We start from the raw sequence: 72,089 nt of genomic DNA, 5'->3' as shown, positions 1-72,089 counted from the left end.
CCTTTCCTTTCCTTTCCTTTCCTTTCCTTTCCTTTCCTTTCCTTTCCTTTCCTTTCCTTTCCTTTCCTTTCCTTTCCTTTCCTTTCCTCCTCCAAACATCTTTAGATGCAAAATGGTTGTGAATGGACTTTGGTCCATTTTGCCTTTAAAAGCACAGATGGTGGTTTCAGAGAACCTGGTTTGACCATTGGGGAAAATCAATGATTGCAACTGGAGAGGCTGCTGCATTCTTATGGCAGGAGGAAGCAGATGTTCTTCATGTGACCACAGGGAATGCTGCCCTCTTGCTCTAAGTTTTCATTTCTTCAAGGAAGAAATGARCGTATCTTTAATGAACTAAAACTATTAGTTTAATGAACTATTTAATGAACTATTAAACATTGTATTTCCCTTACCAGACAGGAATTTACTTCTATAAATAAGTCTGAGCTGCTTTTCTTTTCTCTCTTTTTTTTTTCCCCAGCAATTTCAGACATTTCAGCATTTCTTAACAGCCTCATGTTTCCTGCAACCTGAGGCTGATTGTTCCTGGCAAGTTTAAGAAGTCTATCTGATTCTGGGCCTAGCTTTTGGCTGGCTAAAAAAGTTACCCTGTTACTGCTGTATTCATGTGGACCAATAGTCGAATCTCTATGCTTAGGGAAATTTAAAATTGAGATATTTGAAGTATCTGAGCTTCCAAATAGGAAAAAAAGGCTGTTAGAAAATGCCCATATAGTTATGCATGCTATTCAGTGAAGGCATTTTATACATACAACTCCTTTGAAGAAGCTATCTTTATTAAGGCCAATGCTCAGCCAAGAAATTTTCAGAAATTACCCATTGTCCTGCAAATGTCACGGTTATCTCAAACATAGCAAGAATGGAAATAAGACATGCATGATTCCTCTTCCWGCTGTGACTACTGATTACTGCATTTCATCTTTTGTGAGCCAAATGTTAGCTTATAAGGAGAAGTCAGTTCAAAAATACCTCGATTCAGGACGGGCAGCACGGACATTAGTGGTCTCAGAACATGCAAGGGATGGACCATGAGAAGATCACAGCATGTGATCTGAGCATGTGTAACCTCAGTGCTCTCCTTTGTATCTGAACTTATCTCAAGTCCATTGTAGCACAAAACTTCTCAGTTTTGATTTTTTCAAAGTTATCAGAGTAAGATTTTTTCACAYGTGCCAGGGTGAAACTACCTCAAGATAATTCCCTAAGAAAAACAAAGTAAAAGTAGAGACCAGTGTTTGGATTGTTTCATGCTTTTAGTTTATTCCTTTTCTTGTGTTAAAAAACAAACGCCTTAATGAGTGGTTTTGTGTCACGAATGGTCACTTCAACAACAACTTCTGTTATAAATTTAATAATCTTTTTTGTTTATTTAAAAAAATCTTATTTTGGAAGCAGATTAAGCCTCAAATTAAGTTGTTTATGCCTATGCAAATTCTATGAGTGCCTCAGTCCCAGAAGGTCACTCTTTTAATGAATGTTCCTATTGCTTCACAAATAATATTCTGACTTATATTCTTTTCTCTCTTTTTTTTTTTTTTTTTTCTGATTTTTGGATCTTAGCTTCCAAGCATCATCTTTATTTGTGAAATTCTTTTTTTTCCCTCATGAATAATTGTATTCGAATTTGGTTACCTCCCTCTCCTCAAATATTTTCACTGCAGGCACCACTCACTAAATGCAAACATCTACAGACCATTTCCAGATAGCACAAAACTAACCTGAAAATGAGTCTTTTTGTATCACCCCGATCATTTTCTTCACCGCTCTTACATAAAATCACTGGATTGAAGAAACCTAGTCTTGGGGTCTGGAAAAGAACAGAGACAAAATTTGGGCATTATTCTTAGTGCTCTTTTTAACTCAGTCTATGGTCGTGCCTACTCTTTTAGACTTTGATTCAACAAACCATTCAGCTTTTTGCTCCTATTTAGACTCTCAAGTGCTCACTGAGTTCAGCGAGAAGGCAGGAGCCTAAATGCTTTTTTTGAATTTGGGCCTTAATCTTCTGGTGTCAGTAGTACTACTGTTAATGTATTATGTATATTACATGCCTGTAATGAAAAAAAAAATGAGTGTGCATGAAAAAATGAAAATGAATATTCTTGCATCTGGGTTTCCCTTTGCCATTTGTAATAGTTCYGCACGCAGGAATTAATGAGGTGGAATTAAAATGAAAAAGCAGTGCAAGAACACAAGTGCAGAACAGCAATTAAGCTGACATTTTGTCTGCAGCAATGAGAAAAGAGATGCCATCGCAGCTGATGCATTGTGGATTTAAGCGAGGACCTGCAGAGCTAACAACACTGGTTGTTTCACCCCACCTTAAAAAATTGCGGATTTTTAGATGGAGGGATATGATTTTCTGTGAGTTGTTGGCACTTGAGACAACTGGTAACAAAAACTRTGTTAGACACTGGTTCTGCTCTAGCCCTTTGCACAGGACTGAGCTCATCCAGAATAGTGAGATTTCCCAAGAACTTCCCTGGATGTCTACAAAGGAAGCTGTTTCCTTAGGTAAGAGAGATTCAGACTTGTTCCTGCACTCAGAGTTTGTCTTTCTGGATTGTTCTTCGTTGCACAAGAGAAATGAGCTGCCTTCAGGTAATGATTTGAAGTTGTTCATGGTGATTTATAGACGGAAATCGTGTTACTTTCTAACATGATTTGTCTGCCTTTAAGTGTCACTTTGAAAATATATCCCCTGGTGATTAAAACTGAGTAGGTAGTGTAGCAGAAGGAAAATAGTGTTCAACATTCCTTACTCTATGATTTTTGGAATGCTACCTGCAAATATTCAAATATTTCTAAGTTTTAGGTGAAGCTTTCTGTGAAAATATATGTAAAATTGAAAAGCAAAAGTGACATGCAAGTGAATTCATGTGACATGGATTATCTCTATGCCTAACSAATGTCAATCAAATAAATACACTTGTTCTCTAGCTGTGGTTTCTCACTGGAAAATCAAACTCTAAAATGACACTAGGTGAGTTGTCCCTTGGAATCATAGAATCCTTGATGTTGGAAGGGACCTCCAGAGACCATCTAGTCCAACCTCCCTGCACGCGCAGGGTCACCTAGAGCACAGGGCACAGGGCTGTGTCCAAGTGGGTTTTGAAGATCTCCAGAGAGGGAGGTTCCACAACCTCTCTTGGCAATCTGTTCTATTGCTCTGTCACCCTCACTGTCAAGAAATTTTTCCTCAAGTTCCTGCGGATCTTGAGTTCCTTCCCATCTTTCAGCAGGGTTAGAGCAAGACCTGTAGTCAACAACCCCAGAGTCTAGTCTCGCTGTCTGACCTGCAAGCCTCATTGTGCCTTACCCATTCTGTGGATACCTGAGGCAGTCTTACTAGTTGCTTTTTTCTGCTTAGCTTCTCAGATGGCTACATTTGCAATACTACAGCTGGTCCATGCTCCCAATCAGTTTGTACAATCTTCCTCTGCCCTTTCTGGTATTTTCTGGCATTCTGACACTGCTACCACGTCCTACCTGGTAGGATGGACCCTGTTGCTTTCTGTCATCTTGGCCACTAATCAGGAATGTGTAGAACAATCCAGGTCAGAAGTGACCTCTGGGCATCTCTGATCCACCTCCTGCTCAAAGCATGGCCAATTTAGGGGAGGTTCCTCAGGACATGTCAAACTGAGATTTGAATATCTCCAAGGATAGGGATTTCACAATCTCTTTGAGCAACTTGTTATGATGACACATCACTTTGACTTTCCGTTTGGCACACCTCTTGCTTTTCTGCATTCCTATTTTAGGCTTGTTTAGGTGAGAGCACTGGGGAATTTGAGTTACGTAAACACTTGTATTTCCTCTCATTCCTAGATACTAGTGAGGATCCTGCCTAGCCTCCAGGAGGCTGTTCCAGACATAATTGTGGCCAGGCAGATATGACACAGGACCTAGGAGAAAAATGCATCCTTTAGTGTTGAGAGTTAGAGACATGTGGTTTACCGTGGCACACTGAAATAGCACTAGACAGTGATATTAGACACTTGACCCCATCTACGGTCCGGTCCTGTTCAACTTATTCATTAACGACCTGGATGAAGGGCTGGAGTGCTCCCTCAGCAAGTTTGCCGACGATACCAAACTGGGAGGAGTAGCTAATAGCCCTGAGGGCTGTGCTGCCATCCAGAGGGACCTGGACAGACTGGAGGACTGGGCGGCGAGAAACCTCATGAGGTTCAACAAGGGCAAGTGCAGGGTCCTGCACTTGGGGAGGAATAACCCTGGACACCAGTACAGATTAGGAGTGGACCTGCTGGAGAGCAGTCCCGCAGAGAGGGACCTGGGTGTCATGGTGGACGACAAGTTGACCATGAGGCAGCAGTGTGCCCTGGTGGCCAAGAAGGCCAACGGGATCCTGGGGTGCATTAAGAAAAGTGTCTCCAGCAGGTCGAGGGAAGTGATCATCCCCCTCTACTCAGCCCTCGTGAGGCCACATCTGGAGTACTGCGTCCAGTTCTGGGCTCCCCAGTACAAGAGGGATGTGGAGCTGCTGGAGAGAGTCCAGCGCAGGGCTACCAGGATGATCAGAGGCCTGGAACATCTACCATATGAACAAAGGCTGAGAGAGCTGGGTCTGTTCAGCCTGGAGAAGAGGAGGCTGAGGGGGGACCTGATCAGCGTGTATAAATACCTCAARGGAGGCAGTGAGGAGGAGGGGGGCGGCCTCTTTTCAGTGGTGGACAGTGATAGGACTAGAGGAAATGGCTTCAAACTGAAGCATTGGAAGTTCCACAGGAACTTAAGGAAGCATTTCTTCATTGTGAGGGTGACAAAGCACTGGAACAGGCTGCCCAGAGAGGTTGTGGAGTCTCCTTCTTTGGAGATCTTTAAAACCCGCTTGGATGCAGCCCTGTGCCACGTGCTCTAGGTGACCCTGYGTGAGCAGGGGGGTTGGACTTGATGACCTCTGAGGTCCCTTCCAACCTTGAGCATTCTGTGATTCTGTGATTCTACTGACTTCCACCCTAACACCTGCATGCAAGAGGCATGCAACAGGAGAGCATGGGTTGAGAGCTGGTGGGACACCAATTCTTAAGGATAGCCAAGGAGCCAAAGGAATGCTGCACCACTGGGTTTTGTGTCTGAAGCAAAGGTCCAAGCGTCTGTGGCCTCGCAGCTTGCCCACTGCTCCATACCAAGCAAGAAACAAACCTCCTTTCACAGTCTGATGAGCTGCTCTGCCTTAACCAGGTGGCTAAAGCTGTGCTTGGGTTTGGTTCCTGCAAAAGCAGTAAGATTGTCATAAAAGCTTATAGTGTGGCTTGTGTAATATTAGCTGAGATAAAAAAGATGCTGCCCATTCATCATGCTATGAAGCGATAGAGCTGATTTTATTTTTTAAGCAATTTAAGGTATTGTCCATTCTGACAGGAATCGTAGTATAATCATGGGAGATACAATTCGAGCAGGACATAGTAGTCAAAATCTCTTTGCAAGGAGTGCTAGAGACTTAACACACATTATATAGAGAGTAAAATTGTATAAGTAATGTCATATATATGTTTAATGTTTATTGTTAAATTTATAATATGACCACAGGTTTATTGTCTGGCGGATGGCATCCTCCGCTGTACTGTGTGCTGAGGATATGGAGCATGATGAATAGTCAAATGAGCTTCAGGGTACAACCACAACCAGGGGAGCCATAAACTTAAGCTCTTTATTCTTTCCTGAGACCAACCTACAGTGATTATACACAAATGTGATTTAGGCTCATACTCTACCTGAAAAGAGGGGGTTGACAACATTAAGATTCCCCTGCACAGAGCCTCCGTTCCTGCCAGAGGTGGATTGCAACAGATACAAACATTAGCATTTTCTGCTTCATAAGGCAACTGCTGGATGGGGAATTTTTCACCCAATAGCATGCAAATAAAAATGCTTGATGGAGGCACCGTCTGAATGGCATGTATCAATAATCAAAGGCACCAGATTGCACCTGGGGTTTACAAAGGGCTGTGGCACACTGAAGTTTTTCTAAACAACCTCCTTGAAATTTGAATTCTTAAGCTTCCAGATTTCTCAAGCCCCAAAGGCACCGAAGAAAAAAAAAGAAGAGCTATAAACAGAATTTTAAATAAAACTCTCTAGAGATGAAACTGAAGAAGAATATGAGTTTGCTCCTATAAGGGAGAAAAAGAGCTGAACACACAGGTCCTTTGTTGCAATAGACACTTGAACACTTCCACAAGATGCTATCGTTTGCAGTGGCTTTGACACAGGATGGCAAACATCAGGAACAAGTATGCACAACTCCATCAGTCAATTATATTTCCATAAACGGGAAATCCCACCCGAACTTCAACCATTTTATTTTCTTCAAGAAACAAAATCAAGTCTGGAGGAAGGACTCCCAGCTGTGTGAATCAATGGAATGACTTTTCGAGGCTAGCGTTGCCTGCCTGCCTGTTAGCAGACGGAAGACCCGAAGAACAGCCAGRCTATTTGAATTCAGAAAGAGAGAATTTGGAAGGTGTCATATATTGGATGCCAAAGCTCCTTCTTCAATAAGTAAATCTCAGTTCTGATCTGAATAGCAGAAGTGCAATTTGTCTGCAACCTGGGGTCAGATCTTTGATTCACATTGAAACAAGTGAACCATGAGTATATATCTAATGTTGTCATGCAGAAGGACACTTAACCTTGGATCGTCTTCTGAGACTCTTCTAAGGAGTTGATGGTTGGAAACCTTCAGGAACACCCTGGATATTTACAGTAAGAGGATTTGTCTTTTGGATCAAATATGAGGTACCTAGTGTCAAAAGTCTGTCTCCTGCTCATCATKTCCTGATGGAGCTGATAGGCTCACACTTAGTATGAAGTGACTTTAACAGAAATGTAGCAAACATCTGAAGATAACTTTGTGCCACTCAGTTTTGGTGGGATGGAGCTCACTGCAAGTGACAAAGTTGACTACAGAGTTTGAACGGGGAAAATAAAAGCCCAAGAAATTCATAAGAAAGCAGCTTGCTTACAGCAAGATTTTACAGAAAATCTGCTGGTGCCTAAGTTAATTTTGCAAAAAAATGGCTTCTTTAAACTCACCAAGATTTTGAACAAGTATTTAAGGATTTTTCCCTAGTTTCTGACTCAATGTAGGTCTTACAAATGACTAAATAGAATGAGAAAATTGARAGTAATGAAAATGAAAAGCAAGAATGAAAATCTACCACCACCTGAAAGTATTCTAAGTTTTAGATAGCTCCTCATACAGCTTCACAGAAACATTTTGATTTTTGACAAATAAAAGACCACATACCCGTGGGGGAAAATGTAAAGAATTATTATGTAAGGAATTATTTTACAGAAAAAGACTTTTAGGGATGATTTGCCTACCAGAAGGAGGAAGTAATCTCTGTTCTGCAATTCGTTTGGTATTTCAAAACTCTCTCAAGAAGTACCTGTGCTCTAATGACTCCAAGAATTATAGTGAAAGGGATAAGGCATGAGCCTGAGAACGTTCCTGTGGGAAATTCATTGTCCTGTGATGAGCAAGAAGCCTTTTAACTGCTGGAGAATGCCTTCTACAGACTGCAGCTGTGAAAAATATTCCCTCTAYACAGCGATTTTCATGTGGAAGCTAAAAAACAAATGGGACCGTGCTATACCCAACATCGTTACAGAAGACTGGTCTAATTGGTGCTGAATATAATTTCCTTCTGAYTTGGGATTAAAAATGACTTAAATGTGAGCAGAGAATCCTGCTGGGGATCCTGCCCAGAACTGGCAGGGAGATGCCAGTGACTTTTTTAAGCCTCTCTGCATCTCATGGCAAGGGGAGAAGAGAGGAGCCGACTGCTGTGCTGCAACTGTTCTTACTGTGGTCTGATCCTGGGAGGTACTGCAGCCTCTCGTTGATCAGTGTGGGCACCAGAAACCAGCCTTTCTTAGTTCCTCTCCTAGAGGAAGCAAAATCAGATGACCTAAAATCACCAATCCCAAACACACAAAAAAATTAAATGAGAATTGCAAAGCACACAGGACAAACCTTAAAAAATAGCTTTAAAAAAAAGAACAGCACTCAACAGGACCATCTTTTTTTCCCCCTGGAATATGTCTAGCTTTGGGGGACAGACGCTTATGTGTTAAWGTGAAATATTTCTGAACAGACATGCAAGGCCAGGAGGCAGGAGTATTAACAAATATGCCAAATCTTTTCACGAACCAAAGGATTTACCTCTTGTCTACATCCAGTCAGTTCTGTAGAACATCTTTCTCTATAGAGATACATTTTCAAAGACATGATATTTCATTGCTTTCTGGTTCACCATGGTGGTCTCTGAACAACTCCTAGTTGAGCCTTAAGCACATGAGTAATATCTGTCAAAACTGATTACAGATTTACTGCTGCTAAGACACTGAAACGTCAATTCCTTTTTCCATTTAGCTTTTCAATAGCTCCACTCTGAATTCAGATGTTTACTGTAATTTAATAAAATGCTCTAACAAATATATTTGTGTCAAACAGAAGTGTCCTCAGTGGTACGTAATAAAACATTTAATCCAGCTGCAGAAGYGTGAAGCATAATATTTCCTGTAATTTCCTTTTCTGTGTATCAAGATGACCTTAAAATCTTGCAGAAACATCAAGCAGAGCTTAGGACAGTTCTGATTTAGCCTTCATGATCTAATGAGTTTTTTTTTCTTCTCTGCTTTCTAGTCTGAAAGGAAAATATTAAAGAGTAAGCACTGTGTCTGTCACAGCATCAAATGATCTCAGCTACAAGTTACTCACTTTCCAGTAATTTAGCACTTTTTTCTTTTTTTGATTTTTTTAAATGCCAGAAAAATCTGGAAAGACAGTTTTAAAAACTGTTCTTTTAATGGAATATATTTCATTCTGAGTTTCAAATCTTTCAGCTAGGAAAAGGATATTATCTTGAGGAATAGAGCAAGAATCCCCTTCCTCCTACTGCTTTTATTTCTGCTTCTTTCTGCAATCTCACAAGTTACTGTAGCACATCCACTAAGTGCTGGGACTCCAGATCCAGAACTTTTTGAGGGGGTACTTTATCGTTCACCCTACTGCTTGTAAGAAAGACTAAAAGAGTTTTCAGTGACTTTCCCTGGATTTTGGATCAGTAACAAAAAGGAATTCTTTCCTTTCTTTAAGTTTCTTCCCTGTGACCTTTGAATAAGAGAAAAATTTAAACTAAAAGAGTTGCAAATCCTTAAACCAGGATAAGGTGAAGTGCAGCACGAAGAGCTGAGAGCATCCAAACCCCACTGATCAAGCTTGTTATTATTAATGACTGTTTACTAAGAGAATAGGCTGTACATATTCTTATGGTTTTTTTCCTTGGATGATGCATAAAAAAGGAAAGCTTTCTGTGCTATAGCAGGTCCTCTCCCAGGTCCTCATTTATTTAGAGAATCACTTAATATACATATATTTAAGAAGCAAAACACAAGAGTAAGGAAAAAATAGAAGGTCACACTGACAAGCTGAACTTCAAAGCCATTCCCTTCTGACCAGCTCCTATATCTACATATTTCTCAGTTATGAGATGGCAGTATTTCATTTAACTTGCTGCCCCTTGCACAGCATGACCTTCGTATGTTTTTTCTGGATGGAAATAAGCAATTGCATCTCAAGGGAGTGCAACAGGGGCCTGAGTATTGCCTCGTGGCTGCCAGGGGGATGGAGGAGGTGACAAGTTAGAGCTTGGCTGGGGTTGATGCTCCTGYTCTCAATTTCACATTGCTGTGACGCTCCCTGCCACCTTTTGGCTTCCTGACACGGTGTTTTGTGCAAGAGCAGGTCTGGTCCCTTTGATACTGCACAGGCTCATGAGAGTTGTTTAACTCTAGCCATCCAGTCAGGGGGACAGATCCTGAGTTTACTCTGCACCTCTCTGCAGCCTCTTTTATGTATTTCAGATGGATGCTGCAAAGTGGAAAATCGTATTGCCTTCATAAAGGATTTCTAGATATGGAGGCAATAAGATCTTATTAAATGGAACAACCTGGTTTCTCATCACAGCCGTAGAGGAAAAATCAAGATTCCTACAAGGAAGAGTGTGAGAGCATCTGTCCAATTTGAGTGATGGTGATCTTAGCAATAATATTCCTCTCAACGGAGTCAGGGCACAGACATAGAATCATTATGGTTGAAAATGGCCTTCAAGATCAACGAGTCCAACCATCCTTCATCATGTGAACCGGTTTGCCCTTGGCCAGACCTAGAATTCGGCTTTTGTCAAGAAAGCACCTTCCAAGCACACATTTTTCAACACATAGGCGAGTTATTTATCTCATCCAAATTGATCCCTTTCTGTTGCCTCCAAGAGCTGTCACAATATAGTGAAGCTCATCACAGAATTTCAGGCAAGCTGGAAAAGAGACAAAAATCCCAGTGTGCTGGGAAGTCAACCTCTTTACTATTTTTATGGCTGTTGCATGTAGAATTTTACTCATCAAGAGTAAATGTTAAAGAGTGGAGGGGATGGTAGAGACCTTGATTTTTGCAAACTTGCATATTCTATAGCTGTAAAAACTCCGATCTCACTGAAGCTGCCTCCCAGGTGCCAGAGTTTGGCCAGGATCAGCACCAGGATAAGTGAGGTCAAGAGAGCTCCTTGAGGACAGCAGAGAGAAAAGCAGAGACTAGCAAAGAGTTGGGTGTCTGTGGGTGCTTCCCAGAAAGGCATTATGGAGTTGGAAAACACAAGAATCTGGCTTTGAAACATTAATTTACAGTTTCTATTAAAGCAATAATGCCTCAAATGAGTAATAGATCTACTTACCAGATCAGAATTCTACACTTCTTTAAACTCAGGCAGAAAAACTTGATATTTTATGCTCAAGAAAATGTAACCTGGGTCATGGTATTTCAAATACACGACTGATGTACAAGACAAAATAGGAGGTCATATTTCCTCCTCTAACTTATTGTTTATTTACAGTTCTACAGCATGGTTTAAGCATCTAATTCCTATTTGTGAGACAAGTTCCACTGATCTGGTGCTGGGTTTAGGCTTGGTGAACAAGAAGGCACTGGAATAGCCAGATTTATGAGCAATATGGGGGACTAATAGCCAGCGATTAGATCATTCTCTCCAGTGAGCCAAGTTTTGGTCCCTCCTCTGCTTCATCTGCAATTTGCATAGAACTCAAGGCTGCTGCCTCCCGGGAGACCTATCTAGCTCTTGGGCATTTTGAGATGTTGCAAGCTGTGTCTATTCTTGCTGGCATTTATCCACTTTCTATGCTAATTGAGATGATGCAGAAGGCAAACAGAAAATAAGTGAAAGAGCTTGGGAAGGGCATCAAATGAAAGATTATAAAATTACTATATTTATTTTTAAGTGTGAAAGTACAATATTTTTAAACTCAAGAGTCCAACTAATAATATGCCCTCATTTATTCTTAAAGAAAATTAAGAGTAATTCAGGGCCAGATTTTCAGATGGTACTGTCTATTTTGTTACTGAATAGTTAAAATTAATTATGTTATGACTGAGTCTTATTCAAACCGCTGTTTGCATAGAGCTATAAAGATTTTGGTTTAACCATATTGCTCACAGCTTTTAAACATATGCTTTTAACCGTATATGCTCACAGAGAATCTCAGCTGTGGTGTTCAATTTTCTTCTGTCTCTTTTTCTTCATGTGATGTCCTGGTCTCATGAGATTTAGAGAGATGTSAATTCCATGCAGATGGGGCTCTTTTTCTCAAAATATTAGACTAAAACTTCAGGATTCAACAGCCTCATAATTTAAGTCGCACTAAGTGGAGTTTGATCTATACCGATCCCATGGACCCATTTAATTCTATGTTATGATTAAACAAACGTGTTGGAGTGTCTCAGTCCCCAATTACAGACTCCTTGGAGTTTATTCTTCAGAAATATTAATTATTCCAGTGTTCGATTTTAGGAAGCCYCTTTTTCATTTCCTGCAAATTGCACTTCCTTGTCGCCGTTCCCATGAAAGCAAGCGATGCAGTGAGAGCCATTACCAGCAGATGCTTAATGAACTCCTGAAAAATCACCGTGCCTCTCCAAGTGTGCTCTGTGCTAAGGCCTGGGAATGTAACTACATCATTCTGTTGGTGGATTGTGTAGCCMGGAAGATGGCCAGCTCCAACTCTTTCATTCTTTGGAGGGACCCTTCAATGCATTATTTGAAAAAGCGACAGCTTTAATTGCTGTCAGGGCTTGTGAAATAATTTCTCTYTCCTGATTCTCACCACATTTTTTAACAGCTGTGCAAATGTACAGCTATCTCCAGACATCTCATGCAGTCAGTTATTCAGATAAATCTGTTTAGTAGTACAAAGACTATTATTATTACGYAATATTGCTAACTCATTTCAGCATTTTTGGGGGAGGTGAAAAACTGATGAAGTTTAAAGTGCCTGTGTGCTGTCTCCTCAGCATACAGAAACGTGCTACCCACCCTAGCCTGCCTTCTGGGGATAATCAAGCAGTAAAATTAATGCTTTTTTATATGTACATATATGTAACATACAAAGCAATCTTTACTCTCTAATTCATGGTGCCACTGAAATCAGTTAGGATAGGAGAGTTTTATCTACATAATGCATAATATAGCCCTATTCTCTGGAGGATCCTTCCATTTGGGCAATTGCATAGGGCTTGGACCATACCTACTGGATCCATAACTGCAGATATCTATGTACTAGGTGCAAAGTCCAGTGCCCTGTTGTAAGGAGGTGTTTTGGACAGACTTCTGAACAGCAGATCAAATAATACAAGAGGAGAGGAAGAGGAAGGAAAGGCTTGGTCAATAAGAATAAATAAATAGTAAGAATAAATAATAAGAATAAATCTTTCATCTGGAAATTTGGATACACTGGATTTTAATACTTGCTTGATAGGGTTAAGCAATATGAAATTGGATGACCTTTTTGAAGTTAGTAGCTTTTACTTCTTTTTCTCGTATAGTATAAAAATATTTCTGAATCCACTTCTTGTAACAGTGTTTGCAAGCTGGTAATGGAGATGGTGACCACAGCTGGGACTGCAAGAGCCAACACAATGCCATGGCTGGGAGCTGGTACTCTGAATTCCCCTCTGAAATGAGCTGCTATATGTGATGGGAGATGAAAGCAAGCACTATTGTGCTGCTATAATAAGCAATTTTTTTCCCCAAAATTTGAAATATGCCAAATCTAGGGAAAATGTTTAAAATCGGGGGAAACAAGAAGATGTCTTGTGCAGGTATTGCTCTTTCAGAAGAGGCACTACCTACCAGAGCAGTAGAAGGCAGCTCTGTTGTAACTAAGAATAATCCCCACGAGGACACTGCGGGGAATTAACTTCCCAGCTGGACATGGAYGCAGGAAAAAGTCACAGATTCACAGAATCTGTGACAGAAAAGTCTTGCTTGGGAGTCAGAGTTTGTCTTTAAATATATCAGCAAGCAGCATCCAGGGCATCCTRAAGACAAGAAGGGAGGATAAAATGTCCGTTTCCATGGGCTCCACGATGTCCTCTACCTCTGACAGCAATTGTACTCACTGAATTGCTTGTAGGATTAGAAGAGAGGGGTCCCGTGATYGTATAGAAACCGTTGTTTGCTCATTGCCCCTGTGTAAGTTACCCAAGGGCTATTCTTGTAATAAATACCTGTGCTCCATGAAAGGAGGAATGCCAGGGTAGCAGGAAGAGGGAAAAAAAAAAAGCCCTAATTGACAGGAGCAGAAAAAAACAATTACGGAGATGGAAGAGGCAGGCCAGGCACATGTTTCTCCGCTTTGGATCATCAGACCTGCCGGTTCTCATTACTTTCTAGCAGGCCTCACTCTCGGTCAAGGAGGAGTCTGGCAGCACGAGGCCCTTCGGAGAGACCTCACGGCTGCYGGGCTCACCTGAGCAGCCCGAGCAAATCCCGGCGTGGCAGAAGCAGCCACGCGGGCCGGGTACAGGGAGAGGAAGGAGGTGGAAATGAGACAAGGGGAGGCAGGGAAGCATGTCCCAGGAGAACAAACTAATCAAAGTCGTGGTATTAAATAAAACGCAGCATCTCCCATTAATAATTGAGGAAGAGCCGCAAGACGCTCTGGGCATCTCATTTGTCTGAGGAATGGAGGGAGCAAAGGGGAGTGAAGCAGAATTGAAATACGCCGTTTCCTTGTGTCTAATGAGCTGCACGCTTGCTTTTCCTAACAGCTTCCCCCCAGCTTGCACTCCCTTCCTCCCTCCCCTATTTGTTATCTGCAAACATCTTACCCTTCAGAGAACACTGGCATCGTGTGAGGCCTGAAGGAGGCAGCCCCAGCTGCTCTGGCCTTGGGCAGTAGTCAGGACTTCTTTCCTTATTGTGAGATTTCTGCCAAAATGAGAGCAGGGTTCAGGGGGGCTTCAGCCTTGTGATGCCAGACTGTGCTCCAAGCATCCAGTTTCTGCAGAGGTTGTGCTCCCTTCTGACAGAGAATCGGATACAGCAATAGGTTCTGCACACAGTGTGCAAAATCCTACTTTGAGGAGGTCAGGCATTTTAAATTCGGAGAGGGCAAAATTAGTATTTATAACCCAATCTGACGCCTGCCATGCAATACCATTTAATGCCTTCTTAAGTGTAATTGTATGAATATTGCACCTCACTGTTGTCCACAAGGCTGTGCTGCCTCRTGGGGAGGCAGGAGAGGCAGGAAAAGCTTGTGCTGTTTTCTCTCTCTTCAGCCTCTTTTCTGAAGCCTGCTCACAAGGCAGCAGTCAGCAGAACAGTGACCTTTCCTCAAGGCAAATATTGCATTTGGGCCTTCCCTGCAGTGGTCTTCCCGTATGGGTGAACAGAAGAAAGTCTCTTTCTCCCTCTGGGGATTTCATCATCAACAGATCCCATCTGCTCCTGATCCATATCCACTATGTGAATCCGTATATCCACTGATGAGTTTTAAGAAAAACTCTCTCTCTCTCTCTCTCTCTCTCTTTTTCTTTCCCTAACCAAATAGATAAACAGAAAGTTTGTGGTCCACCTGGAATTATAGAAATAACTGTTTGGAAAGCAGTTACAGAAATTGAATTGAAGGGAAATTGAAGATTTTAATATTTTCATATTTGCAGTACTCCAAACCTAATTCCTATAGTAAAAATACAATTTTCTAATGAAAATAAGCATTATATGAGCTCTAGGTTTGAGAAGAAATAAATATTTGTTTAAGTGTTCTTTTTAATATTTAAAAGACTTCCTAGAAAATGTACAGGATTCTCTTTTCATATGACTGACATCTCTAAAAAGGATGTTGGGATTCCTGTGAGACTAAAATACCTTCAGTCTATACAGCAAGTGTCAGGACTGAATGTCTCGGTCCTGATGTATTTTTGATTCCACAGCTATATWTTCATAATATGTCAGATATGCTAAGAACTTCCTGAAAAATGTGTTGATGGGAGAAATATGAGTTGAACTCCTGTAGACCTCCTCCAGAATATCAATGAGTAAATTGATCTATAAGAAATACCCACAAAGGGCTGATGTACTAAAAAAAGCCTTGTTRCTGCAAGGGGTATGATTAACATAGCTGTCAGATTGTTGTCTTTATCTCTCTCCCTTCTTAAAATCAGAGTTAAAAAGAGATTTTCTCAATCGTTGCCCCCAAAAGACAATTTCATAATATCATGCACTCCAGAAATAGCTTCAGGCAGAGGAGATCAAAGCACTTTGCAGCCTCCAGGTGTCAGATGAAATCAATGTTATTAGACCTATTCCGTGGTGGAGAAGAATGACTTCTGAGTGGAAGTCCAGAGGCACCCAGTAGTTTCATTGTGCTCAATGTCAGCTCTTGTCTCCTCCTGCCTTTCCTGCTTGCAGGAGAGCAGCAAAGAAACAGCAACATCAGTGGTGGACAAGACCTAACACAGTTGTCACCTATGACTCCAAGGTGATATCCTGCCATTGATAAAAGTCATTTGCAAAGAAAGAAAGTAACTGGGAGTCCTTTGCTCCTCTACATGCATAAAAAGAAACCTGACAGTTCTCGGTTCCTGCTTGTCTTAAGAAATGTGGTCCTCTTTGGGTCATTTTTATACTTTAAGAAAGTATTTCTGTCCTTTGTTTTGGAGACTGACTCGGAGATCTGTGATGCTTACTGTAAACCTTCTTCAAACTTTAATAAAAAAGAAGAGACATAATAACACTCTAACAGAGAGGTTTTTTGTATGTTTGTTTTTGCAATATATCTCCAGCTCTTTGAATGACAATTAATGGAATCAAATAAAAAATAAGTGAGAGGCCCTGAGCCAGGTGATAGGATTTGTATTGAGCGTTTTGGATTTCAGCAGTGTTTTAAAAATCTAAAACTCATCTTCTCTTTTACGCACATTAGTTTGTTTGCTGCCTTTCATGTCAAATTTCCAGTCTTAATTTCTGTTTAAAAAGATAAGGCTCTGTTCCAAGCTTTTCAACTGCGGTTAGAAAAGGGCTCCTTGACCTCTTTTTTAATAGTTCTATTGGGAATGTCTATAAGCTTCCATGGGGCAAAGTATTCCTAGGTCGATGCTCAGTGACAACTATCATTTAATATCCTCACTGTATGAAGTCTTTAGGCATGAACTCTCCCTTAATGGGTCACCAGTGAAGAGCCAACAGAGAACTGCATTTTAAGCTAAGGTCTGATTTAAGCYGACACAAATCTTGTATACCAACAGCAAGAAGACAAGATAAGGCAAGAGGAATAAATAGAGCATTTCCTAGAGATAGGAAATGTTCCCATGTTGTGTGTGTTTGACTGCTTCTGTCTCACCTGTAATTACATCATAAACTCTTCAGTACAGAAACTGTATGTGTGGGCACCTGAACAAATAGGTCCCATTCTTTTACAATGAAGCCTTAAACTACTGCAGCCTCTGGAGAAGTTKCAATATAACCAATAATATTAAAAGAAAGATTAACGTGAGGGAACCTGAGTAGTAATGGAGGTAAGACCATGCAGGGTTTCAGAGGTGAAGTCTGAAAGCTGAGAAGGAAATTAATCATTATTAGTGTTGTTATTATTCATTTATATTGGGCCATAAGTGCATGTGCCAAATCTATAAAGAGAATGTCRGAACAATCAATATTTTCTTACTGAGTTTATATATTTTTGTCAAAGCCTTATAAATTAGTGCCATTTTTGGAATCAGATTTTGGATTTCATGTCAAATCCAGCTGTTGTACATTTCTAATGGAAAATATCACCACTGTTTATTGTTAGGCATAAAAYTGAGATACTAACCATAAAAGGATGCTAAGCACTGTGGCTCTGACAAATTCATCTCAGTGAGGGCTGTTATCTAGGGATATATAAATATTGAAAAGGGAGATGCTTGTTTCCTTTCAGCACGTTCTCCTGGATAATCCATTTAGCATCACAATATCAAAGGCTGAATTTAATGTGTTTAAAAGGTGCCTATTTCTGGTCCCTACTTGCTCTGCATGTACTTTGCTTTCCCATTAAACTAGTTGCATTTCAATTGCAGGCGTAATGAATAGGAAAGAGATTTACTGAAAAACACCAAAATCTGAGCACATCTTTCYGGGTCCGCCTGTTGCCTGTGTGAGCTGTCACTGTTTAAAAGAGCTTTGCTAATGATCCCAGCTTTCTTTATATGATGGGATGGGACAATTAACCATGGAGGTGTCTAGCGGTTGTGGTAGACAGGAATCCACGTGGGGAGAAGGAATACCAGGATGTGTAGAGAAATCATTAACTTTAACACCAACAGGTGATATATATACGAGCAAGCACCTTCCTCTGCATGGAAGGGTATGTATTTAGATTAAATATACCAGGCCTTCTCTGGGGACGAAGACATTATGTGGAGCTGGGGAGAGGGACTACTATGCTATAAAAAGCAGCCTCCTAGAACATGTCAAGGGATGACTAAATAATTGATTGTGTATTTAGACACATGAGAAAGCCACACAGAATCCCATATTACTCATATCCAGAGGTTCTGCACAAGGCTCTTACTTAGGCAGGCTCTTTCCTCTGCCTATGTCACTTACTCAGTATAGAGCTGATTAAGGAAGAAAGAGAAAAAAAGAAATCAAACTTTTGGATGGGATTGTATCACACCATTAGAGCAGGAAAGAGCACTGATGAGTCAAGGAGGCCCTACAGGAGGTCCTATGATCCCAGAAATAGGGCCAAATACTCATTTGATGCCTCTTGCTGCTAATACTTTCCTGCTGAATTTTTCTGACTCTCAATCTTGCCCAGAGGAGCGATTCATTTTAAAGATTAGCAATTTTCACTTTATTTTTGTATATRAGATTAATTAAAGAGCATACTTTTCTTACACACTTCCAAATACATGAAACTGGGGTATCACTGTGTTTGACAAGATAGACCTTACACAAACACAATACTGGGAAGGAACACAGAGTAGGAACATATGCTTTCGTGAGCTGGAGAATAACAGTTTTAAWGGCTTAAGACTGGCATAGACATATCATGGTTTATAATTCTTGCAAGTCTTCAGACTTTGTAAGATTTCTTTGTAAGATTCACCAGATGCGTTAATAAAACCTAAAGCATGGACAACAATAGAAGAAGAGACATGTAGAATAATGGTTAGCAAGTCTAAAGACTTAAGTCTTATTTTTAGGCCTTCGGTTGATAAATTGTTTGAATAAGCTATTCTATTTACCTTTTCTGAGCCTTTTTTTCCCCTCCTGAAATTTAAGTAAGGTAGTTTGCAAAGAGCTAAGCTATTTGAAACAACACAATTTCTTTCTCCAGGGAAGTGCATAATCCAAAAACTACATCCCTAACTGCAAGAGGCCTTTAAATATTTTGCAAATGTTTAAGCAGACGTACAAGAAATATTTTTATAATTTTTACTATCTGAGCATCTGTAAAGCCAGGTGTCTAAAACACACAAGTTAGAAAGTTTAAAATAGATGTGTATAGCTAATACATTTGGAAGCTGATAAACTTGCTTAAATTAGTAAACTAGCTCTTGAGTACATAATTGCTCTGACAATTAGACCCACTCAAGTCCGTTGTCTTGAGTGGGTCTAAAAACCCACTCAAAACCCAGTAATTTTATACTGAGATAAGCATTTACGAGTAAACTAGAGAGAGACAAGTAGAGGGTCAGTAAGATGAATGGGGGCTGGAAAAATGCTATAGAAGAGATGCAAAGGGAACTGGATTTGGGCAGATTGGAAGCGATAGGCAAGGATATGGCAGGAGCTTTCTAAAAGTGGTGTGGAGAGAAGATGAAGTGCAATAGCTCACATCCCCAGTGGGGTGTTTTGCAAAGGTGGAATCTGCCATCTCCCCATGAGGCTTTCTGCCCTCAGGGGTTCAATGAAAAGATCTAAGCACTGCTTCCATGCCGGGACCCCATKGATCAGCAAAGGGCTTTCAAATAGTCTTCATGGAAGGTGACATGATCTGGGGCACCATCTGTGTGCCCTCGCAGTGCAGGAGTGCTGGGGGAACAGTCAACAGCAAAATCAAGCAGCTTCAGAGAGTTATGTTATATATATTTATATTTACAGACTGATGTTATTCCTCAGCTCACCTCTCATTGTCAGACCATCCTGAGTCATTGTCTCTTTTTTTTCTGGGAGGCAGGGAGGGCAGGGAGAAGGATAGGTTTGGAAAATTTAGCTTCTTTTGTCCAGAAAAACAGATTAGGGTGAAGTAACTCACAGAATGGTTAAGGTTGAAAAGGACCTCTAGAGATCATCTAGTCCAACCCCACTGATCCAGCAGGGACACCCACAGCATGGGGCACAGGGCGGCATCCAGGTGGGTTTTGAAGACCTTCAGAGAAGGAGACTCCACARCCTCYCTGGGCAGCCTGTGCCASGGCTCTGTCACCCTCACACTGAAGAAGTTCTTCCTCACATGGAGATGGAACTGCCCRGGTTTCAACATACACTCATTACCCCTTGTCCTCTGACTGGCCACCACTGAGAAGAGTTTGGCCCCTTCCTCCCTACATTCTCCTCTCAGGTACTTTTACCTATTGATCAGATCCCCTCTCAACCTTCTCTTCTCCAGAGTAAACAGGCCCAACTCAGTCTCTCCTCATAAGATAGATACTCCAGTCCCTTAATAATCYTCGTTGCTCTACACTGRATCCTCTCGAGAAGCTCCACATCCCTCTTGTCCTGCGGAGCCCAGAACTGCACACAGTACTCCAGGTGCGGCCTCACCAGAGCTGAGCAGAAGGGCAGGATCCCCTCCCTTGACCTGCYGGCAACATCCTCCTGATGCAGCCAGGATCCCATTGGCCTTCTTGGCCACGAGGGCACACTGCTGACTCATGGTTAACTTGGTGTCAACCAGGACTCCCAGGTCCCTCTCCGTGGAGGTGCTTTCCAGCAGGTCGACCCCTAATCTGTCCTGGTGTCTGGGGTTATTCCTCCCCAGGTGCAGGACCCTGCACTTGTCCTTATTGAACCTCATGAGGTTCCTCTCTGCCCAACTCTCCAGCCTGTCCAGGTCCCTCTGGATGGCAGCACAGCCCTCCGGAGTGTCGGCCACTCCACCCAGATTGATGTCGTCCGCAAACTTGCTSAGGGTGCACTCTGTGCCCTCGTCCAGGTCATTGATGAACAAATTGAACAGCACCGGGCCCAGTACTGACCCCTGCGAGATACCACTAGCCATAGACCTCCAACTAGACTTGGCACCGTTTATCAAGACCCACTGAGCTCTGCCATCCAGCCTGTTCTCAATCCATCAATCTATCTAAATCTATCAGTTGGGTCTCTTTTCCCTTCCTCCTGTACCCTTACTCGTCTTTCTTGTAATCCATGTGTCTGCTGTAAGGGAAGAGAAGAGCACTATCAAGTGGTCAGAGACACATCAGCCCTTCTTATCAGTTCTCAGGTGAAACCCCATTGGAAAGGTATGGTAGAAAAAGTAGTGTAGCTTTTGCTGGCATAAATCAATGCTGATTTAATGGTGGATCCCTGACTTAGCCCAGCTAAGGATCTTGTTCATAATCAGTATAAAAAATATGCTTAAGTGAGAGAAATTTGTACTGCTTGTGCATTTTATTGTCTAGGGAGATAAATCTTTGCCATGGGCACTTAGAGAATATCTTAAGGTAAGGGAAAAGGGTCCCTTTGGTCTCCATAAGCATTTGAGACAAGAAGCGTCTTACAAGCTCCCTGGTGATTGAAGGAGCTTGTGGGGGGCCAAGGGGCGGGCACATTTGCATTATTTTAACACAAAACTCGACTCTCAATTAACGACTGTGTTACAGAATTGGAGGAGACTTGTAGGATAAATGCCTGGGGTAGGAATTTGGCCAAGTGACTTAATGACCTCATTTAAACCGGCCTATTCTTTTTCCTGAGCAGTAGGAGCTTTTGGCAGCCAGTCATTTCAGTGGCAGAGCAAACCTCGCTGTCAGCAGAGAGCCTTGGAGCCGGAGCAGCGATTCGTACATCACAACTAATTGCCTGTTCCGTGCAGTGATATCCTGACAGTGCCCTCAGAAACAGCCTCCCTCCATTCATTTCCTCTGAAGGACGTTTAAGTRTCACACACAGATGCAAAGGGATATCGAGTTTATGTTTTGACTCCCAAACCTCCCAATTGCATCTAACTTCAAAACAAAAGAACAACAAAAACAACAAAAACCAAAAACTAAACAATTTTTTAAAAAACAACTTTTTTTTTTTTTCAACAAGTAATCAGGAGCAAAATCAAGCTCCAGAARGTGCCAGCAGTTTTGACATAAAACTTAGCTTCCAATTTGCCCATCCTTTCAAAGCTGTGCTGTACAACACAAGCTGAATTGACTTCTATAGGCCGATCTATACACGCTCTTAGAAATGAGGGAGTACAGTTCTGCTCTGCAAATGTAGGGCATGATTCATTCACTAATTGGAAAGGACACCAAGAGTGTGTGAAATTTTATTGCGCCTCATACTTCCATTTGTGGGTCAAGCATGATCAGCCGACCATGAGGCTTAACAGCTTGGGAACATGCTACAATTAATAATGAAATACAGCTGCGTTCGTTTGTAATTTGTAATCTCTTATTATGTAGTCGGGTCAGAGGTTTTGTAAATACATGATGGGAATTTCATACAAAAGTCATTTTCAGCCACGTGAACTTTATACTGCTTTCAGTACTTTGTTTATGAGTAATGCTTAGGACCCTGCTTTTCATGAGTGTAAGCCTCATCCTGGAGATGTGAATCCTTCTCTATCTACTGAGACATTTGATTCAGATTTTCTCTTTTTCTCTATTTTTAGGTAAGTCCTATGAAACACTCTTAAAAACCTTATGAGAATAGAAATGTTTCAGTGCTTGTGCAGAGGCTGAGTGGCTGAAAGGCTGAAAGAAAAGGGAAAATCAGCCCTGTTTGTACTGCCACAGGCACTGAGATGATGGCCTTCATCCTATGCCCAGTTCTCGTGATGTCTCCACTTGGGGCGGACTTCCCTCCGTACGGCTTTCCATTTCTGCCCATMTGTGAAGTCAAAAGTCATATAGGAATATGTAGCTCAGTCCCTCCTTTCCTTGATGCCAAGGAAATTGCCTTGTGCCCTGCAAGTCTTGGGCATCACAACCACATCTGTGCTAGGAACTTGATGAGGGCAGAGCATCACTTGGTTGCTCCTATTTTAGTGCAACTTTGGTGGGGTTATAATAGCGTAAAACTGGGACAAGGTCATGGAAAATAAAGACTTGTAACTTCAAAGGGTGCCCGTGAGCCAACTAATTAACTGTTTTACAAAAGCTGTGCTAAGAAAATAGGTCAGTTACTTGTCTCATGTATATCACTGCAGATGCTTGATTCCGGTGGTCTGCAGTTGACTTTTCAGCAGCACAAGGCTCAAGACTGCTGGTGTATAAAATGCTGCTCCCCCCATCAGTATGAAGTCTGCCTTTGTAATGATCTGTGTCTCTTGGACTGATATAAAAACACTGTGTGAAGTCAATAAAGAGATGATTTTTTTTTCTCTGAGCATTTCCTGTGTTAGTACCAAAATAAAAAATGACGGTGCAAACAATAAGAACGTATATGGTCATTGAAAAGATGAAGACTTGCCTTAAAGTGCTTATTATTGTTTCTCAGAGTAATGAGATCTCTCTGCACACACTAATAAAAACTGCAATATGTGAACCTGAGTGTTTTCATACCTATAACAAAAAGCATGTATGTCTTAAAAGGTTGTGTAGGCATAAAAACCTAGCATAGAAATCAGATGAAAGTCAAGGTAACCTCCTGAGAAATGTAACATAAAGTAGCAAATAGAGCACAACATTTCATGATAGAATATATACATCATATGGAGCACGTAATGAAACACATAGATTTTACGGTGAAATTGTGTTCTCTGCTGATACATGTGTTATGTGCTAAACTGTGTACTAAAGAAAATGGATGTACTTTCCCAGCAATCATGGACCAGACTCCACAAAGTGTACAGATGAAGAGCACGATATCAGTCAGAATAAACTAAAGCTACAGGGTCATGGAGCTGTCAGAAAAAAAAAACAATTTTGGCTCATATGGTGCATGCAAGGCAACTGCAGCTTCCTTCAACTGATTCCCTGCCCTTTCTGCAGGGAAAGAAACCTCTCACTTTCCTATTGCAAAAGAAATGTCTGGGAAACCTGAGACAAAATTACAGGTAAAGCCCTAGAGAATGGTTTGACCAGGGGCCAAGGCAGGATTTGGCAATTAAACCTCGCATTCTGGATTGGTGTTTCTGTACCTGAATCCCACTGTTGGATTTACATATGTGCATTAGCATTACTTAATGTTAATATGTTTTTCATTCTCTGAAGGGCCCCTGGTGAATTTGAGGCAGGATGTGGGTTTGATGTAGGACTTCTTTCCTGGTAGAAGGTGTGAGGTCATGGCACTCTTTCCAGGGGAATTTAGCCTGTCATGCAATGCTGAAAAACTAGGCCAATTAGTCCAAGCTGAACAGTGTGTTGCCATTTCAAACTGTGACTAATGCCCTCAGCTTCTTCGTTTACAGATGTTTGTAGTATCTCCACTTTTTCCCTCTTTTTTTGACTGGAACACAGCATAGCCACAGCTTTTGCTTGCTGGATAGGTCACATCCTCTACATTGAGGACATAGTCAAAACACTCTCCTAAAATAGGCTTGGGAAATAAACTGGCTCTAGAAACATCAAACCAGTAGAACTCACATTTGTTTTATTATCAYTGAGACTTGTTTTAATTGTGAGTGATGAGCTACAAAACATAATCTCTTGTTTATGCTTGGATTAAGTGTGCCTGTATATTTATATATAGTATAAATATATATATTTATATATATACTAAGTATAAACTTAGTATAAACTATCACACATAAGAAAGTTTTGCGCTGAGGGATTTCCATGACTTCCCAAGGGAAGAGGGTGAAGGACTGATAGTCTTCATCAGGATCATCTGAAGTCTGTAGGATCTACTCTCCTTGGAGGAACATGGACTTTTCCAAAGAAATGAGGACAACCAAAAGTCTGGAGTTTGAGGTCCAATATTGTTCATGGAAGAGTCTGAGCTGAAGTACTAGGAGAGTCCAAGAAAAGATCTACTGCAAAGAAAGATTCCTCACCTGTGACTGCAAACTCTGTGTGTGGGGACTTAGTGTCTGTCTTTGTCTATGAGCTAGATCTTTATTTTCTTTTATTTTATATATGAATGTATTTAATCTTTTTATGAATGGACTATTTGGTTTCATTTGTTTATTTTTGGTTTTGTAAATAAAGATATGTGATATAGCTTAGCTTAACTCTTTTGAGTTAAGAGTTAAGAGGCTTTTAAGTTTTAAGTTTTAAGTTAAGAAACTATTATCAAGATATTCCATTTTTYTGAATGTGTTAACAGTGGTAGCTGAACCACCTACGGAGTCACAGAATCATAGAATAATTCAGGTCAAAGGGATCTCAGGAGGTCGGTAGTCCAAGCTCTTCCACAAAGCAGATCTAACTTTCAAATTATATCAGGTTGCTTAGGGCTTTTTGTCCAGGTAAGTTTTGAATATTTCCAAGGATAGAGCTTCCACAGCCTGTTACAGATAGTTTAGGAGTCGGCAACACGGGGCTCTCATCACTGGCCCAGCACTAGCCACATGTACCTGAGGGCCTCCTGTTGTAGATGTGCTTTTCTGGATTCTTGGTGAAGCCTTTGKTAGCTGGAATGTGAAAGTGTTTATGTTTCCTTATGCCAGAAAGTATTTTCTTTTTCAATGTAACACATGAAGGCACTTACAGAAYACAAACAAAAAAACTAGCTACAAGCAGATATGATATCTGGATGGCTAGATATGATGTCTGTTAAAGTTTTATAGCTATTAGTGACGTGCAGGGAAGAAGGGGGCAACATTTCAAATTACACTTATGAGGAGAGCCCAGTCCACTCTTTCAAGTGCAGATCCTGTGCTTTGCAGCAGCTCAATGTGTTTTACAAGCAGAACTTTTCCCTGCCATTGTATTCAGTGACATTGTGCATTTGCTCCTACTGGARCACTGAAAGTTGCACTGAGCATGGCACTCCTCTGAATCCAGAGCAATACTGGGGCAAATAGAAATACTGCAGGAATCAGGCCATGGGAAGATTTTAAACCTCTTCCCACACATCTTGCCTTAAAGCTGTGACATGCAAAGTCCCCTGTTTAGTTAAACTGTGGAAGGAAAATGAACTGCTCCTTCTGAAGTCTTTTCCTGATGTCAGGATACTCACACCTATCAAGAGAGAGACACTTGTGTGGATGAAGGGCGAAGCAGGACCATTGAGCAGGGCAGTAATGAGAAGTGGGATTAGGTCTCTGCCCATAAGTCAGGCACTAAAGTCCCATTAGTGAAATGATGACAACCTATTAGGGCCTCTCAGATGTGTCCCTTTGGAGCCATAGAGAGCTGTTTAGAAAGATTAAAGCTTGCCACAAATGCTGTAAATGAGAATTATCTGTGCATGATGACTCTAGACCCAGCTCCCCTGTCTGCAGCATTTCCGGAAGGTCCTGGCGGTGAAACAAATTCCTTGCTCCCCAAAAAGCCAAATCCTGATGRCTGTGATTTGCTATATCTCAGGCTCCTTGACAAAGGCAAATGTGGAACTACCCCAAGGGCAGGGCAGGYTACGTGACGAGCAGGTGTCTGCATGCAGGATCCTAGAAGGGCTTGTGCCAGGCCCTAGGAGGGGACAGAGGATCCGCAGTCACCCTTCCTGGGACTGTGGCTGCCAGTGCCCAGAGGGACACTCCAGCCTCGCTCCCCAGATGGTGTAGCCAGCTGGCCAGGCCAGGAAGCCAACGGGTCTGCCGTGGAGGTGACAGTCGGCCACGCTGCGAGGGGTCATGGATGAGGATAGCAGGAATATCGGCATGCAGCAAATGTGGCTAGAGGAGACATGGTGCAGGGCCAGGACACCCTCAGAGACCCTCCAGACCTGAAACAGGTTGGAGAGGATGCACAAGAGGAGAGGGATCCTGCACCACAGCAGCAGGGAGAGCTCTCGGAGCAGCACGAGAATCGCTTACTCATACTGGCTTTGCTAATGCCATGTCCTCGGCTTTCCATTCAGCAACCAGAACTTCAGGCAACCGACAAACACTGGTGCAGCCTCTCTCCTTGGATTGGGTTTGGATGTGCAAACCACATACTGATACCTCATCCTGATGCACTGCAGATTGCAAAAAATAAAATAAAATAAAATAAAATAAAACAGCCAGAAATTGCAAGGTAGTAGCCTGAAAGACTGAAGGGCTTTTTTCCATCTAAATTACTTACCTATAAAACATAGAAATAAACTCAGAGACTTTTCTGCATAGTGGTTTTCAAGAGTGTCTTCCTTCAATTGATGCAATCCAGTTGAGGGTAATTCATGAAGAGATGGAGCAAAGCAGAGCAGCAGTGCCTCATACTCAGCAAGGCACTTGATTGTTTTTACTGCTTTCATCCAACCATGCAAGTTCATCGCTCACCGTGGCTCAAGTATCGTTCTGCTGATCTGCTAGGGCTGGAAAATTCAAAATGCACTGAGGTTAGGGGGAAACGTCTTGGTAGGAATGAGATACTAGCGTAATTTACAGTTATGAACAATGTAAATATGAGTTGATGAATTAAGGATGTTCTTCATTCACTCAGGGCCCCCACAGCAGCATAGTTTCAGATGGCCTTAAACTGCTTTCAGATGCCTATCTTGTGTGCTAGCAGCAGTCAAGCTGCAATAGCATTTCCTTCCTAACAGCACTTGAGAACCGCCCTGCAACGTCCAGCCTACTGAGTCTACAGAAAAGAAACACGCAGAATGATCCTTCAAAATCCTGCCAAACACAGGTCTCTGAAAGTGGGGTTGATAAATGGGCATCTTTTTGGATATGTTGAAACACAGCTCATATGGACAGATAGAGTTGGTTGCTGGCTGGAACTTTTTTCACTGAGTTTATTCTAACTCCCATTAACCGGCCACACTGACCAAAATAATATTCTGTGAGTCATTTCCCAGATGCTTTCCTCAACATTGTGATGAAAAAACTCTGAAGTTTCTCAAAGGTCACCACTGATTTTAATATTTATCCAGATTTTGGATAGTTGCATCCTATCCAACTCAAACAAGCACCAACAGCTGGAGGCAGTCAGGTGATGGTGTGCAGACATACCGAGCATATTGCAAAAACAAGCCATGTCCACATTAATTTCCTTTTTCCAGCATGATCAATAGCTATGAGGTTTATTGACTTCACATAGCATCCAGCTCGACAATAAAGTGTATCAGTTTGTACAGACCAGTCATCACATCTATCCTTATCTTTATAGTCAGACAGTCCCTGCTTGAATCCTCAGAGCAATAGAAATTAAAGGACATCATTTTCATGTAAGAAACTGCAGCACATTTTTTATTTCAGGTACAAACATAGTTATTTTTAACTCTCTCAGCATAAACTGTCATGCAAAAGATGCTTCCCTCCACCTGCACCTGAACTCTTGAAATTTTATCTTTTGGATGGGTGTAAGATTTCAGACTCAGTGTTGCCTCAGCCAAAGCCTTACTGAAATTCATCAGCTCTGATCTGAGTAATTCAGCTTCTCTGATGCCTTAGGCTCAAAAATAGCGTATTAATGAAAATTGACCCTGTTAGCTAACAAAGCCATCTGAAAAAGCTGGGTTCTGAGGTGGGTCTGAGTTTCCACACCCTTATATATTTTCAATGAAGCAATTAAGCTGCTAAGTTGCATTTGCAGCTTAGGGTTTGTAGTTCTCTACATGCAAGTAGCTTAGTGCTCAGAATGCAATTTCCTTTTAAAATAGGTCTTCTGAGGTGCCCTGCTCTATCAACACACTGCAGAGGGAATGTCAGTGCCTAATATCTACATCTGACTTTTTTCCTCTGTAATATCTAATTCTGTAGTTAGAAGCTCAACTATCCCAAATTTAATATTCTCTCAGAAAAAGCATCATTTGCTTCTCTTTATTTAGGGAATTCTTAGACAAAGCATGATCACAGCAGCAAAAATGCRGAGTCATTTCTGCACAGACACAAGTAAGTGAGAAATAGGTGCCCATTTGATTCCCAGAGAGTCTCAACGTGACAAGACTGAGGAGGAGCATGGTGAAGGACAGCCAGACCTTAGGGGAGCTTAATTTAGAGTTCAGTTTTGCAAAATATGGAGCCACCTGGCCTCAGTCCAGCAGAGCACTTAAGCACACGTTTAACATGAAGCACGTAAGAAATGCTATTGACTGCAGTGGACATTTGGCAAAACCAGCCTGCTTTGATAGAGCTCTCTTTATTACCTCCCTTCAGGTGTCTCCTGGCCACGCTTCCAGTGGTGTGACAAATGCTCAGCAGCCTTCGTGAAGGGCATGGGCAAAGGTGACTGCTGAATACAACTTCTCAAACGCAGCTAATAGCTTTGCCAAGCTCAAGGGACTCAGACACTTTCACATGCCATAAATGCTCTTTCTTATATGTACAGTCATGGTAATATTCTCCTTTTCTTACTGCTTCTGAGGTTAAGGTCTGAATTCAGTGAATGAACATAAAACAGTTTGAAATCCACAGACTCTTTTCCATTGCACCCCATCAAATACCTTCTTCCTGTATAGGAGAAATTAAATGAGGAATCTTAGTTTTAACAAGGATAATTTTAAAATGACTTCTCTCTTCTCATTAGCTGGAGACATTTTAGGAGACAGATGCATCTTTTGGTGTAGATTAGAGTGGAATTTATTTGGCTTCAGCAGAGCTGTATCATGACACAGTAGCTCCTGTCTTCGTTTTAAGAGTCATATGTGTAAGTAAATGCCTGCAGAGCTAAAGTTTTGTGAGGGGCTATTGTGTCCACTTATTCATTCCCTAAAATACAAATATGTTTTATTAACAGAGATGAGCATATATTGTTTTCTAATGAGAATAACAAATCATTATCACTGACTTTAATATTTTATTGACATTGGTCTTTTTACAGACAAACATTTTTTTTCTTGTGAGGTTTCATACACCCTCCTCACACAGACATTTCTCCCACTACTGAAGAGAAGCATTATTTTTAGGTATTTCCCTTTGAAGGTTAATTCATCAGCACAACTGAGCAATTATACTTCATGGAGTTATTTGTGATTTATTTGGATAAGAATATCCTTTCACCTTATTATATCCCAGAAATTTGTAACATAATTGAAGGAAATAAAAGGTAACCCACAAAGAAATTTTTATTTGATTAGCTCTGCAAACGATGTATATTCTTAGTAGCTATGAAGCCACGTGTGTGTGCATATGTCTTCTGAATTGCTAGGATGCACAGATCAAAATGTCTATGTCCAATTCTAGCTGATTTAGAAAAGACAACTCAAGAAAAGGCTCTGGRTTTTGAATGTGTAATTCCTCCTGCACATTCTGCAAATAATTATTGATTCAAATTACCACAGAGAGTGTATTTTCAGTTCCTCACCTCCTGCTTAGAAGAAAGGAAACCTAATCGTATTCAATTATTGGATAGCATTGCTACATGCTACAAAGACTTGACTCTATTTTAGAGGCAGGAATAATTACATTAGCAATATTGTTACCATGGTGTCACCACTGCTTTGGAAATTTATTATATTCTAGTAAATAAAATTCAGGTTCCACAATAGCTTTTGCAGACAAGTTGAATAAAAATTCCACCTCATTATGAATATATGTATAAAACATCTGTAACTCTCATGGCTTGAAGGAAAGTGTTGTGCATTATTAGTACTGCAGCAGCAGAGACAGATAGGAGTGATAAAAGCCTAAGGAAAAAAAACAGTGACTTTGTCCATGGTCTGAATCTTCATTGCTCCTTTGGGGACTGAGGCATCTTTTATTCTTTCCTCTGCATCTTCCTTCATGAACGATGTGTCTGGCAGTGTCTTCTATCACCGTTCTCATATCATCTCACTTTTAGCTGCAAGTCTTGCTCCTTGTCTTGAATCCTCAGCCCTTTTGGGGCGCCTGGAGCTAATGTTTCGTGAGGCAAGTGATTTAATGGCATARCTGTGACTTTGTGGCTTAAGCTCCTTCCAATAGAAAATATCTATGGTGATCTAAAGTTTCCTAACTACTAGGATTTCTAAAGTTTATTCTTCATTAGAGCAGCTGAATCTTATCAGTAAGATAGTGCCCATTATAAATTACTATGTATTTTTGAAACCAATCATCTGTTTATTGTGTTTTTTTTTTCTTTCTAGTAAACAAAGACACAACAGCAAGGTTTATATCTTATAAAAATGCAAGAAAAACAGTGCCCAGACTGTTTTAACCAAAGCAAGACTGTTGCTGAAAACTATTCCTGAAAGCCATCTAGGTGATGATCTTGAGCTGGGCAAAAAGGTAGCAAGTAGCTTATTAAAAAGTAGGACAGGCAATGGATTTAGCATRAACTCTTGGTTCTTCAGACTCCATCTCAGCCAATATCTTTTGCATCTCAGCCAACTGTTTAGCAGAGGACTGTTTTCAGTGAATACCCTCACTCCTACCTACAGTTGGCAGTAGACAGATGACTATTGCAATAGTCTACGTCTAAAATTTCTCTTGTGCCTTTTGCCACCAAAGCCACTAGATGTCATAATTACTCCCCCCAAGGCTGTAGTGCWTCCCGGGGCAGCTTTTGGGATAACAAAAGCCCACTTTCGGATGGTTTTGGAATAACAAGAGCCACCTTTAATGACAGATGTGATGGTAGATTTGCCTTCTCAGSTGTCAACTGTTGTGTGCATTAGTGTTGTACATAAATAGATTCCTAAAGGAATGGAAATTTATTATATGGTTATATTTGTATCAATTATGTTAATAATAGAAGTGATCGGTTTTGGTCCAGGTTTATAGGTAATTAATATTCTTGGTTCAACCATTTCTTTAGAAAGACTCAATCAGGGAAGAATTTTCGTCATGATTATCCCCTTAAATGCCTTAAAATGACTATTAAAAATTGGAGATTGGAGTTTCCAGTTCTGACGTAACTGATAAACACTCTGTCTTTATGGATGCATTTTCAAATATCATGCTTATAAGCATGTCTTTCTATAACTAAGAAAGTTATTTCATACTAAGTTGTTTCTTCTAATATATAAGCAAACTTAAACAAAACCAGACCAAACTCTTTAATTCCCAAATGCCAAAGGTATTTAATTAATGTGGGCCTTGCTTGCGTGCTGATAACCACTAATGAATATGAATGAGTCTGAGCAATCCTGGAAAGGATTTCCGAGAATTTTGTTTCCACCTAAGGAATGCTGGAGACAGCCCAGCACGGCAGCGGCAAGCTGAGATAGGGCAACAGGAACATTGAGAAGAGACTGACCTTGATTTCTCTCTCTTGGTAACCTAATAGAGTCTCCCTCACCAGTAACTTTTSCATGATCATATCCCATGGAAAAGCTGGCCCTGCTGGAGGTCCTTCCCGGTGGTGTCACAAGATGGTCCCTGTGGATGAAGCTGGGACAGAGCCAGGCACCAGGGACACTCTGCCTGAATGAGTGAGAATTAGATTAGTAATGACTTAATTTAATGATATGGTTGGAGCTGGGCTGGGTTGGCTCTTAGGATTCTTTCAGCATACTTTGGTCTGTGAGTGGGGCTATCCTCTTAGATGTTTGCCTTTCCCATCACAGTATTTGGGGGAAGAGGATTAAGGTAAATGGAAGAAGTGGGGCCTTCTTTGACATTTGCAAATGGATGTGTACTTTACCTTTATCAGTTTTCCTCTTCCTTATTCCATTGCTTTTAGCTGTAAGGTAAGATTGTCTCAGAAAGAGGAATGGCAGACTGAGTTTATGGACCCTGGAATAAACTTCCAAATGTTTTGAACTTCATTCAATTGGCTCGATGGCAGGGTGCAGAGAGTGGTTGTCAATGGTGCGGAGTCCAGCTGGAGGCCTGTACTTAGTGGTGTCCCCCCAGGGGTCAGTTCTCGGTCCGGTCGTGTTCAACTTATTCATTAACGACCTGGATGAAGGGCTGGAGTGCTCCCTCAGCAAGTTTGCCGACGATACCAAACTGGGTGGAGTAGCTGATAGCCCTGAGGGCTGTGCTGCCATCCAGAGGGACCTGGACAGACTGGAGGACTGGGCGGTGAGAAACCTCATGAGGTTCAACAGGGGCAAGTGCAGGGTCCTGCACTTGGGGAGGGATAACCCTGGACACCAGTACAGATTAGGCGTGGACCTGCTGGAGAGCAGCCCCACAGAGAGGGACCTGGGTGTCATGGTGGACGACAAGTTGACYATGAGGCAGCAGTGTGCCCTGGTGGCCAAGAAGGCCAACGGGATCCTGGGRTGCATTAAGAAGAGCGTCTCCAGCAGGTCGAGGGAAGTGATCATCCCCCTCTACTCAGCCCTGGTGAGGCCACATCTGGAGTACTSTGTCCAGTTCTGGGCTCCCCAGTACAAGAGGGATGTGGAGCTGCTGGAGAGAGTCCAGCACAGGGCTACCAGGATGATCAGGGGCCTGGAACATCTGCCATATGAGCAAAGGCTGAGAGAGCTGGGCCTGTTCAGCCTGGAGAAGAGGAGGCTGAGGGGGGACCTGATCAGCGTGTATAAATACCTCAAGGGAGGCAGTGAGGAGGAGGGGGGCGGCCTCTTTTCAGTGGTGGACAGTGATAGGACTAGAGGAAATGGCTTCAAACTGAAGCATCGGAAGTTCCAYAGGAACTTAAGGAAGCATTTCTTCACTGTGMRGGTGACAAAGCACTGGARCAGGYTGCCCAGAGAGGTTGTGGAGTCTCCTTCTTTGGAGATCTTTAAAASCCGCTTGGATGCAGCCCTGTGCCACGTGCTCTAGGTGACCCTGTGTGAGCAGGGGGGTTGGACTCGATGACCTCTGAGGTCCCTTCCAACCTTCGGCATTCTATGATTCTATGATTCCTCAGTAGCTATGGTAGCTACTCCTTCCCTTCCACCAGGATGAGAATATTTTTGTTCCTTCTGAGGTTGAATGTTGTCACAGCTAGTAAACTATGGCATGCAGGGCTGACCCACAAAACACACAGACTTTCAGTATATCCCATTCTTTCAATGTCATCTCAAAGGAAATATTCCAGCATCTCCCTGCAACSTCAGGGTAATAGGTGCTTTAATTAGGATTGCTTTCATTCATTCAATTTCTTTTGAAGGGGGTGAAGTCARTAAGAATTTTATTCAACAAACCTCTACCATCTAGTCGACAATATGTTTTAATCAGACAATTTTCCATATCTTCTACCAGAGGACAGATTTTTGACAGAATTCTAAAAGCACCTCATATACTTGTAGGGAATAAATTTGCTAAAAATATGCTGTGATTATTTCTCAAAGGGCTATCTGCATTGGTAGGGGGGCATGCACAGATATGGAGCTAACAAGAAAAGTCGGTAACTTGCTCATGTTTATTTTATCCTCCTGCAACAGATTGAGATTCAGCATTTACCTTGGGCTCTTCTCTAGGCACAAGCCCCATCTCGTGTACCTGTCCACAGAGGCTCRTTTCCTGTCTGCAGTTCCAGGTCATGCAGTGCATCTATATCCTGCCTTGGAAAGTGCATAACTACCTGTGTCGAATGGCACAATTGCCAATCTGACTATCAAAGATGGTCCTGGAACTGCTGTTTTTTTTAAGAGTAGCTCTGGAAGCTCCAGACCATAGTTCCCAGCCCTTGGCACACTTTGGACTTAGTCACATATTCTTTCTTTCCCTTCTTTTTCACTTCATGCTGAAGACTCTCAGTACTTCACAAATTCTTCAGGCAAAGTGTCTTTCTTGAGGTGTCTTCTCACTCTAAAGCATAGCTTCCTTCATCCTGCCTACAAACAGTGTTAGTTGCCTACAAAACACATTACTAAACCACAGCTATGTAGACTTATCAACAGACCTTTGTATTGCAGCAATCGCTTCCTACAACTTCTTGAAAACCTGGAAAACCCAGAGGAGTCCAGTTTATATAAACCACTTATTGCATGGGTCATTCATTTCATTTAAAAAGATCAGATGGATTCCTCCTTACAAATTCCCATTTCTCTCCATTGACTGTAGAGGAGACCAACCCGCATACAGATCCTCTGTTTTGGACTAAAGGGCACAAATCCCATCCCACATGTCTGTCAAGAGGCTAGAAACCTATGTCAGCACTAGGACTGAATGTAGCTGTGCATCTCTTCACTTGTAGCTCTGTGAGACGACATTGCAAAGGAAAATGGAGAAAGAAGGGAAGTGTGGGCATCACCATGACCTCGCAGTAGACWGAGATCTTAGACAGAACCCCTGATGACAGTGGCAGCAGGTGGAATAACCCAGATCTATCAAACTCAGAGCTTGCCATTTCCATCCTTCTGGAAGGAACACACTCCACTAACAACTCAAATCCCTCTTTATGGATGTTATTGCTTCCTCTACCAGCTTACGTAAGTCTTATCAGCTCAAACTCTCAGTGTTTTTCTAGGTAGTCAGACAGCAGCAAAAGGAGAGTTTTGTAAAGAGACCATGGGCTGCAAGGCAGAAATGTGGAGGGCTGAAAAGGAGCTCTGATCCAGCAGCTCTGGAGCAGGCTGCTATGTCCTGATCCAGATTGCTCACCAAAAGAGAACCACAGAAGGTCTTTCAACCCAACATGGTTAGACTGGAAAATAGAGATGCTTGTCCACACTGATAGCAGGCATTGCCMACTGGAAATGCATCTATATGCAAAGGGTTGCATTACTGGTGTATGTGTTCTGTGTAAGGCTGTGTAATGAGATGCATACTGCTTCATTGGCAAACCTCCATCAGGCAGCAGTTTAAATCTTTGCCCCCCATTTGTGTGCTGTATTTGGTCCATAATGTACATATTTTCAAGTGTCATTTTTAATTTAATGCATGAGAGAACGTATTACCCCTGGCAGAGTTAAATAGTTAAACTAGGATCTGTCAGTTCCTCCTGAGCTGTTGACAAGCGGAATAATATTGCACTGTAATTATTTTTAAATGAAGACTTGTGGACTAGTTTAAGCTGTGCAAGTCATGCAAAGCCTTCTGCTCTGTATGCATCAATAAAAGTAAGCACCTGGATATTTACCTTGTAACCTCTTACTAAAGAAAAACATAGCTTAGWCTTAGAGACAGGCTCAGGCCCTCAACATATCAGTTTTTGAGATTGCTTTTCTAATTATCTAGTTTCAGGACTTTTGGAAGATGGTGCTACGTGCAAAATAACACCAAGCTAGGCCATAGCATTTCAGCATCCCTGAAGGTGACAGGTATGGATCTAGGTGTGAGCTATGGATAATAACACTGGAAGAAACTTTCAAGGTGTTTAGTGCAACTTCAAGAAGTTCCCAGCTTGCATCTTTCATTGTCTGAATAAGGCCCTGCAAAATCATCTTTTGAGTACCTCTCTCCCTTTGCTTGCCTTGTGTTCGTGGTGTTGCATGTGCTGCACCTCCCGTTGCTGATCGTTTTCCCTTGGTTGCTGAGAGGAGCGACAAACACTGTCCTCCCTGGTAGAGATTCCTTGCTACCTTTTACTTTGCTCTTTCTAATAAGAAATAGAAAGTTATTCTGGCTGGAGTAGCTGGYTGTTCATTATTGTATATGGAGACGCATAATGCTTACTGCTGTCAAGAAGAATCCTTAAGCAGGAAATTAATGAGAAAGAAAACAATATTCCTTAAGAAGACTCCAGTGCTTCCTAGATTATGATGAAAAATAGCTGTTGTGAAAYGCTTTCATATGGAGCTAAACTTCATAAAGATCATATTTTCTTTATTCCAAAGGGCATTTGAAAATATCTTCACAATTTGCCTTCAGGAGTGGAGTAGAGTGGAGTTCTTATATGAGATTTTTCACCAATGGATTATACATCAAATTACTACTGATGCATTGTGCAGGAGGAGAAACTGAGGCATGGGGCTGGAAAAGAGCCTGTTCCAGACTCTTTGGAGATCAGTGGCTCTGCCAGAAGTTTAAACCAGGCCCTATGAAATCTAACCTAGCTCAGCATTATAGCTGAAACTTCTGATCTTTGAAAATAAATACTTAGTGTTTTCATAGTTCTTTTTGTTTGTGTTGAGAAAATGTTTATTTCCCAAGACTGAAGTTACTTTGCTTCCCCCACAGCTTCCACAGTGTCAGGTAATCCTACCAGGCTGTTGCCTGAGGACTTCACATGTCACGGTTGATGACAATGGTTATTCCTGAGATGGAGACAAGGAGAAAGTCTTCCAGCCATGTCCTCAAAGAAACCAGCCCCAAACCTCAATGCAATGCTCATGACACCAGCCTTGTTCTCTCTCCTAGGGCTGTGGCCTGAGGAAGAAGCCTTCTGCATGGTGGCTCTGCCAGTTTGCAGAGGGGATTTTGAAASAGGGTGTGAAGTTTCTTGGGAAAAGGAAAATCTCTCTCCTCTCAGGTGTTGCGAATATTTTGCTTCAAGTGAGGAGAAGGAACCCAGCAAGCTCAGCTGCTCCATCCTTCCTCTAGCTWTGCAGGACAGAACTGTGTCTTGTTTTCTGTGTTTAAGATGACACTAAGGGACTGTGCTTAAGGGACACTAACATGCAGGGATCTCTCTTGACAGGTTTCACAGGCAATGGACAAAACCAACAACTGGTAAATTTGGCCCCTTGGGGATCTACTAACCTTTTGGCTTTGACAGTGTTTTAATCAGTGTCATCCTGTTTACTTGTGAGGTGGAGGGACCTTTCCTATACCTGAGAGGTCCAGAAAACCACTGGCTATGGCCATCTGGCTATGTCTCCTACTCAGAGGCCTGGGACTGGATTCTCAAATCAGTCCTGGAAGGCATTTTAACTTCTGCCATCCCACAAACCCTATCTAAGAGCCTGCTATGGAGGGGCCTGGAAGATCCAGCAAGGACCACTGTGCTGTGTGATCTGCCCAACTCTTTAGCAAAGAGACAGGTAGAGAAGATGGAGACTGGGTTCATTCCCAGGACAAGGCAGTAATGCCTGAGCAAGTGATTCTCCATAAACACCAGCAGATTGTGGTATTTCTGCAGGGAAGTATCCTGCTTTAGTGTCTAGTGTGGCCTTTAGCCTGCTCAGCAGCGTGCCCATAGCTCCTGTCAACAAAATGACATGGGTTACAGCATTACAAGTCTGAGAGCAACTTTCTGACAAGCAGCCTGCAAATCCTTGGAGGAAGAAATGCAGCACCAGGTGAGTCGCTTGCTGGGTTCCCATTCCTCTGCAATATTCTTGATAGGAGTCTGGTTTCAAGGAAAATTGTGCTGAGATTTCCTCATTTGGTTCTGCCCATTCTAACTGAAGCATATTTTGAAGGCTTTTTTAATAGAAAGTGTGATGGGAAGAGTCAATRCCTTGTGAAAGCAGCAACTGATGATGGTTAAAACTGTCAGATTTGCTAGGAGCACCAATCATCTAGTCTAGAGAAGAAAAAAAATCACGGAAACCATCATCTGTCATTGGATGTGCTTGGAGTGAGCAAGCTTAAAGCTACAGGCTGGCACAGGAGGCTGTGAGTTACATTAGTGTGTGTTGAACAGATGAACATTCTTGCACCCACATCTGAAAAATTTCAGCCTGTAAGTATGGGGAAAAGAAGGATGCAGTTGCATGGAGCAATGCTTCAACCTTGCTCCTCAGATGATTTTCCAGCCTGCTCCTTATGCTCCACTTGCATCCTTYCTTTAGGGATGGGATCAGAGCCTGGATCCTTCTGGACCAAATATCTGGTGTTTCAAACCAGATACATGATGTTTCTGCCAAACCTCATGCCAGTTAGTTGCCTTGTCWAAATGAGTCAAAGCCCTTCCCTATTTCCACTTTCTTTGTCTTAATGCAGGGATTAATAGCTAACATAGTCTTAGAGGGATGTTTATAATCCATCATTACCAGTACATTTAAATGCTGACACTGTGTTTGCTGTTGTGCAGAGGAAAATCAGATATAAGCTTCTGATTGTGGATGTGTTTAATACTGAGAGGAGGGAGGGGAAATCTTCCCCTTCAGTGAGTCAAGGACTGTTAAGGATGTGACATCTGCACTCACAAAGCTGTGCCTGCATCTCCAAGGAAGTGGAACAATGCTTATAGTTATTAAAGCAGTGTCAAGGTTCCCTTTATAACCTCTGGAGGGGTTATAAAAAAATACATTTCAATAAGAAAGATTAAATCTATCCAGGCAATCTCGAGGACTCCAGAAATAAAATTATCTATAAAATCTCATGCCTTCCCTGAAAGAGAGGCTCTCTGAAGAATGCAAACCCGACTGAAGCCCTGACAAAGGATGTCTCAGGATAATGTTTGCAGCTAGTCACCTGGATGCTACAGGAGGGAGAAACAGAGAGCATGCAGAGCTAATATTGGTATAATCAGATTATGAGAGGTTTTTTTATTTCTTCAAATTATGTCTTTTACAAACATTTATGATTACACTGTTTCTTTTATATGTGTAAAGGAAATGTCTATATTCTCACTTTACCTTAATGTGGATTAAGAAGATTTCTGGTTTCATGTCTAGTGACAAGATRCCCATCCTTCCTGAACCCAGAGGAATCAGAAAGAGGAGGAAGTGTCTCCTCATGACCRGGGCTGTCTAGACGAGCTCTTTAGGTGGGTCAGGACCATGTCTGGATTTGAAATGCCCCCAGGGTGTCTGTCACGACAGAGTACTGTGTTGATCTGTATTTTTACAAACAAATTAGGTATTAAGCCTACTGGTAGAAGCTCAGTAGGGCTTGTAAGATGCTGTCACTCCTAGAMGGATTTATGAAGGTATTGTTGAAGGTAAACGCATCTAGATGAAGCTGTGATCCCAGGTTCCTTCTGATTTGAAACTTACTGTGAACCAGGGCCCAGGCATCTGTTTCTCTCACAGCCATTTCAAGAGTCCCCTCCCGCAGCCCCCAGTCCCGTGCTTCATGTCACCCACATCTCTCTCTGCGTCACCTCTGGTGTCTCCTGCTAAATCCTCGTGGAGAAATGGGAGAGCAAGTGGCAATGCSAAGAGCATCCCTTGGCTTCCCCGTGGTCCATGTGGCATTTCAGTGTGCTGGGAGCAGTGGATAAGCCATTGCACCTTGCAATGGGTCTGTGGGGAAGGATGCTTCAAGCTCAACGTTTGCACCGGAGAGAGGCAGGAGAGCACATTCACGTGCTCTTCGGGGCTGCTTTGTTCTCCTTTTGTGCTGCACTTCACTTGTAACGGGATCTGCTGAGCATYCCCATGAAACAAATAAGAGATTCAGTCCCTAGATACTATGCACTTGATGTACAAGACTGATTTATAAGATTGGAAGTTAATTAGATTCCACYGATAGGGTGTAAGTTCTGTGTCAGTCTTAATAATTGGGTGATTAATGTCAGTTAAAAATAAAGATACCATGATAAAATACAGAGGAGCTGAAGACTGCTGCTTCTCATTAGCTATCAGGGACAGAGTACCTGCTTTTGCATAAGGAAATGATTAATCACATAATAGAAAACAAGTGCTACTGTGGAGATGCTCTGGGGGAGAAGGTGAGAGCTGAGGATGAATGTGCAGTCATTGCAGCCTTCACATTGACTACAGGAATTTGGCTTAAAAAGGTTGGGATCACCAGCTCCTCCTATGTGAAAGGCTGGTGCTGCCAGGGTTTACTCACAGAGATCATCCCACCAGCCTGAACTGAGTATTTCTTGTGATTATGAGATTGTAAGGTCAATGCCTAGGACACACTGTCGGTGCCAGACTTGGAGCAGCGCAGAATACCTTGTCTGAGCACATACTGGCTGTGTCCATCTGCTTCCCACCCTTCCTCCATCCTAAAGGAGAGCACGGCCATCAGGGGCATCTCCACTAAACCACTGATGATATGTTGCTTGATCCTGCTCATGGGACATAGCCATGTTTGCAGCCATTCTGTATGCTATATCCATAAGTATATTCAGCACATAACCAAGCTCAGACCTATATGTATATATTTCTACTCAACAGGTAAAGAGCCCTGCCCCAAATATAAAGATACAGTTGGCCCTTGTGCCATTGCGTAAGTATAAGCCAGTAGAAAGAAGCCAGAGCAGCTTCAGGGACATGCAAAACGCTAGTGAAACTAGAGAAATGTGAACCTGTTGTTTGMAATGCCTGGTGAGTAGGAGTCTGATCCTCTGACTCTGTTATTGGTTAATGGGATTTGAATGCTTGACTCCCACACACAGCTTTGAAAATTTACTCCATCTGCTCCGTTTCTTATTATCCTGCCTTTTTTCCTCCTGTTGCAGAGAAGATGGTGCCCTCTCTTTTCCTGAGATTGGCTTTGAGAAAATGTAACAGTTTGAGTAAAAATGTTAATGCTATCACAGCAAGTTTTAAAAACAGACAAGAATTTAGTTTCATCTCTAGTAGCACTATTTTTACATTTAAAAAATAGATTAATATGGCCAATGAATGAACCAGTTCACAGACACTGGGCAGATGCAAGAGGTAGATTAAAACCTTATGCTGTACTGATTTTATCAAATAAGTGGAAAAAATGGACAGGGAACACCTATTAGGTCAGAGGGTTACATTTATTGATTTCCTGCAGTTCATTTTATTTTTCTGCATGTCCCTCTTGTCGCATACATATGCATAGCTTATTGTAATTCCCTCAAATCTTGCTGACTGGTGTCAACTGAATTCAGAATGACTTATTGGTGCCAATGATTCAAAATAATGCTTGTTAATGAAACAACAGCTGAATACTTTTTTTTTTTTTTTTGCTAAAATTGTATTTCTTCATTGTTCTTTCAAAGGTTTTTATTGCTTTTCTGGAAAAAATATTTTTATCTCTTTATTTTTTTCATTTTGCTTTTATTTATTTATTTATTTTTATTTATTGCTGAACCTTCCTGATTCTGCTGAAGCAGTTTGGAGAGAAGATTGTGTTTCCTTGGTTTTCTTGCTTACTTTTCCTACTCTTTCAACATAGCATGTTGTGCAAACATGTTCAAGGCCATGTTGCAGCCATACRGGACTGCATGCACTTTTTGTTCTGGAAAAGTCTTCATGGAAGCAAAATGCTGTGGCTTACTTCAAGCACATGTATAAAATGTATAACAAACACAGTAGCATAATACTATAGATTATTATGAACATGAGTACTTTACTGAATGGGCAGTGTCCTATGTGGAGGTACAGCCTTTCCACTCAAATGTTGTMTAGGATTGCCCAAGAGGAAAAAAAGAGACCCCCTTCATCCAGAGCTTCCCTTGCTCCACCAAGACATGGAATTTGTGCCATACAGAGGGGTGGCTTGTAAGGGAAGGAGATGCACAGTTTCCTAAGATCTTATTGCTTTGTGTAGGTCTCAAGTCTACAAGAGCAATATGAGAGCTAAAGTTTGATTCTTTTCTAAAGCTCTAAAGTTTTCCCTTGTTAATTGGTATCTAGGTAACTTCTCACCATGTATATGTAACAAAAATGAATAAAAATGGTTGTGTCTATTATTAGTAGGAGGAATAAAACGAATGGTTGCTACCACAGGCAATGTTCCATTCCTAATGGGAGGGAGTACTTGGGGATGTTCAGACAGGATCTTGGGACAGACTTCTTGAGATCATACAAGCTGTTCATGTTGGTTCTGTATCTTCTGTGCAGAACACTAAAAACAAAGCGTCAGAGCCTTGGATGAATCACTTATGGGGGGACAGAGGACATTCTGGAAAAAGCTTTCTGAAATAAAAGCAAATTGCAGCAATAGCATGTAATGTCCTTTACTAGCTATCTTAAAATTGCAGAAAGGTTGAGGTTGGAAGAAACCTCTGTAAATTATCTGGCCCAACTCCCATGATCAGAGCAGGGTCACACACAGCTGGTTCCTCAGGGTCATGTCTCATGTGAGAGGTGCTYCAGACCCTTAACCTTCCTCACAGTCCTTTACTGGACTGGTTTTAGTATTTTCATATCTCACTTGGACTGAGAAGCCCAGACCTGGACTCAGCACCCCAGAGGTGGCCTCACCAGTGCTGGGTAGTGGGAAAGAAACCCTCGACCTGCCTAATGCGGGCCCAGATACCATCAGTCTTCTTATTACATGGTTCTAAAAACTGTTAAGACTAGGATCTTTAAAATAAATTAGTGAAATGTGATAGCAATGACATGATTCCCTACTTAAAGTTTTTGCCRTTTCACAGATTGTAATAGAACCGAGCTGAAAATTTTAGCTAAGCTATAGATTTGCACAGGGTACCCTAGAAAATCTGCAGAAAGGATTTCCTCTCATTTCAATTCAATAAGAGAAACCCAGGTGCTCTTGTTCTAGGGAGATGCATGACACTCTTGCGCTATGTTACAACCCTGAACTAAACCTTGTATTAATTAGCAAAGCAATAAAGACATTCTTGCTCATTATYTTTTAAAAAGCACAATGCACTTACACTTGCTCAGCGTTCATCCAGACTACAGTAGTAACAAGGCTATAAATTGCTCTCTAAATGTATTCGCTGAATGAAAATAAATGCATCGTATTTTTGTTTAACAAACATTACTATCTAATGCAAGGTATAGAGGCTTCTACTTACTCCAATTACTGTAAATAAAGCATTAAGTATGTTATATGAATAAGAACTTGCCTAAGAACACTTGAAACATAATGCAAGCTGGGAGGACTAAATTAATTTAATTTAATCTGACATTTTAAATGAAGTTTTCATTATCTAAGTCACAAAGAGCTATTTGGATTGACTGTAAAGAAAACTGCTTTCATTACGCTTATGTCCAGAACTATAAAAGGTCACACACTCCTAAGAAGGCCTCTTGAAATTGCAAAATACACTTGAAAATGAATAAATGAGAATTTAGCTGTATTTTGATAGAAAGAGTCAATGCTCTGTCATTGGCACAAAGATAGAAAAATAAAATCCAAAAGGTTCAAGCTCAATTATCTGTTTCTGTGTATGTGTGTCACTTATACAGCTAAGCATATAATTGACTTCTCTGTTCTTTTTTTCTTTTTTGATTGAATTCAGAAATAGAAGAAACATTCTACATCAAACCTAAACAAAAGTTGTCTTTTTCACATGGAAAGAGACAAAGGAAAAGAAATGTCTAAATTATTTTTTTAATATGAAATCAAGCATTCCAATTTTTACAAACAAAGTATATCTTTATTTTGGGAACAAAATTTTAACTACATTTATAAATGTAAGTTCCCTCTGAAGTGTATAAGTTACTAAAATAAAATAATTCGATTCACTAGTTTTATTGTCTTCCCATTAATTTCCCTTGGAAATTGTTTGCCAAATGTGACTATAGTCTGTGGCCAGCTCAAGTCAGTCCGGATCCATGTTTTGCAGCGTCTCTTCTTGRTGGGGCTGCATTTCTCAGTTATTTTACTATTAATCTATATACTTTCAAATTTCACTCTTATTTGAAGGGTATGGGCTACAGAGCAGGAGTATGAGAATTTCCTTTTTTTCAAAAATGTGGATAAACACATCCAGGAATAGCTGCTCAGGCACTATGATCCCAGGAGGAAAACATAAACCCTCCAGACTTAGAGCGCCAATCTTGCTGAGATTGACAGGGCATCACTTCACCCGTACTTCTTCAGTGAGACTGATCAAATGCTGTGAAGTCATTTGAAGAGCTGAATGGAGGCGTAAGGGTGTGTGGAGGGAGCAGCCTTGCTCAGGCTCTGGGCAAGAAGCAATATCAGTGGTCAGAGGTAACGTTTCTATGATCTCTTTTTGCCTTGGAAATAGCTTTGCTTTGGCATAATGTTGCATTTGTATGCCGACAAATGAAATCTATATCCTGAGGTAAGAACTGAAAYGAGTTGTGGAATATTAGCTTTTCCTCCCCTCTCCCTTCACCCAGGCTGGGGAGAGATGTGTGAGGGTAGGTTTAATGACTGAACATCATCTGTTTGATTTCCTGCCCCTGGGGGCTGGACTTGGCTCTCCTTCCTGGAGGAACTAGTTTGTCACACGCAGGTAAAAACTTTCCACTGGCCAGAGGAAGTGGAGCTGAATTTGTAAGGGAGGTTTCTGTTTGTTTTAACAGGTAATGAAGAGCAGGTGGTTCCAGATRAGCTGATCTCCTGTGGTGTCCTCTCTCTGTAGTGGTGCAGCATGAAGCCAAGTGAAGTTCATGAAGGGGAAGGCCAAGCATAGATATATGTGATTCTGGTGCAGCATCTGCCTGGATCTGTGCTGAGGAGAACATTCTGTGAACTGGGCTTTTATCCATGACATGACATTCATTTCATGTTCATGTCAGGTCCATGTCTTGAATCCTTTGGACCAGGAGGCGATGGGACCCTCCAGGTTGCATTGGAGGTGAGGGTGGCAACGGAGACATGTACTGGGAGAGCACTTGCACTTCCACGCAAAGAGTCTATTTGGACTCTTGGCCTTGTTCCTGAACCCTGGGAGAGACCATGTGGAAGAGCTTCTTTCTGGGGTCTTGAGGAAGTGCAGTGACAAATACTCCCTTTTTCTTTTAAAAATCCCATGTATTAATCATGCAAACGGAATGATATCCCCCGGTGATGCAGATGAAGACTAAAAAAATTTTTTTTTGATTTGTTTGAACTTGAGCTTTTTTGACTATGTGATTTGTTAATGACTACAGTGAAGGCAGTGCTTTTCTTTGCTCCTGCCTGTGCCACTTCATGTTCTATTGAAAATGCTAGGACAACAAGAGCTGTCAAGGTGTGATCATGGTGCAAAACTCGCAGTCTGAATATTGCATCTTAGCATGGCCTCTGCATATCCGAGCAGTGAAGTGTTTTATTACGGAGRATGTAGAATACTACTATACCATTGAATATATTTCCCTTAGCTTAGTCATGTACATCCCTGAATGACAACAGTTTTCAGAATGTAAGTGGCCTTGGCTTAGTTAAGGGAAGGCACTTCAAACAGAATGCACATCTCTAATCTATCAGCTGTTGTGTTCAGAAGAGTCAAAACACATTTTATCAGTGGCAGGTTGATTTAAATCCTGCTTAATTTCAGTATAAAAATATACCTAACTCAGCAAATTCTGAATTARACCCCCAACATAGCAGAAATAAAATATTCTTTTCCATTTATTTGCTTTGGGAGGAAAGAACCATGGCTTTCCAGATGCCTAGGTAAAGGAAGTAGTAAGTTTTAATTGCTGGTGTAAGGTYATGGTACTTCACAAACGAAGCTAGGGCATCCCACATGGGGAAAGATTAGTGTATCAATATTGTGTTTGAATTTGGAAAATCAAGGAAAAAAACTCAGCAGAATGACATGCCAAAGCATCAGTGCTGGCAGAGTGTTTGGAGCTGCTGATTGTTTTCAAGCAATATGACATCAGTGTGCTCCACTCCATGGCCTGTCCCTCTGTGTGCTTTGCAATTCTTGCTTTTGGGGACTGAATTGCAACTTTGCTCTCTCCTTCCAGTGCTTTTGTAGCAACTCAATGGATCTATTCACCTGGGAGATACTACAGTAACATACACACAGGTGTGGAGAATGTAGGGCTAATTCTCATACWTGCAGCAACAATTCTTATACTTGACAAAACTGGATATTCATCCATGAGAGACTAATTGGCTAACTGAACTAGCAACCACCTGACTCTGATCCTCCTCTGWCTTTCAAGGAGGGGCACCATATATCTGTAGTACCTTGCAGATGGTAGTGATATTTAATTTAAGACACTCTCTGGTGTGATAAAGATGAGAAATTCCCTGTTGGTCTGTGACTGTTTGTATTTGAAATGGTCCCTCGAATTTGCCTCTGCAAGATGTGCCCATCTTGCACAAGGCAGTATGCTGTGAACTCCCCAGGTAGTTCCAAGTGGATGATAATGGGAAAGTAGAGCAATCCTGAAAGTGACTCAGCTGTCTTAGCACAATGTTATGCAAATTTTATTACCTTTGTCTGCAGCAGGCACTAGACTCTGACCTTCCCTGATGTTTGGAGGTGTCAGCACTTGACTGAAAAGTGAGGCACTTACCCTCAGAGTATCTGTCACCTGCCACCTCCTTCACCATCTGCGTTTCTCAAAATGCTGAGACCAGTAACAATTCTGCAGTGTTTGATAGTTGRTTTTTCTGATTCTACCCTGACATGCAAGTGAACTTCTTTGGGGGTGCTCCCGATAACAAATGGGAAGTGGTGAAAAATGGCTCCGTACATAGTCCCAAGTCTTTGCTTGTACACGTTTATCATAACTGAAGTTCTGACTCAGAACGGAGTTGTGGGCTCACAATTGGTACTTGAGAATTTGTGGACTCCTTGCTTACCAAGCTCCTCACTTGTTGCCTGAACTGGCACTCTGCTCTGATACGTATCAAATATGGAGCAATGTCAATGGCCATACAATGATGTGCATTGCCTCAAGCTTTCTATCGTGTGGTTTTGTAGATGTAGTTCTTAATTGCAGTAGTCTAGAAAAGTGCTTAAATATATTTAACTCTTTATCCCAGGCCATTAAGGTTACTGTGAGTGTGTGCACTACACTCACTTGCTGTTCTTTAGCTATAGAGCATCCCAACCAGAGCCATTATCCATGTACCTCGTTGGTCAGAGATATCAGACGTCAAGAAATTCCAGACTAATCCTGCAAATTCTCAGTACCCCACTGGCCAATGTTTTTAGGAGAGGGAAAGAAGGCACATATGGATGGAAAAAATGGACATCCAAAGGCCCTATGTGGGCCTGGAGTTCTAGTTTCTGACTCCCAGCAACATTGTAAAGAGGATTTGATTATATAGACTGATTTAATTTTGAAAGGTACTTCTGATTATATAGGCACCCATAAAATGTAATGACTGGACTTAGGATTCATAAAAACAATATTCATTARGAAGCTGCTTTACTGTGAAATCACTGTTGGCTCTTTAATACAGTTAAAACATAAAATACAGTAACTGCTTTGCAAACTAATTGCTGAGAAAGCAGAGGCAATGTATCTTAGCGTTTGTTTATACTCAGTGAGGTTTTATAATCTAATTTGCAGATTACCAGCCATGATATTTAGGGCAATTAATGGACTGAACTGAATTGTGAGAGTTTCACAGAATATATTTCTGAAGTAAGGAAGGGTATTTGGATACCCTGCATTCATTTCTACATATTAATGTTTGTACACACTTCATAACTATAGATATTACCTAGTAAAAATTATTCTGTCTTTATTAGTACTCCAGTAAATTAGTTCCCTGTAGCAGCAATTTGTAARTGAATAAAACTAACACTCTAGTTTACTTTTAAAATAGACTTSTGTTTTAACACTGCACTGTTCTTTTGACTATATAATGAAATAGCAACGGAATGTTAAGTAAGTTCTGCATGTAGTGATAACTTGCTTTGGCAAGTGTTAATATAAAGATTGCTGAAAACATTCCAAAAGCATTAAAATTTTTCGTTTTACTGTTATGAGTGTAACTTTCAACATATCTATATATAACATCTCCTTCTCTCCTTGCCTGCCCCCACCCTCACAAAGTGTTCACATTCTCTCCATCTCACTATGGATTTTAAAATCTTCGGGGTGAGCAATGCATCTTACTTAAGTCATGCTACAATAACCACTGCTGAAATAACCATGGTTGTTTGAAAGGTTCTAATAATTTGCTGGAAGCTACTGTGCTCTCAGCTGAATCAGATGAACAGACTGTGCAAGTATTCATTTTTGTTATTACTTTTTTTTTTAAACCTCAGACTTCACTCTGAGCAGGTGAGAGCTCATGAACCCTYTGGATAATTTTGCTGTGGGAGTTGTAACAAATCATTGATGTGATAATAACATCCCTGGTCTAGTAAGGTAGATATACAACATCTAACACCATTGGATCATCTAAACATCTGTGTGATAATCAAGGTGCAACTGTGCTACAAATAAACATCAGCTCCATTTCTTTGACAAAAATATTTATGCTGACCATCTCCAGTGAGCTTGTGCTGTATTTATTCCTAGGTCCTAGGCAGATGAGCTATACCCTCGGGTATCTATCTGCGCCAGAGCTGTCAATCTGGCTTTCTTCYCTCTCTAGGTCAACCTTTTTTTAGGAATAAGTTTTGTCTTTCTGGACCTACATCCARCCACAGCAGCAGGATGGGGTAAATTAAAGGGATAGCAGGTGTCTTCTGGAAACTGATCTCAGTGCTGGGAGCACCCTGGGGTGGACTCTCTGGGAGCATGTGGCTTGTGTACATCCTYCACTGTCTGGATTTGGGCTCTCCCTTCTGTCTTGGATGGGAAAACTCAGTGTACATGGAGGCTGGTACATGGAGGTAGCTCTTGAGGCTTATATTTGTGATGAAACCTGTTGCCAAGGTTAAAATAGTCGTTTAGTCTTCTGAGGCACCCAATGGATAAAGTCGGTATCTCCAGAGCACATTCATGACCCTTGAACAGAGATGAGATCATTAACCTACCCTCTGAAGTTGCATGGTTTAGTCCACTGGCTGGTGAAGGTACCTTAGATGTAGTACTCCTAAATGGTCCATATTAGTTCAGATGATTCCTTGATCTAAAGATGGAAACTCAGAACTGGCTGGTGGCTCTAAGTAATCTTTGCATTCAGATAGCTGTTATTTGCTTTAACTTCTAACTCACCCTCTGCCTTAAGACATTATATAGCAGCAACCTYTTCATGCAGGTTTTTGTTTGGTTGTATAGTTAGCTAGGTCTATACTGTGGGCAGGCTCTCTGGGCAGAAGGGAGGAAGCTCTGTAAGGAAAGGCAGCACAAATCTACCTGAGTAGACTGCATGGCAACACTGGGAATGTTAATCTTTTTTTTTTTCTTTTCTTTTTTTCTTTTTCCAGAAGACAGATTTAACCACAGCTGTAATACAAGCTCACAGGCTCTCAAATGCTGTTTCTGTTAAGTTCAGCTAGGCTCATCATATCTGAATGCACTCAGATCCGTATCTTTTAAGTGTCAGATTAATATTAAACAATCATAATATGAAATCCATGACTCTTAAATTGGTTCAGATAGTTGCTGAAAGCTAATTGCTATGCTATTAAGTAATACTTTAAGTTACAACATGCTTATTTCTTGTTTTTAACAAGCAGGTGTGCTTTTCATTTTCTCCCATCTCTGGCTTGCTAGGTCTTGTCTGTGATAACTGGGTAGGGATACACTTGGGTATTGGAGCTCATACAGAAAACATGGCTAGGTCTGAGRCCTGTGAGTACCCAGCAGCTATTGAACTCCTCTGAAGCTGGAAAACGAGAGCTGAGCTGCCCCTTGCAGAAGGGAGATGGTCAAAGGGCCTGGTCAAAGGAGCCGTGAAACTCCACTAAACAAAGCTCATCCTGAAACTGAGAGGCAGCTGCTGAGCCATGTTTGCCATCCTACAGGAGCTCAGCAGGCCTCCGTGCACCTGAGGGTACACCACTGGTGAGGAGACTCAGTCTGATTTCCAACAAGTACTTGTGTGTGACTGGGGTGTGCTTTTGTGAACTTGACACCTCAGGCTCTTGCTATTGGATACTCCAGGTCTCTGGATACTCCAGGTTTCATAAATGCATACTAGAGGTCATGTTGGCCTGCACTGCCTAGTGGCTTGCATGGAGGCCTCAGTTTGCTTCCAGGCCCAAGCAATTGTCTACCGATGGCCTTTGGACTGGTCATCTTGCTTTCCAGGTCTTGCCTTTGCCCCTGTGAAGAAATGTGCTSTGTGCTGCATTTGAAAAGGAGTTTGCACTCCAATCACTGTCATTTTTGTGGAAGATGTGCCTCCAGAGGGTCCAAGAAGTGTCTCTAACATTAACCTGTGACATTACAGGGAAGTGCTGTCACAGCTGGTGCTTGTCCWTGTAATAAGAGATTTCTAGGACTCTTAATGTCTCAGAGTGGTGTTTATCACAGCTAATCAGTCCTCAAACATAAATAGTCTCTGGGAACTGGGTTGCTCAGCCATGAGCATCTTGTGCATACAGAGCTCTAAAAATAGGGTTACAAAGAGGTTCTAGCAAGAGAGCATTCAGATGGAGGCAGAACTCTGGTTTATACCACTTATAAACAGCACTATTTTTCTCTAAAGTAGGAYTAGAAGAATGTGCTAATAATCAGCACCTAAACTGGAAACCAAAGATGAGTTTCAGCTTAATCCTTTCAATCTGTGTCATAATCTACATCTTGGTTAAATCTGTTTTTASTGCTGCTGTCTGCAAGCTTCAAAAGCAAGTATTTCTTCTTGTAAATAGTGCTTTGGTAGTTTTAAAAATAATCCATCAAGTCATTCAGGGATGRTGATTTTCAAAAGAAACAGTCCAAGATCCTTGTGGGGACCAATTGTGGGGCTTGACAAGTATCTGTGTGCGGTGTGGTGGGGGGGGGCAGGGAGGAAGGGGTTGGTTTGAGTTGTTTATTTTTTTCCTAAATCAAGTTGACAGAAGAAAAGGTAAGGAGAATAAGTAATGTTATAAATTCCTTCCTATAATCTTTATTAAACTTGAGTGAGTAATTTACAATGAATAATTTATTTGTCGGAGTCAGCCTTTCCGCTTGAAGATATGCTGCAGATCAAGTGTAGGCCATTGCGTTTGTCTGTTTGAATTACATGACTATTCTTTTCATGTGTTTCTCCATAGCTTGGTTAGGCATCTTGGACATTCCAGCTGTGTGGCTTCATTGTGACTTTTATGATGTCCTTGTTTCTTTTGGATGAGAACAGAGGCAGCACTTTTGCCATGGGAATTCATAAAGCAAACTCTTTCCTGTATCTAATGCCTATTTGAAGCTAATCACTAGAATTCCCAGAAAGGCAAAGATGTACAAGAAACGTGTGAAAACAGAAGGAAATTCATTAAATTCACATAACAATTAATGCTTTTGTATCATCTATAATTACCATACCTCTGGCAGCTCATTCTCCTTTAAATTCAAGGTTAAAAAACCTGCATAGCTAGCACCAACCCAAATATAACTTCAGAAAAGTTTTAGAAATACTCACTGGTTTGGAAATGATCCCTGGTTTATCCATTGATTGCTTGGATWGCACAATTAGTAAGTTAATGTGGACTAGTCGTCTTAATGATTATGGTACTAATGTCAACCTAAATTCACTGTTTTTCTGATAGAACAATAATATAACTCTTAATAAATTACTAAAAATAACAGCTTTCAACTTGATTTATACTTAGCTTCTCTTTATTGAATAACTTTTTCTTCTTTTTTTTAAACATGCCTCTTTAAATAAATGACCTGGTATCTCATATTGCTAAAAAACCTTTCCCTCCAGCAGACATCTATTGCAAGACAAGTCATATCTGGATTTTGATCTCTCAAATGTCACAAGTGACTAAAGTATTTTGATTTTTAGTGATTGCAATATCAATGACAGCAATATATGGGAAATCCTAAAAGCTGTGCCTCCTGGTGAGGACAATGGGTCCCTGACATGTTCTGCAGGCTCCAAGCAGTCACTATACCATGCTGTTGGCAGACAATCTTCTTATATATTACATTACTAGAACCAGAGAGCCCAGTCTCAGCAACCACTAGCTCTAATGATGGTGATCCACTACGGCATAATATATCCATTCCTATATTATTCCTGTCAACTGAATGTTTTTGATAGCAAGCTTCCTTGCCACAGTCTAGTCTGCACGTGCTTTATGTCTTCTTGCTACTGTTAATTCTTCTACTAATCCTGTGTTTGCTGTAATAAGTTTTCTTTGAGCAATTTTAAGCAATTCTCTTTATTAATCAATTGTACGGCACATTTTTCCTTAAGCTATMTGGCAAAAGAAAACTGGACATCTAAAACTTTTTAAACTGTCATATCTTTGTCATAGAATTAGTTTTCAACTGTCAAATTAGTTCATTTAAAAAAAATTGTTTCCTTACTTCTGGCCACTCTTCATGTCCATATCTTCTGAGTAATGATCTAATTTTCCTTTTTCCTTTCCTTTCCTTTCCTTTCCTTTCCTTTCCTTTCCTTTCCTTTCCTTTCCTTTCCTTTCCTTTCCTTTCCTTTCCTTTCCTTTCCTTTCCNCCTTTCCTTTCCTTTCCTTTCCTTTCCTTTCCTTTCCTTTCCTTTCCTTTCCTTTCCTTTCCTTTCCTTTCCTTTCCTTTCCTTTCCTTTCCTTTTTCCTTTTCAAAATTCCTTTTCAAAATTCCTTTTGTGGAATTTGTTTACCAAAGTGGTAGAATGTGGAAAACCTATGGACAGGTAAGCTTGTAAGTGTACCTTGGAGCCATAGGTGATATATTTATGCACAGATGGCTTCCTAGGTATTATCATTATCCTGAAACTTGCAGAGCTCAGAAAAGATATATAGGATTTTTTTTTTCTTTTTCCAGAGCTCAACAACCAAAAAAAATCCCCTGGTGTTTCACAGAATGACAGAATGGTTGAGGTTGGAAGGGACCTCTAGAGATCATCTAGTCCAACCCTCCTGCTGTAGTAGGGACACCTAGAGCATGTGGCACAGGGTGGCATCCAGGTAGCCTAATTCTCAAAAGAAATAACCTGGCAAAAAAAGAGGAAAACCTCATTTCTCAGACACAAGCAGTACTGAAAGCCTCATTTCTGCAGTCCCTTTTATGTAGTGCATCAGATTGGGTTAGTCTAAGTAAAAATATAATAGCATTGGATTATTTGTGAGGGTCCTGCTTAAAAAAATGGTAGTTACATAAGTCTTAATTTGATGCTCTGAGGCATTTTCAAAACTTCCCTTCATCTTGTATTCTACCTATCTTCCTTTTTAAAGAGATATTTTAAAAGACTGCTTCTCTATCTAGGATAAGTCATCAATCTGTTCATCTGCATAGATGAAGATGAATCTGTTCAGAGGGAAGACAGCAGATCATATTGTAGCATGTAGTCTCAAATGAGTGTGCATAGCCGAGAGGGGGGCTATATTTAGGAAATATGGAGGAATTKTGCTTCAACACTTTGGTCTGATTTACACGAATCACTGAAGCCCAGATCTGTGGTACTTTAATGCCCTCGAAAAGCTGGCCTCCACATCAGCGTGACTGGGAAAACTGAAACTCTCTCTTTCTCTGATGTTGTTGCCAAAGTCTGAGGTGTGGAGGTGACAACAATGGCTGGAGGTGACAACAATGGCTGGTACAAAAGTCCTTTGTAAGAACTGAACACCCCAATGTGTGTCAGCAAGGGATTCTTCTTGGGTGCTCATGCTTATAACACAAAACCAAGGAGGGGTTCCCCAGAAAACTCCTGTTTTCCCTAGAGGAGCATCCTTCATGTGTATGAGTGGCCTTCTCCTCCTGCACCTCTTTGTGGAGAACTTTTCTGAAGGGAAGGAAGCGCTGTGGTAACCCTGCATCACTAGGTTTGTTGTCTCAGCTTGAGGGGATTTTCACTGACCTCTGGCTCTGCTTGAGATGTCCACTGGCATTACTGTGGTGGGCATTGTGTTTACGTGAAGAGCYGAGGCTTTTCTATACAGTGTATGCTATATGTGCCTTATGAGAAGAACAGGTATCCTGTATGACCTCAGGAAATATTTTGCAGTTTCCCCCAGCTCTATGTCTTCTTTGCTGAAATGTGGTGATGGATAAAGAGTGAGAGATTGGCCCCATGGGTGTTTCAGAGTGACGCCTGTGCTGACAGGCCTGCCATGGTGTGCAGGGGCTAGACTGCTGCCTGCCCTCATGGGGACCCCACTACAATCACCTTTTTTAATCCAGCTTCCAGTTTCCATGATAATTGCAGGAATGACACGCATCCACCTGCTTCTTGAGAGTTAGATCTGACTGGAACTACTAATTGGGTTCCAAAACCATGAAGAGGAGGACAAGCTGCAAGCAGGATCTGGAAGAAGAACAGACACTGTCATTGTGCTAAGCCTTCTGGCAATGAAGCCAAAATTGTGGTGGTTCAGAGAGGAGATGCAAGAGGGGAAACACTAAAATCCACGAGACTTCTGAGCCCTACAGAAATGGGATGGGTTAGAGTTGCTAACCCCCAGGTCCTACTACACATCTAGGTGAAAGCTGTGGCCTCCGCACTGGGATGCGGGCTGCCACACAAGGATGCTCCACTCATCTCGTGAAGCCTTTAAGAAAGTGGCCCTGCCATTTGCGTGCAGTACTTAAACAAGCAGCTTGCATTCAGGGCTAATTTGTCTGCGGGTCTTAACTGCCCCCGTTTTGGCAATTAGCTGCCACCGACTTCCCGGGCGGCCGGGGCTCCGCAGAGGATTGCAGCGYGCGAGGGAAGGAGGGGGGCTGCGGCTCAGCCGGCCTGAGCACACCACGCTCCGCAATTACACGTTCCTAGCAAGTGTGCTAGCTCCATGGGGAGCTGGGTCCATTTGGAGAAGAGGAGGGGGGGCGAGAGGACTTTTTTTTTTACTGTTTTTAGGGGGTTAAAGTGATAAGGGCTGGTGTATAACCCGGTTCTTGCTTGAACGTGATAAAGGTAACTGCAGTTCTCTGGTGCTGCCTCCTCTACTGCATAGCTCATGTCTGTATTATGCAGGGATCTGCTTTCCAAAAAAAAAAAAAAAATTTAAAAAAAAGGAAACAAAAAGGAAAAGCAGGATTTTGTGAGAAGAGATTTGGCCATTTGGGACATGGTACATTGCAATGCTTGACATTGTAGCATTGCCAGGGCAGAGATGTCGAGTCAGGGGCACTGCTGTTCCGCTCAGCCTGGGTGTTTATGTAGGTGGAGGAAGGAGAGCAGCAATTTAAAGCAGTTATACGGAGCTGGGGCAGGGGGAGGACTGGCTGGGACCTAACCTGTCACGTAGGTGTTTGATGCACGKCCCCYGTTCCCAGCGCTCACTGTCGCAGCRAGCATCTGAGCTTTAAATACCCTGCGGCTTCGGATATCTCKTTTCTCCAGCAGCCTCCCCGTTTCGTTCCCCTCCCCTCCCTAGTGTAAAATTTGGCCTAGCTTAAGCTCCTTTCTCAGGCTGGGAAGGTTATTTCCTTCCCTCCTCTCCTCCCCACCCCCTCGCCCATCCTCTCCTCCTCTCRCGGACGGACGCGCTCCAGCCTGCGCAGGGGTTCCTCTCCCGRCAGTTTTCCGGAGCTCCCGCGGATGCTCGGCCGCGCCAGCGGGCCCAGGGCTGAGCGAGTGGCGGGCAGGATTTGCACGCGGGGAGGAGGAGACGGCCATGGCTGTGCAGCGCGCTCCCGAGGCTGCCCTCAGCCTGCTCATGGTGAGTGATGCCGAGACGCGCCGCGGGCAGGCGGCAAGGCAGAGGCAGCAGTTGGGGGCACAGCATCCTCAGGAGGGTTTTTTGGGGAGCCACGGGCTTGGCTTTTGCAGCTCCAGGGCAACTTTGCAAAGGGCTCCCCGGGTGCACACGTTTCTCCTGAAATGGCTTTTAATGCACCCGGACCAATGCTCAGAGCTCAGCAGTTATGGCAGGGTTTTGAAGTCACCTTTACGACTGCTGATGTTTTCTGGATTTTAACCTGAGCTGTACTGTTTTTTCCCTGCTACATTATATTCACTATACCAATATCCCAAATCCTTGCATCCTCCTGCTTTCTCCTTATCTTGCCCTTGCTGACTGCGAGGCAACTTGGTGTTGAGAGGGGCAGCTTGGTTTCTCTGCAGGTGGACAGGCATGTTGCTAGCCGAGCCCAGGAGCTTCAGCGATGCTGCAATTTGGAGAACAGGCTGCAAGGGCAGTGCGTAGCCCTTGGACTAGCAAAACAGTGTGTTGGACCTGGCACTGTCTGCAGATAGTAGAGAAAAAACTAGCATTTATCCGAGGTATTTGCTACAACATGTTGAGCTACTGACCTACTTCTCAAAGTTCTGCATATTTATAATAATTCAAAGAAGATTATTTAGTGGAACACATGGGGCTGAGTCCAGAGACAGGCCACTGCCTTGCTGCAATTAAAATAAACMCTTTGGGGTATTAGAGTTGTTTAGTTTTACTAATTTCCTCCCCCTTCTCTCCCCCCACCATTTTCTGTGCAGCAGCAGCACCAGGGACAGTTTCTGCATAGTATTTCTGCTGGATATTTTTCTGCCTAAATGTCACTGTAATGTTTCTACTGCCAAGTTGCTATAAGCAAAGAGCCAGAGTGCATGTATGTGTGTGTGTGTGTAATTATTACTATTGATTTCTTTTCTGATTGCAATAGGAAACAGTCCCCAGCAGTCCCTGTCGGGATGAGTTTATCATGGGAATGCTGCAGGATAATAGACCTGTAATGTTTTGTGTTAACAGAGGTCAAATTGAGAAAAGCAAATTTTATGTCCATTACTTGAAACACTAAACATGCTATTAAACCTCCGCATGGCTTGTTTTATATTTGTCGGTGACTGACTTGCTGTATAAACTCATCGTTATTACCCCTTGCTTAACTCCAGCCTTCCTGGCTGCTTAAATAGCCTCTTTCTTTTTCGGTTCCAAAGTCAAACTGACAGGTCCCTGTTACCCCGAGGGGATCATCTGGGCTGTATGTGCTTTTAGTTTCAGCGCCCTCTTAATTCCCAAGTTATGCCCCCCCACCTCTGTACTGGAACTAACTGCTTCAGCCTGCTACTGTGTCAAGCTGTCTGCAAAATTTCTCTCTTCCCAAGTGACTTTCTGCAGCCGTGTTGCAAGCATCATACTGGGCTACACTTGGGATTTTGGGGTGGGCTGGGTGCTCCTGTGCCTCTGCCCTGTAGCCCGGGCACCTCAGGTCCCCCCTTCCTCAGCAGCCATGGGTAGGTTCTCTGCTATGTAAAATACCTTGATCATGCAATGTTCAAGGTTCAACATTGCATGTTCAATGTTCAAAAAACTGCATGTTTTGCCCTTTTTTTCTTTCTTTCTTTCTTTCTTTTTTTTTTTTTTTCTTGGGCTAGGAATGACTTATACTGAAGTATAGAAACCTCATTCTTTCCCTTCTGCTCTGTCTTGGCTTTTACTTAATGCTTGAGCAGTCTCCCCTTGAATCAATAATAAATTCGTGCATAATTCATCCCACAACAAGCTAATGGCATCCCTTCTAAAACTGCCACTCTCCAGAGATTAAAGGATTAGACATCTTCGGGAAGTCCAGGGAAGTGGCTTTTAATACTTTGGTGGGCTTTCTTCATCGAGAGAAGAGCATCTTTTAGCAGTGAGGAATATTTTGGTATTCCATTTCCCTTGCAATATTATGCACATGCATCCAGTCATCTACTTTTTATGGGCTGTAATCTGCAGAATATTTGGCAGTGCAGCATCATTGTTGGTCTGAAAATCCCTCTTGCTCTGYCTCTGAGCACGTTGGGTGGCAGATGAAGAAGCCAGGGTACAGAGATRCTGTTTGACTTTCCTGGAAGTTTATGCACTCAAGTGATCTAAATTAGGAGTTTGCTCATGCCCAACTCCTTTTCAGTGAATTGAGAGATGGACATCTGCAGAAGACAGGGTTCACCACCTCTTGCAAGATACCTAACATCARTACCCTAGAAGAGAGAACTATGTGCTGACCCTGAGGCCTTTCCAAGTCCTGCTCCCAAGCAGCAGGTCTGGGAGGAGCTGGACCTCGCTTAAGCAGTCATTAGCACCTGGAAGAACTTAATTAAATCAATACCACTATGTTGATGGGTCTACTTCTCTTTAGTGATAAAAATATTGATGGTAGAAGGGCCTGAATTCATCTAAATTGATTTTTTTCTTCATTTTCTAGCCAGTTGTGTGTTTTATTAATTTTTTTTTATTTCTCTCACCATCACACATACAAGCTAGGGAAAAAGCGCAATGAAGGAAAATTTCAATCCTAAACACACATTTTTCCTGGCATGAAGATACTATTTGCTTACAAAGACTTCAATCTGAAAGTGCAACTGTAACTTCTCTGGTTTGGTCAATGACTTCTGTTTGATTTGTATTACAAGTGAGCTGGGTCTGGTGTTTTGCTGGTTAGCACTGCAGCCTCTACCTTGCTGCAGAGGCTGCAAAAAAAAAAAAAAAAAAAAAAAAAGGAGGGTGTTTCTTTGCTCACCATGGAGAAAATTGGTTGTGCCTGTGGCATTACCAAATCTTTAAAATTACCAAATATTTAAAATGGTCTTTCCTCAGCCTTTGCAATCTGAGGGGAGGAAGCATTTAAGCATGAAATAGCAAATGCCATGTCTGACTAGGAATGGTAACACCTGCTCTGTTAAGATCACTAATGTTGTAGGGAGTAAGTGGGATACTAGTAGAATTTTTATGTCTATCTTATTAGTTGATTGTAAAACTTTAGAGCTGCAGACATATATTGATTGTAGAGATTTTAATGCCACAGTAAGTTATGATGCCTGGTTTCTCTTGAGGGAACATTACTGCATTTCATGAAATTAGATCTCAGTGACTTGACCTTCAAACTACTATAGTTTATAACCATAATTAATCTGTGTTAAATAACAACAGAGGTTCAGATGAGCAAGGTACACAGCACAGTGTATAGCAGTTAGTCCAAAATACTCTTAAAATGGTAGGAAAGAACGACATGGTTTTCTGATTCTAGAATGAGTGCTAATTGCTCCCACAGCCTCCCTTATCTTGAGGGTCTCCCATTTTTATAATCCAAGGTTTCTCTCTCTGGTCTGTGTATATATTATTTMTTAAAGGTATCCTTGAAGCAAAATTATGTCAATTGTTTGCTACCATAGGGGCATCTTTCATTTCAGGATGTTCTGTGATGYTTTCAACCTGTAAAAATTACTATTTTGTTTATCTATCTAATTTGAATTCTAAACTGAGGCTGGAAATAGGATGGATATGAGATAACCTTGTCAACTCTAACCTTGTAGAAATTGGTTACCTTTATAGTTAAAGGGAATTAAGATGCTTCCAAAAAGTAATTCAGAGTGCTTGGTCAGTCTCATGTCCTTAAGCAGTTTCTGGAGGATTTTCCTCCTGTTCCGAAGAAAAGAGGACATTTTGTGTCTCCARTATTCATTATTGTGCCATGTGGAGGAAGGAACATTCTGCTTTSTTTTCTCTCTTCCTGTGTCATTTGTTGTTCCTTGGATCTTTTTCTACCCTTATCTCTTGGAGGAGACCAGTATAGTTATGTTCCTTTCTGTTCCTGTCTGCTTTTGAACACTTGYATAGGATGCCATGTTGTTCACAGCGCCAGAATCAAGGTGAGAACTTAGCTGGAGTGTCTACTGTCACAACTGTTGGACTGAATGGTTCCTCATTCCCCTGGGAAGAACACATCATGACAGATAYCTAAGGCAGATATCTGCCATAGCACACAGTGTGGAAACAGCCCCATATCTCAATTGTAGCATAAATAATTGATGTCTGAATCTCAGTACCCACTAAAAATCCCAGTTTTCTGCTGTATAAGTTCTCCTTTTAAAGATGATTCTCCTAAAATATCCTTCCATCCGTCAAGCAAAGCTAAACAAGAGTCCTCAGGGTGGTSATAGGTGGGGCCGAGTCCAGTTGGAGGCCTGTGGCCAGTGGTGTCCCCCAGGGGTCAGTACTGGGCCTAGTGCTGTTCAATTTGTTCATCAATGACCYGGACGAGGGCACAGAGTGCACCCTGAGAAAGTTTGCAGATGACACCAAGCTGGGTGGAGTGGTTGACACTCCGGAGGGCTGTGCTGCCATCCAGAGGGACCTGGACAGGCTGGAGAGTTGGGCAGAGAGGAACCTCATGAGGTTCAATAAAGACAAGTGCAGGGTCCTGCACCTGGGAAGGAATAACCCCAGGCACCAGTACAGATTAGGGGTCGACCTGCTAGAAAGCACCTCCACGGAGAGGGACCTGGGAGTCCTGGTTGACACTAAGTTAACCGTGAGTGAGCAGTGTGCCCTCGTGGCCAAGAAGGCCAATGGGATCCTGGCCTGCATCAGGAGGAGTGTTGCCAGCAGGTCAAGGGAGGTGATTCTGCCCCTCTACTCAGCTCTGGTGAGGCCGCACCTGGAGTACTGTGTTCAGTTCTGGGCTCCCAGTATAAGAGGGATGTGGAGCTTCTGGAGAGGGTCCAGAGTAGAGCAACCAGGATGATTAAAGGAATGGAACATCTCTCGTACGAAGAGAGGCTGAGTGAGCTGGGCCTGTTTTCTCTGGAGAAGAGAAGGCTCAGAGGGGATATGATTAATGTGTATAARTTCAGGAAGGGAGAATACAGGGAGGAAGGGGACAAGCTGTTTTCACTGGTGGCCAGCGATAGGACRAGGGGTAATGGCCATAAGCTGGAGCACAGGAAGTTCCGTCTCCAGGTGAGGAGCAACTTCTTTACTGTKAGGGTGACAGAGCAGTGGAACAGGCTGCCCAGGGAGGTTGTGGAGTCTCCTTCCCTGGAGGTCTTCAWAACCCKCCTGGATGCCGCCCTGTGCCACATGCTGTAGATGTGCCTGCTTGAGCAGGAAGGTTGGACTAGATGATCTSTAGAGGTCCCTTCCAGCCTTGAATATTCTGTGATTCTGTGATTCCTCAGACAATACATATGTCCTGGGACTGATCATTCTTTTTTGAAACTTATGACCAAGCTCTACAGGATCTTCCTTCAAACATGCTCATAGCCATGAAGTCTCATTATTACTTAATAATGTAATAATAATAATGTAGTAATAATAATAATAACATAACAAGAACTGCTAGCTATTATTATTACTAAATGCTGCAGTGACCATGTTCTGCTCTCTTGGCTCCCTCAGTTAGATGTCAATTAGACTTCACAACACTCCAGGTATTTCATAAATCATGTCATGTGTTTAGCTACCGAGTTCTTGTATTTGAAGTCTGCCCTTGTGAAGGCAAATTGGTTAGAAAACAGAAAATATACAGAGCTTCTAAGCCCCATTTAGACCTTCAACTGAATTTTCCTCTGCCTGAAAATCACGTTCTTTCGCATTCAAACCGTTAGGTAGATCTGCAGCAGTATGGCTGACTTGGGGGATCATATTAATGCCTTTGGGATTAGCAAGGTTATGCTGGAGGGATGAGGTCATTTTCTGTCTGTCTCAGGTTTTAAGTGTCTTGCTGCTGACAGGATGCAAAAGCTCTTGACATTTGAGGCTCCTCGCTGTGACCCCTACAAGCCACATTGACCATGGTTGGCATACTTTAAAGAAAATAAACCTCACTCCTTTCTTGCTCATGTGCGGGATGGGGATTAGCGACGTTCTCAAAGTGCTGATCTCTTGGTTGCTCTTTTGRAGAGTGAGAGGAAGGAAGCAAACTCCTGCTTCTTGTTTGCTGCCTGCTCATTCACCGTGGAGCGGGAACTTTGCTATTTCTTAATCAAAAGTTACAAGGCAGCACTAACTCGTGTCTGAACTCTGCTGCATGCCTCTTTAAACTGTCAATAAGATTTCAAGCACAGGGATTTAATTCCAATGAACGAGATTAAACTCTCTCCATGATTGCTCTTGGCTTCCGTGTGGTGGATGTCAACCTCTGCTCCTCTGGGCTGCAGGACTACAGAATTGCCAGCCTTTTGATTTTTCTACAGAGCTGACCATCAGTTTCCTTGTCTTCATCCCTCTGCACATATGTGGTTTAAATCTTGAAATAGCTGTAAAAAAGTAGGTTAATGTTTTCACATCTTAGTTCTCCCATTTATTACTACACTTTAATACAAAGGTAAGAGGGATTACTGTTACTGTTTTGTTATCTATTTTTATTATGGATATGGTTGTGCCTTTTATTCCACCTGTTCATTCTGAATGACTGATAAAAAATATCTTGTCAGAGATGCAGCCAATAGTATGGGKTTTTTTTTCATGGTGAAATAGAGCATAGCTATTTCTAGAAGGGAATTAGTGGGCATTTCAGTAAATTATTATGATTAATTAGAACTTTTAAACAACTATGAAGAAAGTACTATCTTAACAGATTGACTAGATCACTGAGTATGACAGCTCACATTGTCGATATACAAACGAATAATATTGCTCAATTTAAAAATAAAATGCATTAGAAAAGTTGACTGATATCCCTAAGTCAAAACAAAATTTCAGAAATGCTGGAGTTGTCATAATTAAATTGCAAAGTTGTGAATAGCTGCTAATTCATAGGAAGGGCTTGAAACACTGGGCAGTTATAATTATTCAGTTCTTTGCTTTTTGGTTATGAATATTGCATTTATATCATTACTGTACTTTTCTCAGTGTGGCAAACATGTAATCCTCTGACAGGCTAAGGTGGTTAGTGCTTTATGGCTCACATACAGATAATTCTAATTCTAATTCTAATGTGTTTCCTTCCAATGATGGTAGAAGGGCCYGAATTCATCATAAATTCCTCAATTCCCKTGAAAATGCTGAATTTCATGCTTTGGTTCGCAGAGCTGTTGCGCTCAGGTGGCTGCTAGCACATGTGCCCTTGGAGTGTGCCAATGAGAACAACAGCTGGTTCATTCCATGTTCCTCAAGAAGCCTTGAACTAGTCAAAAGGAGGGTCTAGACAGAGGTTAGGGCCTCCCCCTAGGTGGTGGGATGTCCYCTGCTTCTTGCATCTGTGCCAGGCAATCCTTCAGCCACCACAAGTGCCACCTGTGAAGGTGTTTCCATTCCTCCCATCATGGGCAAGCTTTAGGTAGCCTGTCTTCCACACACACTTTTCACATGTACAGAGAAATACATAAATTTTGCCTCCCTCTCTTTTTTTTTTTTTTTTTTCCTTAAGTATCACCACAGAAACATGTGAAAGGGAGTTTTGGAAGTTGAAATCAGTTGCTTCATAAACAAGCTTTAATTGCTATTCTAAAGGCTATTTAATTAATGAATATCAAGCCAGTCCAAACTTATTACCACCTTTAGGAGACATGAACTTTGTTCTTGGTTGGCCTCAAGGTAAATTTCTCAACCACGTGAAAGGATGTTGCTARTGGGTCTACTCTTAGCAAAGATCTAATAACTCCATTGTCTTCTAGCAATGCTYTGCAGGTGACATTTGGTCAGTATGTCTTCTGGGCAAGTGCACACTAACTAGGCTCTACTTGGACTAGTCAATATCAAAACTAATGAATTGCAGGGAGCAGGGGCATAAAGTTGGATGCGAAAAGAATCTATCCTACCACTATCTGAAATTTGTCCTGGTTTGCAAATTATAGGGTCTCTGTGAAAAAAAAAAAAATTATCTCTTTCCCTTCCCAACTTCCCTTCCCAAACACTCTGCCAAACCCTAGATCAACAAGAGTTTTTCTCTGCAATGCATCTTCCACTTTCTTCCTTTCTTTCAAACCATTTATGGCCACTATACAGATGAAACTTATTTTTAAGGTGGTTGTGTTAGTATAGAGGTAGGAATCACACAATTCCTTCCTCCACAATGTTTTTCCATCTGTGGACTGCCTGTCATCTTCATATTCTAAGACACTCAGTTTGGCTTCCCATAATTTTTGTAAAGTTAATGGTAAAGTGTTGCAGAGCATATGTTTGGCTTAATATAGGTTTGAGCCTTTTTTAAGGATAATATATTAAAGTAAAATCTGGGACAGCTTCACAGTAAATGAGACTGAGTATTTTTTTGGTTTTTGAATTATATGAGAGTAATTGAGCCATAATGGTCAAAGCACATTGTATTTCCTGGTAATTAATTGCTGGCTGTGATAGTTGACTGCATAAAATTATGCCTTGGGCCATTAACCCCAGGTCATTAGAGCTCAAGGAAATGTCTATTCAAGGTCATTATTACTGCCATTATATAACCAGAGTAATAGAAAGAAGTTGGCATGAGTTTTTCTAAAACAAATTTATGCTGTATTCTAGTCTCTTTTCAGAGGCAGAATAGCAAAGAGTGATCTCAATTAATCTACATTTAGAGTTTTATTACAATATTAGAGTTTTCACACTTTGTTTAAAACAGAAATCTAAAAATTTAATTGAGAGCATGATTTTCCAACTTAACATGAATAAATGTTCACTTTTCTCAAGCATCGTCACAGGGATCTCTAGCAAGATATAGTGATTTTTAGCTGGGCAAGGGCTTAAAAAACAGAACAAACAAACAAAAAAACCACCCACCCCWCCCATCCAAATAAAGCCCCAATTTCTCTCGTGTCATATCAACATTGTTAGCAGCACAGCATGAACACCAAGATGATGCCTGTGAAAAGTTCCTCACAAGGCAAGTAGAGAGACTGTTGCTAGATGTTAAATCAGGGGCAATTGGGTCATGTTATCTCAAGTTTGGCTTGAGTTTCAAAGACTTTGGTGAAGGATCAAAACCAGCCTTTTTATGGAAGTTCTAGTTACCCTACCTCCACTTGAACAGGTGTTACAAGGAAATCTGCACATTTTCCTGCTTTTCTGGCCCAAAATGTTCAGTAGATCAGGGTCTCTGGAGGAGCAGGGTGAATTCCTGCTCCTCAGTTTCACTGAACACTAAATTCTCCACAGCAGCAGTCTTAGAAAGGGTCAATATTATCTCCTCGGGAAGCTGCTAGCAGACTAGCCTGATTGAGAGTTCCTTATTTTCTGCTTAAAGGGGGAAAAATGTGTTAATCAAAGAAAAAGAATATGGAAGATGGATCTTTATATCAGTACCACATTTTTAAAATGATGTTGCTAGTAATAGCACACATTTGCTATGTTAAGTAAAGATTGGTTTAATGCTCTCTTCCTTAACTATGTGTCTGAAGCAGGAGTGAGTATTTCACACAGATCAAAGTTATTGGATCAGAACAGTGTAAGACCACTGGCTGTTAATGAGGTTTCAAAGGAGATCTAAATAGCTGAAATCAGAGAGACACCAGAAGATACTGTGACAGCCTAAGAGAAGAAATGAGGAAGTTGAGAAACTTTGCGTTTCCCCTCCCTCTTTGAAGTCTTGTTGGGAGGCAGGAGGATTGCTTATGAAGAGGTCTGTATTGTCCTCTTGTCTGATACAGCAATGATGCTGACAAAATGAGTTTGTATGGGATATATTGCAAATTTTATCTGTTCAGCATCCTCTGCATTTGAGTTGATCCACTTGTGTTGTATTCATTTTTGCACMTCTAATATCAGATACATCTCTCTGCTGTCCCACACCTTGCAATAGGAAATGTAAACACGGTGTTTGCATTAATTTCAAGACAATGTTTTTGAATCATGTGAATATTTTGACCAACTTTTTTTGAGAGATTTTTCTGAGCTGGTATAGGGAACTCTCACTTTTGAGTGCACTGCTAATGGAGTGCACTCTCCACTTAGCTCTTAAATTTTGAGTTGATCATAAAAAAATTCTCTGTCAGCTACAATTTATTGTCAGGAACTAAACTTGAACTTTAAAGTCCAGAGGTATCTGATGTCTTGGCCATGGATCCCATTATGAATGCCCCAGTTTGGCTTGTCTCTGTTTAGCAATATTGCACCCAACACCTAAGATGCCACTTTCAAATATTGATTTCATTCAACAGATTCCTAAATTTCCCCCAAACAAACGTATGTTTTACTCCATTCCAGATATGAAGTGTCAACTGTGGCTAGTGCCAAATATTTTTATGAAGGAGAAATGGGGAAAATGGCTGTTATTCACTTGTGTGATGCAGTGCAAAGTGTAGTTGGGAAGTTTCTGGTTGTTTTAAGATTATGTGGCCACACACACAAATGGGCACAAATAGGTGACAACAAACTCTAGGTGTTTTAAATGTAATGGGACTAAGAAATAAGTCCTGCTTGATATCTGTATTATTGTCTGTGTGTAGTAGAGCAGGAACACACTTCATTACTAAGGCCTATATATGCAGAACAGTATATGGTCACATCTGAGTAGGAAGGCAGTCAATTTTAATTTTTAATAATCTTTAATAATGTAAGAGTTTACAACACTTTTGATATTTCAGTATTAACAACACTGACTAGCTATAATCATTCTTTCTATGCATCGTCTGGTATTGATTGATTTCTCAGTGATCAATGGCTGTAATATTGAATGTTTAAATTCCATAAACCCACTGCCATTGAAAAAAAAACAACAACAAGAAAAACACATTGCCTTTTGGGATAGGATTTGGTTCTTGTTTTCTTAGGATCAAGCAGGGATGGCAGTGTAAATCCATATTATTATACCTCTTTGCTCCATTTCCTCCAATTTCTACTGATGYAATCAAAACAGTTCAGCTCACTGATCACTGAACTTTTAGACMATTTCACACTCCAGACTGAGTCTTGTGACCCATACAATCACTGTATTGCTTTTCTGAAGTAGAGCTTTTTATCTGGATCAAGATGGCAAGATTGATGCATATGAATTATGAATCTTGGAGATTATTATTGGTTTTGTGGTGGAATATTTATTTTTCAAGCAGAAATAAAATTTTAGTGATAAGTCATTGCACATAGCCCCTGCCCTGATATTTTTAGGTAGTAAAGTCACCATTTCAATGAGTCTGGGCTAGGGAAAATTGTCCATAATGTTTTGGATGCACAATTAAAATGCCATCTGCCTCTGCGATGCGGCAGATGCATAATTGATATTCACTGCTGATTTGCCACTTGATTTTTCGCAGACGTTGAATGCTATAATTGTTTATATAGTAGAATCCTAAATACCCATGTGAGAGTTCTCCTCTTCACATGCTCCCTACCAGAAGCATAACTACCTTTCCTAATACCTGGAAGATGGAGTCATTAAAGGATAATTTGCAGTGAGAGAAGCCACTAAAATGTTACAGGAATCCAGTGAAAAGCTAAGAGGTAAGCTTTGAAAAGGAATTGCTTATTTTTGTAGAATCATGGGCTTATATAGAAAAAGATTGTTAGAAAAAATACAGTGCTGATCACCAATCAGGTTACCTTTATACAGTGATTTATGTGTAGAATATATYTATAGCTATTTATTTTCCCTATCTTTTTGCAGGGCGGGAAACCATGGGTACCTGTGTACCTTCAGGTGAAACTTTTAGTAAACACAGAAGGTTAACTAGTCTAAAGGGTACTACTTTTTCCAAAGCAAAGACTATCTGAATAAATATATCCAGAGGGGGAAAAAAAGAAAAACAAATCCCACACACACACAGCAGTAAACAAAGCAAAGCAGTAAAACCCCACAGAAAAAGGTGTATTTTATTTTATTTTATTTTATTTTATTTTATTTTATTTTATTTTATTTTATTTTATTTTATTKCAATTTTACCTTTAGGAAAGACAATTGCTAAGAAATCTTGATCATTCAGAAGACTTCATTGCCTACAAGCTCCTCCTCCAGAAACCATTCTGCGCCTGAATCTACTCATATTGAAATAAAACATTACCACAAACTTCCACAGCAGAAGGCTGAAGGCCTTCAGGCCTCTCTGTTTTATATTGCTGACCTAATTTTTACCACAGTGGCTTTTTCTCGCATCAGTTTAAATGCGACACAGTGGCAATGACTGTCAAGGAGTTGTGCTCAGTTTCAGAGGAAAGAGAAGTTGGCTAGAGTTTGGCTGAATTGCAAGTGGCACTTGGACTAGCCATTTTCTAAGCCAGTTCTTGAGGGAACATGTGAAGTAAGTTCTCAGGTTGCTCAGGGTGGCCAAGGTCCATACCCTTGCAACTTACTCCTTTTTCAGAAGCTACTGCCTCTACATGGGATCTGCCRTAATCTAAAATGAATCTGCTGGGTCTTTTCAAGGCGGGACACTTGGTTTTGCCTTTGTGTTTCAAGCTTTGTTTCCTGCTTTCCTTTCACAAGATGAAATCTTTTGCATCTAGTAGTAATAGTCTGGCATTTGAAGAGTGGTATGGCTTATGGTTATGGCATATGGCAACAATGCAAAGGCCATGTGAGGAGTTAAGGATGCTGAAGAAAGAAAATGCAGAGGATGTGGAGAAGGACATATTTTGGGGGAGGTTAGCAAATCTAGGAAACAGGGCTGTTGTACACAGTTTTCTTGCAGATCTGTGTTGCTGCCCAAGGAAACCTACCAAGCTATAGAGAAACACAGTGGCAAATCATGAGAACCTCTAAATCTTATTTTATGTTAGAACTATTAAACTTTTAAAGTGTAGAGTGGAAATGGATTTCTCCATGAGCCAAATTGGACGTGCTGCATGACAAATACTGAGAGAAATCCTGCCGCAATTTTTGGTTGATTTTGCCCAAGTGACTTCCTGCTGATAYCTAGTTGGGCTCTGTAAACATGGAGAGAGGACAGCATCTAAAAGTGAGGAGTTTCATGCATTTCAGCTGTTATTGGAAAMAGGGAGAAAAGAAACTTCTTTCTCCGGTTCCTAGCAAGCTTTTGGATTTGTTGGTTATATAAAGTCTTCTCTTCCAGTTGTATTTTGCTGGCTGAGTAGGTGGTCCTGGGAAGACAAGGCTGCAGCCAAACAGCCTGAACAAGCAGTATATTGAGAAGGCAGACAGGAATTTGGGGGACTGTTGAAGAGAGCTGTGCAGAGGGGACCGAACTGTCCTTAAGGAAGCKAGGAATTTTTACAGATATGGAGATGTGTAAAGCTGGAATCCCCTATCTTGGGAGAAAGTGGCAGATATACACCCATCAGAAACTTTAAACAGCTTTGGTTGTCTCCTTGATCTCTGCAGCTTTGCTCAGGTTAGCAAAGATAACTGTATGTTCATGAACTGTAGCACATGATTCCATTTGATCTCCAGAAAAAGTGCAGCATGAGGAATCCCGAGTGTCCATGTCCTCTCGGTAGCAAACTGGAAAGACCTCTCTGCTGGAAGAAGTTTTCTCTCCCCTTGGCTTGCTCCCATGTCTCCTTCCAGGACAGCTTCATTAGTTTCAGTTCTACTTCTGCCAGCCAAAATAAGAAGAGAGCTTCCCCTAGGAGAAGCATTCAAAGCTTCACGTGAAGTGTCTTAATTTTTACCGTGTAATGCAGGATGTGGCAGCTATGAGCTGCAGTATTTATAGAGGCACCACAGTGAGAGAAGCCAGAGCAAGGGCTTCCAGAGAGCAACATCTGGTCGATGAGCCTGCCATGATTAGAGAAAGTGTTATGTTAGTGCCAGAATCAAATTATCTGAAGGCGTCCTGCTGGTATGCAGTACATACGAGCTGTACTGTGCCCTAAATTGACGTGTACAAGAGAGGTAGTACTGGGTCATTGAATCCCCCTTGGGGTTAAGGTGGATTTGTCATGGCTCTCATCTAGAACTCAGTGCTGGCTGCCTCAATGTGCATGCTCTCCCTGATTTAAAAGAAAATAAGAAAGATAAAGATTTTTGTTTGCTTTTATTGGTTCATAGTATGTTTCCAAGCCTTGAGAATGTTTCCCTTTTTCTGAAGAGTAAAAGGCAAAAATTGATATCTGTCTGGTCTTGCATTGTTGCTGTCTTCTTAAAAATAAATCGTTTTAGCTGTGGGAAAGAAAGGYCTTCACAGGAGATGGTAGTTGAGGCCACCTTAGCTGAAAATCCTTTTGCAGAGGATGCAGTTTTTCCAACCAAGGGAGGAGGTCAGGGTAGGTCCCTTTTGGCTTCCCAATCACAAGGCACTGTGCCATGTGAATGCTCTCCTTCTGTCCTTCTGTTTGTTGTCCTTTGGATAAACTGATTTTTCCTTTGTTTCGCAGTAGAGAAAATCTAACTCTTAGGTGCCAGCTGCGGAAAGCTAACCTCAACTACTCCATCCCTAATGTTGTAGTTTCATTATTCCCTATTGCACTACTCAATTCAGCCATGGAAGGAAACAGAAATGCCATGCTTTGAAGGTAAATCAGTGTTTTCAACAGAGTGAGACATCAGTGGTAGAGGGATGGGTTTTTTTTCTTATGCTGAGGAGTCAGCCTCCTGCTAATCTAGTCTAATCTCCCTCCACCCTGACAGTAAATTATAATCACTGTAAATCTATTCCTTTCCTCCCAGACATACCCCTATATGCACCTTTACTGTTACCATGTTTGCCATTACCCTGGCACCTAGACTCCAGTTGGAGGCAGGAGCTTTATTGTACCAGAGACTTCACAAACATGGCAAAGAATTAAATTGTCATCATTAAGTCTAAATCTTTTAGATCACTGTATATCAGAGATTGGCCTCCTCTGTCTGGCAAGGATGACTGCATCCTTTGCTGGTTTTCCTCCAGGGAAATTTATAGTAAGATTTAAATTTGATTTGAATGGTCCCCTTTAAGGTTGCATATGCTAAAGGAATGTGACTTATGAATCCTGTTAGCAGTAATGGCTGTGTGARGATGTCAAACACTCAGCCAAATCAAGAGTTTGCTGTGATGCATCTTGCATTAAAAGGGTGGCTGTAAATTTTGCATTGTGCCAAACGTTTTTATGTACTTYGGGTATGTGGGCTGTGTTTGATGCTCATAAAAGTTTAGTCTGTTTTGATTTTGTTACTGACTGCTGAAGAAACACATGTATGACTGAATAGAATTACAATTCATTCGGATTGCAGTGTCAACAGCTGAGAAATTCTACCTTCTATAGTAAAAGCCAACTGAGGAGAACATTCAGCTGCAACTGAAGCATCCATCCTTTGTGTGGAAGAGCAGTGTTACATGCTTAATTTGTACTGGCCAACACAGCTGACATCTTCTAGAAAGACMCTCTTTGGTGGAGAATACAGATTTCCTTAAAAACTGCCTGCTTAAAATATGGGTGCAAAAGTGTGCCTAAGGCCAGGAGCAACTGAACAGCAAAGGGCTTTAGTCACGCCTGTATCTGCCTGGGGGCTGAGCGAGGGGCTTTGCTTGAGGATGGTGATGTTTGCAGCCTGCCAGTGGACGAAACCTTGGGGATTTCGGTGCATCTTGCAGGTGCATCTTGCAGGTGCCAAACCCAAGCCCACCAGGAGGGTGGATCTGCTCTGCTGTTCTGCTCCATGGGGGCAAGGGGCAGTAACGGGGGGCAAAAGTTCTTGACACGAGAAAAATATGAACAATGTGTGCTGGGTGGTCTGAAAAGTGGGGTTCAACATCCCATCAGATAAATGTGGAGCTTGCTGAGTGAGGTTGGGCTGCTGAGGTCAATAGGGCTCAGATCTCTCTTGTAGAGCAGGAGATGGGACCTGTCCATAGCCAGGAGCAGAACTGTCTTCAGGACACATTTGATCACATTTTCTTATATTTTTAAGCAACATGGGCCATTCCAAATGGGAGAGGGAATGGGATGGATGTAAGGGGAAACAGGGTTTTGACTTCCCAGGAATTTTTTTTTTTTAAACAAAAACAAAACCAAAAAACTTGTACAATAGAAAAGGGAAAAACAATACAATCCAAACCTTTGCCTAATTGACCAGCAAAATTCTGCCTGTGCAAATTCCAAGATCTTTTGTGGATTTATTTTCCTCAAAGAAATGCCTTTGTCCTAGTGTCACAGTTACTGTATAGCTGCTGTTGGGTGTTAAAGGCTTCCCCGAGGTGCAGGAGCACGTGGGAAGTATCAAGGGACTTGTAAGCTCAGCACCTTTCTGAACTGAGGCATGAGTGTGCACTGAACACTCATGTGTTGGCTGGTTTTTATTTTTATTTATCTTTAGCTGTGACTTTCTCAGCCTGCCTCTCTAAAGACAAGGCTATTTCACAGTGAATCAATGTGGTGGCTACTCTTGTGGCTAGATCTGAAAGAGGTTATAAAACTGACCCTAAATGTGATATTAAAAAGCAACGTGGAGACACAGGGGGCTGCACGTTCCCTTCTCTATTGGTTTCCCTAAGCAAAGCTAAAGAGCTGTGTTTCTGTGAGTTGCCTCCTGGAATCCCGCTGAATCAGGACAGAAAATTACTGAACGCATGAGAGGAGTGCAGTAATCATGTGGGGTCAGTGAACTATAGATTGCAATATTCGGCAGAGTTATTGCGTTCGCYTGCGCACGGTGGCCGTGTCCCCCTCCACCTGCCTGCAGCCACCGCAGGGGCCAGCGAACCCGCTCTGCATTTCTTCTGGCTGGCCTTTCTCATYACCTCCTCCAAGTTATCAGCCCTTCCTACCTGATGAAGCCTTTCAG

The sequence above is a fragment of the Nothoprocta perdicaria genome, unplaced genomic scaffold (genome assembly GCF_003342845.1).
Source record: "Nothoprocta perdicaria isolate Ctin4 unplaced genomic scaffold, notPer1 scaffold_127, whole genome shotgun sequence".
Taxonomy (NCBI): domain Eukaryota; kingdom Metazoa; phylum Chordata; class Aves; order Tinamiformes; family Tinamidae; genus Nothoprocta; species Nothoprocta perdicaria.
Note: the sequence above shows the minus strand (reverse complement) of the source record.